Source organism: Nannobrachium achirus (assembly GCF_963921795.1).
Source record: "Nannobrachium achirus genome assembly, chromosome: 16".
NCBI lineage: Eukaryota > Metazoa > Chordata > Actinopteri > Myctophiformes > Myctophidae > Nannobrachium > Nannobrachium achirus.
Window position 1 is genome coordinate 4195541 of NC_137823.1, and position 72089 is coordinate 4267629.

General features: G+C 42.2%; 3 protein-coding genes across 3 annotated transcripts in view; 1 reads left to right on the top strand and 2 right to left on the bottom strand.

The window, feature by feature from the left end:
- wasf1 (WASP family member 1) overlaps window positions 1–2496 on the bottom strand; it is a gene marked incomplete at its 3' end in the record, with an annotated part of 194644 nt that extends 192148 nt beyond the window's left edge. The window contains exon 1 of the mRNA XM_080744470.1: window positions 2475–2496. The remainder of the gene's footprint in view (window positions 1–2474) is intronic.
- Window positions 2497–4227: 1731 nt separating this feature from the next.
- Window positions 4228–44224, top strand: cdc40 (cell division cycle 40 homolog; the record flags this gene model as incomplete). The annotated part of the gene is made up of 15 exons (XM_080744559.1): window positions 4228–4410; window positions 6326–6412; window positions 7330–7459; window positions 8056–8142; window positions 9001–9143; window positions 10040–10136; window positions 10822–10961; window positions 14683–14757; window positions 16082–16127; window positions 19534–19635; window positions 23398–23513; window positions 26116–26249; window positions 35059–35135; window positions 40099–40243; window positions 43070–44224. 15 exons carry the CDS (start codon window positions 4228–4230, stop codon window positions 43245–43247), a joined length of 1740 nt encoding a protein of 579 aa, XP_080600685.1. The 3' UTR covers window positions 43248–44224.
- A 4413-nt stretch (window positions 44225–48637) lies between these two features.
- The window catches only part of mettl24 (methyltransferase like 24), a gene marked incomplete at both ends in the record, with an annotated part of 144438 nt that continues 120986 nt past the window's right edge, over window positions 48638–72089 (bottom strand). The window contains 2 exons of the mRNA XM_080744168.1: window positions 48638–48955; window positions 70667–70898. Coding sequence (XP_080600294.1) covers window positions 48638–48955; window positions 70667–70898 — 550 coding nt within the window. The remainder of the gene's footprint in view (window positions 48956–70666; window positions 70899–72089) is intronic.

Consider the following 72089-nt stretch of genomic DNA (forward strand, 5'->3'; position numbering starts at 1 on the left):
AGTATAAGCAATTTAATCCTACTACAGTACCATTAGCATAATTTCAAGCCAAATGTACAGTAAAGGCTTTGACCAGATAGGATGCCGGAAGTGATGAGGAAAATGCATTGCTTATCACTGCAAAACATTCCCTAGACTTCAACCTTGAATGTCTACTCTTCTTTGTTCTACATCTGGAGTAGGATATGAATAATGGTTTCGAATTTCACTAAGTGTGATTTGTACTAGGCCGATGTTTACCATCCCCCATGACTGCAAACCAAGCTAGTTGAATACGACCCCAGCCCCTAGCCCCAGTGCATTCTTCGTGGGAAAATTAAATCACGGCATGGCATTGGCATTGAGACCCTGTGTCTGAGCAAACCACCAATGCCACACTCTCTGGTTCTCTAGATAATCAACACTAGTCCAGTGCCCGAGGGTGTGAGATGTGAGATTCAATGTAGGAGTCTCAGAAGTAATGTTGGAGAACCCAGACCGGTGCCCCTTAATTGGGCAGAATAGTCACCATGTCCACAGTTGTGCAATACCCGTTGTATCCGTCTGTCTGGCTGGCACTCTTTTATGCCCATATATGGTGTCCCATGTCCAGGCCAGTCTGTGATGTCATCTCCAAATATGGGCACTGTAGTGATGTCAGTCAGTCATGTCAGTCAGTCATGTCAGTTGAGCTTTGTTGATTGTCAGTTGGGCATTGTTACCATGATGGCAACACTGTTTAGTATCAGTGATGTCAGCATGACAGACGGTCAGTCGGCGGAAAGACGGACAGACAGATATTCGAGCATTTCATTGATCAATTAAAATTGTAACCGATCAAGTAAAATAAAATAGCTAAGGCTGCAATTCACAGATACGCATAGGCTGCTAGTAGTGCTGCATAATCTACCTGGACGTGAAATAACATCATGACTTATTTCCACTGTGGACCTGCAGACTTGGTAAATGGTGTACCATGTAAACTACTCAGTTAAAATCAACACATCCACAGATTACACATTACAAATAAACAGAGCTTATAACTTGCATAAATGGCATTCTCTGGTATTATTAAATTGGAGTCAATGTGTAAGTAGCCTATGTTTCTTAAAACAACTCACAGAATTAACATAATCCTTCTCCGTCTAAGCTTTAGTTTATATTGAGAGGGATGGAATAAAATCCCCAAATAAGTTAAGTACATTCACACTGTTGAGATATTCTAAAGAAATCCCTAAATGCTAACCTGCTTGTTAAATTGGACAGAGTGTACACACACACTACCACAGCCCTGTTGCTCCCGTGTCTCCAGTCCACATGATAGATAATCTTCTCTCATGCAGAAGGTACAGTGCTGCTCGTGCTGTGCAGCTGGGCATAATGCAGATGTGCACTTCCAATCACCTCATCAGTCAATCGGACTCCACGTTGCCATGGCAGCCATCATGCAATTAGTCCAAAGCAAACCCCAAGCCAAGCAGCGTCGCATAATAACACGGACCACCAGCACGTTCATTCCGCATGTCACCTGTGTGTGTGTGTGTGTGTGTGTGTGTGTGTGTGTGTGTGTGTGTGTGTGTGTGTGTGTGTGTGTGTGTGTGTGTGTGCGTGTGTGTGTGGGGTAGCCTAGTAGGCTTCTCATGGCCAGACAGTGTTGAATTACCAGTGTGGTGGGAAAAGTACTCACATTTTGTACTTAAGTAAAAGTATACTGCAATGTAGAAATAGGCCTACACTCCGGAATTCAAAATGTACTGGAGTAAAAGTACAAAAGTATAAATGTAAAACATTTCGATAAATAACTGACATGTAGACTAGACAGTACGGTAGGCTATGGATATTCATTGTGCGCAAACGTGGAGGAGTGATTTACAGTGTAGTTAATACAACAACAATCATGTCGATGTCCTACTGTATACAGTACTGTACAGGGGGGTCAACTGGGTATGGCAGGGGTATGCAGCTGCCATACCCTGGGTCCAGGGGGGAAATAAAAGTTGCTTTTTAAACATAAATCCATGAATGTCTCCTTGTCTATCTGTGCTGGTTATTATGTTGTTAAATTACAGTAAAATAACTACAAATGCAAAATTTAACATAATGGTCACTTCAACAAGGTATTATAATTATATTCTCCCCATCTTGACAAGATGGTATATTCCCAGGTTCCGCAGGTCAGCTGCACAGGTGCATTGCATTATTGTTAATTGTGGCACGTTTACTAACATGCCAAGTTTAGCTGCACTTGAACAACCGTTCCAGGCTGCCATATCCAGCCCAAGAAACTGTAGAAATTGTGAAAAAAAAAATGTACTTCTTAAAATAAATGTATCATGCCTGATTGCCTGTTGCTAAGGTATGGCAACATGACTGGTGTCTTGCACGCGCGCCTTCGTTGCCATACCTTAGCTTTTTTCTGAACTGACGCCACTGGTACTGTAGTAGGGCTACAAAGCCTACATTATGCGATAAATCCATGATGTATAAATAATTACCTGAGTGAGACGTTTGATCGGCTGCTCTTTATTCCCTGTCCATTCTTATTGCGGTGCAGAGCACAGATCCACAAACATAAATATCCAGCTTCGGTCCATAACACAACAGTACAGTCACTGGACGATCCTCGGTGAAATGAGAGAGTGAGTGGGGGTCTGGCTAAAAGGAGAGGCAGTAGTAGTGGGAGTAGAGAGAGGGATCAAGGCACTGTCTGTGCTTTCCAAAAGGGATCCACTAGACTCCACGCAGCGGATCCTTCGCGATCGGGGGCTGGAAAGAAAACTGTCCCCGGCAGGTCGGTCCAGTGGGCGACAGATCCACACACAAACAACCCGATTTTTTTACCCGAACGCAGCAGCAGGGAATCCGTGTTTTTTTCCACGGCAGCAGCCCAGCCAGCCAGCGCGCGTTCAAAACCGCACGCAAGAAAATGTAGCTGCTATTGTTGTGCGCTGTGTGATAATGGTACGGAGGTACGGACCACTCTATTGTTGGGGCGAGAGAGAGAGAGAGAGAGAGAGAGAGAGAGAGAGAGAGCGTCCCGTCACCGTGCAACCGATAGGACGAGACGATCGAGGAGGAACCTCTTGAAAACGTGCAACTCCAACCACCCCCGTTGGTTCTGTCCAGACTCAGAGTGTATTTTTTTCCTTCTTTTTTCCCCCCTTCTTTTAATATGACTGCTTTAGGATCTCCTTTTAGTTGACCTTGTACCAGTGATTTAATTGTACTGAAACTGTACCTTTTTATGCAACCTTCTAATACATTTTTCAATCAATCAATCAATCAATCAATCAATCAATCAATCAATCAATCAATCAACCAATCAACCAATCAATCAATCAATCAAGTCCAGAGTGTACATCTGATTATTCCAGAGCTACAGTTATATCGTTTTACAGACTATATTTGTTAATCCAAAAAGCGATTGTAGCCTATGGCATTTTTGAGTAGGAGAATAGCAACGAGCAAACCCAATGAAAAAAAAAAAAAAGATCCAGATAGGCCTATCCTACTTTTACTCCAATACATTTATTTGAAAACTTGAGTTACTAGTTAATTTGTAGATTGATTGTTATTACAAAACATACATTAACCACTTCACTTCAGCCACACACACACACACACACACACACACACACACACACACACACACACACACACACACACACACACACACACACACACAGCATTTCAAAACATACATTAACCACTTCAACCACACACACACTCACAATGCGTCGCGATGCTATTTTCAAAAGATTTTTATATTTTTTTATACGTTTATTTTATTTTTATTTACTGCATCACCATTCAATGTAATAAGATATACTTCAATGGTTTCCTGGGTAAATAAGCCAAGTGCTGTCCTAGGATCTCCTTTTAGGTGACCTTGTACCAGTGAACTGTACCGTAATGAAACTGTACCTTTTTCTACGCAAACTTCTAATAAAGTCTTCAATAAATCAATCAATCAATCAATCAATCAATCAATCAACTTTTTACTTTTGATGGCAATAATTTTCTTAACTTATGGAATTTACAGGGTATTTCTATATTGCAGAAGGCCTATTGTTGCATTTTAATTTAAGTAAGAAAAAATTGAATACCTTTTCCACCACTAGCTATAAATAAATAATCGATCAATAATATTTGTATGATTTGTGAAGCCCCCCCCCCCCCCCCCCATTACAACAACGGAAGTACCGCCCTTCTCTTTCCGGTCTGTCGGCAGACTTCACAACATCCAAGATGTCCGCCGCCATAGCATCGCTCGCTTCGTACGGCTCAGAAGATTCAGACTCCTCTGACCACGAGGGGTCCGCGGACCGTCACCGAGTGGACCCCGACGCCACGGCCCACCTGCAGCCCCTCCGGGCCGCTCCCACCATGACTCTGGCCGCGCTCAACGCTGCTCCGGAGGTGGCCGTCAAGGTAAACACAACACGCTGGAGAAGCTAAACCTGAGCTAACGCTAGTTAGCCTTTAGATACAAACTCACGCTTTGCTGAATATAGAACGCGCGTTTCTCGAACGTTCAAATGTCATTTCAATTCAAAAGGAGCTTTATTGGCATGAGAAAACATACGTTTACGTTGCCAAAGCAAGTGTCCAACTCCAAATATAATAAAAACAGTTGAAAATGGGGAACATAATACAGTTGGAGGGGGTACAGCATTGTGTAAACGGAGCTATGTCGCATTGTGTCATTTTATACATATTCAGGGTATAAACTAAAGCTCTTGTAACAAATAGCAGCATTGTTTTTTTTCTCAATACAATTTAAATAGTGTAAGAAAAACAATCTGATTTAAAATGCATTTAAAGTAAGGTCTCCCCTAGTCCCCTTAACTCTGACAGTGTACAAAATAAATGGAACCAAATGAACCCTAAAGAGTTAAAGACCTTTATGGGTCAATTTAGACCTCCCTAAAGGAACCCACAGAGTCCCTGGAATCCACTTTTTTGAGAACCACTGCAGTAGAGCAGTGTTTCTCAAACTTTTAAAATGTCATGGTCTCCCCCTTAACTCTGACAGTGTACAAATGGAACCAGGTTCATTTGGTTCCATTTGTACACTGTCAGAGTTACAGACCTGTATGGGTCAATTTAGACCTCGCTAAAGGAACCTACAGAGTCCCTGGAATCCACTTTTCTAAGTGATTGATTACTTGATTGAGGAAAAGCTACAGTTTCATGACGGTACAGTTCACTGGTACAAGGTCAACTAACAGGAGATCCTAGTAAGCTTTACAGCTTAATTATTTACACTGGAACCCTTTAGCCTTTATGTATCGCATACAACATTGAAAGACAGGCGGATAGAACACAGTACTGTACTAGACATAGGATATCATCAATAACAAAAGGAAAAAGCAGTCACAAAGAAGAAAAAATTAAAGGAAAATAACAGACGCTGTATACGTGCGTTACAGGTAGAACACAGCACTGCTGATTACCCTCCCCTGTGCCAATGTTGGCACCCATGCCTAAGGTTGCCTAGCCCTGCTCTGATGCTCCTTTTGATTATTATGACATCTCAAACGTTTTGTACATAATGATTTGTTTATCATTATCAATAGAGAATCAGTCAACCAAGACTAAAGCTTTTACTTCTTGTATTTTCTTGGCTGGCAAAGTAGCCCAGGCATTGACACTAAGGCAGGTAAATACAACTTTCGGGCAGGTGAAGTTAGCTTTCATTTTGCCCGACCGGGCAAGTGCTAATTTGAGAGTGGACGCAAACGTCTATAAACACAACACCAGATATGTCTAAACACCTGAACGTGGCCAGCGTGCTCTGTCTGGTCTGGTCTGGGGAATATAAAATATAAGAGCACTGTTTACCTATAATGTGCTGTTTTTACTGTTGCTACACTTAAAATGTTATAAAATAACAAGTGTGAAACCATAGACATATTCAATCATAGCTATGTATGTAGGTATTTGTATTTGGAGGTATTGAGGTATGTCATTTAATCGCACAGCCCCAGAAAGTAAAGAAATAAGTGTTAAATTGAGCTGTAATTAAAACCTATCATCTTATAATAATGGACGATTTACTTTTCTGGCAAGTGGTCATGACCTTTGGGCAAGTAGAACATGACCTGTACTTTCCCGACGGGCAAGTGCCCCTGAGACCTTAGTGTCAACCCCTGTAGTCCCTTTCAGAACCCTGTTTACCCTTTTTTTATTTGGAATGGCAGAACCAACATCCCAAATACAACAAAAAATATGCAGGGTTCCGAAAGAGCTGGCAAAGGTGGTATTGTATGAGCTGTTCAATTGTGACATTCTGGCCGACCCTTGAATTCTTTTTTTTTCCTTCTTTTTTTCCAAATCATATTAGGAAGCTGTTGAGACAGGCACACACCTGGACCCATCCTTGAAAGAAGTCACCTACAACCCCACCTATGAAACCATGTTTGCACCAGAGGTGAGTCTCAGTGTCTGAGAGATCGAAAATCTATTCGAAAATCGACTCATGCTCACTGCGACTCAAAAAGTCAAAAAATCATTTTTTATTTTATTTTTATTTTTATTTTTATAAAGTTTTTCCCCCAAAAATGTTTTAATCGCTTGTTCAAAAACGTTATAAGCGTTAATGTTTTCCAAATGTGAGAGGACCGGTGTGTGTGTGTGTGTGTGTGTGTGTGTGTGTGACGTGTCTTTGTCTGTGTCGGAGACGAGTGCATGCATGTCTGTGTTGTGTATGCATGCATCGCAGATTTGCATGCATGCGGCGCTAGTCAGGTCCGCGAACTACTGTTTGAGAAACACTGCTGTACTCTGGTCTGATGCGTCATAGCAGTGCGCGCTGACTGGATGTGTTTTGTTTACGTCCTGCCTGTGCGTGCATGCTTGACACGAAAGCTCGCTTGTTAATGGCAGCGTCGCCTCGTGTGCGGTGATTTTGTCAAGATTGACAATAAAACACAACTAATGCGACACACCCGTGGCCGCGGTCGGGGAGGGAGAGCGAGGCAGACCAAAGCTCCACATTTGATACACTAGCCTGGGGTGCCAGGCCAGCCAGAGCGCTCCCACTACGTTCCGTGGACTTTGTCACTCTGCTTCTAGTCTCTAGAGACACGCTGCTAACGCAAGGAAGAGCAATTATTTATTATAATTATTATTAGGGCTTTGATGCAAGTTCTGATGGGTGCAGTTGCATAAGTTGTGTAAATGCACCGTTGTGCTCTCCTCTCAGCTGCTGCTTAGCGGAATAAAAAAAAAAAAGTTGATCGACGCGTCGATTTTCTGCCTCGGCGCGTCGATTCGCAAATAATGCGTCGAATTAACATCCCTATTTTTTATGTATGTCATTGTTTTTTTTTGTTCTCTTGGTGCTAGTTTGGGCCAGTCAACCCGTACAAGTCCCAGCAGATGGCAGCGCCCAGGAACATGCTGTCTGGATATACAGAGGCTGCTCATGTCAATGACTTTATGTTCGAACAGCAACGCAGGACGTTCTCCACCTATGGTAAGGTGTAATCCTAGCTTCGTCAATGTCTCATAAAAGAGGAACATTTGGTAGATTCGCTCATTCTTGAGTTCTGCATTAGGGCCTTAACGAAAAAGTCCACAAGTCGACTCGGTCGACTTCATTACACAAGTCGACTCCCACTAGAGAAAGTCGAAGTTGAAAAAAATAAATAAGAATACTTTCTATTGTGAAAATAGCAGATCTACATGCTCACAACGCCTCGCATCGCGTAGATCTGCTATTGTCACAATTTCTGCCTCTATATATTTGCCAATTTGGACAATGTTTAATTTGTCATTTTAGAGGTATTTAAAAGTCCTTAAATTGTCACTTTAGAAATGTGAAGATACCCTCTATACACTTAAACTTTATGTTGGTTTGTTTACAGTTGAGTGAGAAAACAATGTTTCACATTAAGTTAATCATCTGGGGACCCCCCCAAAATAACTGGTGGGTCGTGTGTGATGTGATGACGTCATCAAACGATAAAGTCGACTTCAACTCAACTTTTTACTGAGTCGAGTCGACTTGCAAAAACCATAAGTCGTTAATGCCCTATTCTGCATTATTGTGTCTTCTCTATGTGTTTTCAGGATATGCTTTAGATCCATCTGTTGACACAAATCAAGTGACCTCTACCACCTATATTGGGGCCTTGGATGAAGCAGAGAAAAATAAAGGTATTGACAGTTATGTTTGTGCTGCATGATTAATCACCGCGATCATTCGCATTAAACAAGGTGCTAGGCTATTGATTGGCCGAATAAATCAGCTGATTTGTGAGTTGATGTGGAAGTCCATGGCGTTGTATAAAAAGATGTTTAATTATAAGACATTTTTTTATATTTATCCTTGTTTTATGTGTTGTGAGACTAAGTAAAGCACTAGAGATGTTACCGATCAATCTGCAATGAATCGGATCGGGCCGATCAAAGCGTGATCGGCGATAAGCGGTGGTTTAGATCAAAAGGTGAATTCACCGATCCGATCCGATCGGTGCATCCGATCAACCAGCCGTTCAGTATGCCCACTTGAGGCCATTTTGGGTTATTGATTTCCACAGTGCTGAAGGAATAATTAGTTACTGCTATGATAATAAATACATAGTAATGCTGGTAAATAACTATAAGGCAAATATATAAATGAATTCATGAGTGAATTAATTAAAGTTAAAACATTAACATTTAGAAAATATAAATAATATATAAATAATAACTTGATCGGATCGGTGATTGATCGGTATCGGGTGATCAAACTTTTGTGATCGGTGCTCGGTGATCGGTTCCAAAAAACCTGATCGTACCATCCCTATTTATGATTAAAAAAGAAAGTGTTAAGTATTTGCCAAGTCTGAAAATCTGAAAAATATCAGCCGATACGATAGTGTCATTTTTGGAATGTATTACCATCTGTATTGTTAGTGATAGAAAATGTCATATTGATGGGGCCCAGGGCTGTCATAATTCCCCCAAAATGATGTTGGAATATCCATCATAATCCTTCATCTCACTATGGATGATGTCTCTTCCTCCACACAGGACTAACTGTGTTTGAGGCTTGTCCCAAGACGGAGGCGGCAAAGCGGAAAAAGGTGAAAGGAGGAGATGCAGCAGATATTGACAATTACCTTGGACCCTGGGCCAAATATGCAGATGAGAAGGATGGGGCCAAACCTTCCGAGGTAAAGATAAAATGGACGATTTAACGTACAACTACGATGTTGCTATTCCTTTATAGATTTCCTTCATCCTGATGCTGTGTATTGTGTATCTCCGAGACAATTAGCCAGTAGCTATGCCCCTCCCCTAAAAGCTTTTGTCCAATGCTAGCTTAGCAACCGGCAGCTTGCCAAGCCTGTTGCCAAGGCAAACCTTGGCAAGCAGGAAGTTATTCTAAGCTAGCATTGGACAAAAGCTTTTTGGGAGGGGCATAGCTACTGGCTAATTGTAAAATGTATATACACTACCAGTCAAAGGTTTGGACACTGCTCTCATTCAATGTGTGTGAGAAGCTGTGTCCAAACCTTTGACTGGTAGGGTATATAAAATACACACACACACATACAAGATGCTCCCATTGCGATTTTTGGGGCCGATACCGATCACCGATCTACTGGAATCAGTATCTGCCGATAACAATATTCCCGATCACAGCGTCAAATCCATAAATTCTTCTAATTATTGTGTTACTATAGCAGCATTTATTTATTTAATGATTCGTCTTAAAAAACATTGACATTGTATATTAAGTATAAACATTAGAAGATTGTAGGCTGAGTTCTTTTAGTATCCAATTCAACTTGTAGGAGTTGAAGCTGAGGTTACATTCAGTCCCACAGATAAATATTGTAAACATAGCTGATCTAGCTTGTTGATCGGCAAAGCCGATACCGGTCAAAGCCGGTAGAGGCATTATCGGCAGATTGCGATCACTCACCCACCGATGAATTGGCACATCTCTATATACAGTATATGTGTGCATGTGCGAGTATTCAGTATATTATGTACTCTATAATGGTACCTGTTGTGTCTCATGAGAAGTATTATGACATTCTTGTTCTGTTTGTTTGCTTGTCAGGAGGAGCAGAAGGAGCTGGATGAGATCACGGCAAAAAGGCAGAAGAAGGGAAGGAATGAGGAGGAGGCTCCAGCAGAAGAGAAGACGGTTCTACATGGTAATCGTCTTTATGCATTGTCAACAAGTAGAAAAGCATGTAGCCCCCCCTGGCAACGGCAATGTAAATGCCATATGCAGGGCAGAATCACACAGTGAAAGAATCAAATGAAAGTATAATTTATTACCACCATTAGCATTGTAGTGACGAAATCCAATATTTGCTGCTACTGGTTGCCGATTAAAAAACTATAGTCTAGACGTGTGTGGTGCGGTAAAAACTGATGTCCAAAAGGTGTTCTTCAGAGTTGCAGAAAAGGCTTATTTATTTTCACTTTCAGAGTCAGACATTAGTCGCTCAGTCACTTTGTATAATAATAACGAAAATAACAAATAGTCAAAACAGCTAAACGCCAGGCTCACACTGCACAGTCAAAAGGCTGTTTGTCTCAAAACGAGAACACCTGTCGCTCATTACTGGTGCTTCCTAAGTAACCTTGCCACCTTGGCCTTGGCCTTGGACGTGAACCCAAGTGAAGTGACGTCATAACAAGACAAAATAAAGAAATCATAATATGGCTCTTACAAGCATGATGCTTCGAGCCTAGTGGCTCTTCCTCGTCTGAGGTCGAGCCACTAGACCTGTATCACAAAACACTTCAAGCTCTTTTTTTTTTCTTTTTTTTTTATGTAAATGTTGGACAAATTGTAGCACTAGTAACATTCTTGTGTTTGTGTGACTCCAGTCAAAGACGCGTACGACTACCAGGGCAGGTCCTACCTGCACATCCCGCAGGATGTGGGCATCAACCTGCGCACCATGGATGTCCCAGACAAGTGTTACCTGCCCAAGAAACAGATCCACGTCTGGTCTGGACACACAAAGGTCAGTGGGGATCCATATGTGTGTGCATGTGTTTATTTGTTGTGTTTGGTCATATCATTTAACACAGGGGTTCCCAAACCTTTCAGCTCAAGACCCAGAAAGAGAAATTTGACGTTTGCCCAGGACCCAAACTAGTGAAAACAGCCGATCTACAAGCTCACAACGCGCCGCTTCACGCCGCGTTGTGAGCATGTAGATCGGCTGTTTTCACTACTTCTTAAACATTGGTTTTCTGATTTAAGGAATTTCTTAGAATTTTTATTTGATTTCTTCATGAAATTAGTTTTTTTTTTTTTTTGGGGCTTTTTTTTTAAGGCCTTTATTTGATAGGATAGTAGATTGACAGGAAATGGGGAGAGAGATGGGGAATGGCAAAGGTCGTCCGGATCGGGAATCGAACCGGCGACACCAGCAGGCATCGTAGCCTAGTATGTGGTATGCGCCTTGACCACCAGGCCAGCGGGCGCCCATACTGAAAATAATTTAATTTGTTTTTAAATCACGCGAATTTTTTTTATTTGGTAATGTTTTTTGAAAATATTTTGAAATATTAATAATAATAAAAAATGTAGGGGAAAAAAAGGGACCCATAAAAATGTGTCTGCGACCCACAAATGGGTCCCGACCCAGCGTTTGGGAACCAGTTATCAGGTTTGTAATTCCACCGTCGGCTGCTCGGGCGCTCAAGGGACCCGACTAGGGCTGCACAATTAATCGTTTTTAAACCGAAATCGCGATTTGGAACCACGCAATTAGCAAAATCGCAAAAGTGCAAAAAATCGCAAAAGTGATTTCTGTGTGATGGTGGCTCCCCTCCTCCGTTCCCTGCATACATGTGAAACTTATGGTGTGTCTTAGGGTGCATTTTTTTGCCTTGATGAAAGCAAGGCAGCGACATATGGTACTTTCTTCCTTGACTGAATCAAAGCATTTGCATGATTGCCAATTTGCCTAGTTATTAATAATCAGTAATCAGTTTCTTTTCAAATGTATGTACAATAAATATTCAACGGAAGCTTCGGAAACTTGACTTAAGGTAGTGAAGTGATTCTATTTGGTTAAAATAATTTATTATATCAATCTTTAAAAAAAAACAAAAAAAAAACATATCACTTATCCTACCTTAAAATAAATATATAAATATCGCGAATAAAATCGCAATATTAGTCAGAAAAATCGCAATTAGATATTTTCCCAAAATCGTGCAGCCCTAGACCCGACCAACTGTTTGTGCATAGAAGAGCTGTTTTTCAGTTGTGTGTGTTTTTATTTGAGCATATTTCAAGGTTGGCGAGTTTCACTTTCTAAGTTAGTTGTGTGTGTGGGTGTTTGTTGGCGCACGGTTGAGAGCATTTGGTGATGATGTGTTGGCAGGAAGTTGACTGGCCGTGACTGAAAACCTCTTGGGAACTCTCTCTTTCATGACAGCCCTGCTGCATCCATGATTATTATTTACAGTGTGACTCGACCCAGGCTCTTCCCAATACAGATATAGCAAGACCATCAGTGAGAAGGAGAGAGACTGCAAAGATGATCTGATTCGGTTTTAGCTGTGCCAGTCTACTTCAGGAATGAGATGGGCTGCCATAGGCATATCCTATTTCAGGGGTCTTCAACAGAGGGTCCGGGACCCCTAGGGGGCCCTCAGAGTTACTACAGGGGGTCCTCAAAATCTGTGTGTGATAGGAACCTTTTTTCTCCTTTTTTATATGAACCACTTGAACCCTAACCTCGCCTACCAGTCTTTCTGGGGAGAAAGCCTGGTGTTCGTTCACAACAGACCGTTTGGTTTCCGCCTAAATCGCGGAAACCACTGGAAGAAGCGGCGTCGCTTTGATTTAGTTCCCCTCGTTTGTTTCCCCAATCCCTATTAAAATGCTCGAGAAGCCTAGTGTAGTCTTGCCAGTCGCTACGAGTTGGACTAAAAGATGCACATACCAAACGTATTTTTCGAAAGCAAAACTACGCCGCATCAAGGTGTTTATTAGGTAGGCCCTATAACTATGTCCTTGGGTGCAGGGGAATATTTTGGGTTAAAACTGAATCCGGTTGATAGTTCCGGCCAAAGTGTAGTCCGTCTAGGACTACAACATGATGTAAAGTGGTTTCCGCTCCCGACCGGAAACCCCGTAAAGTGAACTGATCCCAGACTACTTGAACCCTAGCATCCATATTCTGAGAACTTTAGCCAAAACTAGCAGATCTACAAGCTCACAACGCCTCGCACTGTGAGCTTGTAGATCGGCTATTTTCGGCAAAGAGATTTGGTGTAGAGGGGAAAAAGAATTGTCAAGTTTATTAAGTATTGATGGTTCAAGTGGTTAAATATCTGAAAACACAAATTGACATGAACCAAAATACACTGATGATTGTGCTGTCAAACAATCAAACTATATGGAATCTATGAACAGGTTGTGGGGGTCCCTGCTTCGTCGCTCTCTCAACTAAGGGGTCCTTGCCTGAAGACTCCTGTCCTATTTTATTTACCTGATTTTTGATGGCATTGTGCTCGTGGCCGCTCCCTTCTTGTCTTCCACGCGGAGAAGAAAAAATACAACCGCGATGATCTGTGTGTAAGACATGGTCCAGAACAAGCCATAGGCCTATGGGAAAAGAAACAGAGATACGTCCATGTTTGAGCTGCAATGAGGAAACAGAAGGCAGCAGAAGCGGCTTTCGCAAGGCATCATGGGAAATTGAGTTTTTTCAAACACAGCCACGGCACTGCGCGCATAGACATAGAAAGGTAGACGCCTCCTTCGGCTAGGGGGCGTATGCATTGAGCAACTAAGGGAATCTTCGTCGCTTCCGTGTTCATTGCTTCCGCTTGCGTCACACATACGGAAGTCGGTAAGCCAATCAGAGGCAGGTAGGGGCTGGTCTTTACGTATGCAGCCTATAAGAACAGCTGAGCAGCGCAACATCGGAACTGGCTCTGTGGAATTGAATTGTAGTCCTTGGATAAGTCACGGAAAAGACACGCTGTGATTGGCCAGTAGTCACTTTGACTGACAGCGTTCCCTTAGTTTTTGAGCGGTGGTCACAACGCTCCTATACGTGGCCGTGTGTGTGGGTCTGTCTGTCTGTTTGTCTGTCTGTCTGTCTGTCTGTCTCCGGGTATGTAGCCTGCAGTAACCTTTTCTGACCACACATGTTAAGGGAGGGGCGCTGTTGTTCAGGATAGGCCAGGCATAGGCCAGGCACACTCACACACAAACACACACAGGGGGCACACACACACACACACACACACACACACACACACACACACACACACACACACACACACACAGGGGGCGCACACACACACACACACACAGGGGGCACACACACACACACACACACACACACACACACACACACACACCACCGCTCAGTTCACACAAGTGTGATTTTTTCAGGAAGTTTGGACTAGAACTTTTGCACATCGCTCCAATTAACTGCAGAGGAGAACGAGGCATCTAGCTCTTTATATCTTTGACTGCGCGGCGGGCTATCGGTTACCATGGTAACCACGGACCACGGGGCCGTGGCAGCCATAGTGTTGGCTGGTCTTCTATCCACCACATCACTGCCTTCTGAGTCTTGATTTGAAAAATAAAAAAGGGTTTAATCTCATTGAATGGTCTGAAGCGAAGTCCTGAAATAATGTCTTGTCCAGTGTCCGCTTACATTAACAATATGATGTTAATCAGGCCACCTCCTCCTCTGTGTGTTGCAGGGTGTCAGTGCAATACGGCTGTTCCCTGCCTCTGGTCATCTGCTGCTGTCCTGCTCCATGGACTGTAAGATCAAGGTACCAAACACTTCTCTTTCTCCATAGCACTTGAAAATAGAGATGGGACGTTCGCGAACAAATTGAGTTTTTTGAACGGCTCTTTGAAATGAACGACGGGATCCGGTTCGCAGTAGCTGGGAGCCGTTCCTTTGTAATGAACATGTGGTGGGAAAAGTACTCAAATTCTTTACTTATTATTGTAAAAGTGTCAATACTGCAATGTTGAAATACTCAAGTAGACGTTCGGGATTCAAAATGTAAAGTAGGCTACACAAGTATTGGTATCAAAATGTACTTAAACTTATTTTCTCCCCCCGTTTCTACGGTTTCTTGTTCTGGAAATGGCAGCCTGTGCAGCTAAACTTGGCATGTTAGTAAACGTGTCACAATTAACAATAATGCATTGCACCTGTGCAGCTGACCTGCGGAACCTGGGAAATGTACCATTCTGTCAAGATGGGGAGAATACAAGAGTGGAGAATACAATTATAATACCTTGTTAAAGTGACCATTTGTAGTTATTTTACTGTAATTTAACAACATAATATCCAGCACGGATAGACAAAGAGACATTCATGGATTTATATTTAAAAGTAACTTTTATTTTCCCCCCCTGGACCCAGGGTATGGCAGCTGCATACCCCTGCCATACCCAATTGACGCCCCTGTACAAAACCCTTCTCAGTTTTTGTGTTTTGCTCAAGACACAGAAAGAGAACTATTATCCTCATCTCTGCCCTTTACCCTTAGAAAAATAGCAGATATACAAGCTCACAGCGCGGCACCGAGTGCCGCGCTGCGAGCTTGTAGATCTGCTATTTTTGAAAAATCGTGAAATGTGTGCAAGTCTATGAATATCTTTGACCCGACTTCTAAATCCTTCCTCTAAATCAGTGGTTCTCAAACCTTTTCATGTCAAGGACCCCCCAAAATTACAGGTATTTAGCCACGGACCCCCATCTCAAAATATGTTGTTCCAGGGAACCCCCCAGAAGCAAATATTTGATTTACAAATGTTCGCTTTTAAATAGATATATTCAAAGACTTGCAAAGAAAAATCATGATTTTTCAAAAATAGCAGATCTACAAGCTCGCAGCGCGGCACTCGGTGCCGCGCTGTGAGCTTGTATATCTGCTATTTTTCAATGGTTAAAGTAGCCAATAATCCTAGGCCTAAATGGTTTAATGAGCCCTGTAGTGAGTTTTGAATGCCGCTCTCTCGCCATGATTCGGGCTCCAAGCAGCTCCGCCACGAGGCGAAGAATCCGACAGGCTGTCAAGACTCAAGAGTCTCAGACTTTCCAGAATCGCTTCTTACTTTTTCTTTTTCGTCCCTTCGCAGCTGTGGGAGGTGTACAACGACAGGAGATGCGTACGGACCTTCATCGGTGAGTGAGCCCCCCCATGCCTCCTCAAACACCACGTCTGCACTGCAAACTAGGGCATTCACCAAATATTCCAATATCAAAGTCACTATTCGACGTTGTTCACCGAAGTCGAATATTCGCTTTTTTTTTTTTTTTGTCAATGCCCCTGGTGGATGAATTTGTTAAAAGGATCCCTGGCTAATACGACAAATATGCCTTAATACATTATAATTGTCCTCTATAACTACAATGTAAAATTAAAAACACCTTAAATATTTTATTTCTCCTAGAAATAGCTAATCTTTCAGTCAATAGGGGAAATGCCTGTCGCAAGTTGATGATGTCATAAATGTCATGGGTGGTCTATCCCTATGGAATTTATGGCATGCATGTGCAAAAAAATACATTTGAAATATTTATTTGATGCTCATATTAACCATAGGAAGTATTACGTTTGTTTTTATTTGCACATGCATGCCATACATTCCATAGGAATAGATCACACATTACATTTATGACATCATAAACTTGCGACGGGCATTTCCCCTATTGAGTGAAAGATTAGCTAGTTCTAGAAGAAATAAAATAATTGAGGTGTTTTTAATTTTACATTGTAGTTAGAGAGGACAATTATAACGTATTAAGGCATATTTGTCGTATTAGCCAGGGATCCCTTTAATGCTCTATACCAGGGGTTCTCGAAACCTTTTTTAGCCTGTGACGCCCCAAAATAAACATATTTGAACTGGGGACCCCCACGCTGACAAGCACTTGGAATTGTAGGTATTACATTTAATGTGACTCGGTTCCACAGATAAATATTGTGAAAATAGCAGATCTACATGCTCACAACGCCTCGCAACGCGAGGCGTTGTGAGCATGTAGTTCGGCTATTTTCACGATGTTCGCCTCTTGGTGCTTAATATTTGACAGTTTGGACAGTCCTGTCGAATATTCGACTATTCGAATACTTTGAGGTCGAATAATTAGAATACTAAAAAATCACTATTCGTGAATGCTCTACTGCAAACGTCGCCTCCACCCTTCTCTGTTCTGTTCTATCACACACCCAGGGATTCATGTAAATGTGCTGCCAGTGTAAACTAATGCCTGTGAAATGGTGCCGGCCGAGGTGCAGCCGTTTCACCTCAACTGATCATCAAAGGAGTCGAGGCGTAAAGCAAAAAAAAAAGTTGCCCGCTCTTTTCGAGAAATATTCACACAACACAGACGGATATTGCGAGCTCAGCATTACCCGGAATGCTAATGACACATCTGCTGACGGGGATGTGTGTGTTTGCGTGTCCCCCTCCCCAACTGTGTGTGTGCACGTGCGTGCGTGCGTGTGCCGCGCACAGGGTTGGGGTAATGCATGCAGGTCACCCTTCCCAGAGACAGCGTGCTGTCGAAACGGAGATTGTTTCCCCTCAGCTGTGGTTCTGCCTGTCAGCTCCTTCACAGAGCATGTATAATTCAACAGCCCAGGGGTAGTGGTGGAGAACAGGGGGGGGGGGGGGGGAGCCAGCCAATGCAAGCAGGGGAAGCAGAAGATGGAGATAGAGAGATAGGTCAGTCTAGAAGTCAGTGCATGGTTTAAGGGACTGGATGAAGGAGGGTTTTGTGAGTGGCGGCAGGTCACATACCGGATGTTCTTAAACGTTTTCTGTTTTGTTTGTTCCCCGTATCAGCCTAGTGCACAAATGCTTGCTGTCCGTGTTCTGTGTTTATTGAGCAAGCGTAAAGACCTGTGAGCAATGTGCATGGATGAATGTGCTTTTTTAAATGTTTGTACAAGTTCTGGAAGGAGTGTCTTTGTGCTTTGGTTGCCACTAGGGATGTCCCGATCGGAAATCGGGGAGACCGGGGCCAATTTCAAAAGACCCGAATCGGGAGAAAAAGATCAGGAAACGCCTTGTCTTTATATTTTTTTAAATAATTATATAAGCTGATGAGCTTTCTTTTTTATTTGTTTTGATACAATGCTGCACTAAGTGAAAAGAGAAGCTTGGATAGAATGGATACTGTTATTTAAATAAAATAAAAAAAAACTTAAGGGATAACATGAAAGCATTTTTTCTTTTTTTTCCTTAATGCATTGCCGAAAGATCGGATCGGGGAGGATCGGGATCGAATCGGGAGCAAAAATATGTGATCGGGATCGGGAGCAAAAAAACGTGATCGGGACATCCCTAGTTGACACCTGTCCTGTATGTACTTTTGTCAAGCAGGTGTAAACGCCTTATGCAGGCGCATGCAGGTTTTCTACAGCCGTGATTTTTACAATTTAGCCATTTTCATATGGCTAAATAAAGTGAGCAAGAATGCAGGCAGGCGAGCAGTTGGCCTCTGTAGGCCGTGTTATCACAGCCATGGAAGCCATGTAGTCCTGATAACAGGGCTGCCTTAACAAGGAAGGTGAACTGGCGAGTGCTGTGAGACCCGTGGGACCAAACTAGAAACAGAGAGGGCAGCTAGAGAGAGAGAGAGAGAAGCACAGTCATGCATGGAGGTTTTGGCACTTGGAGAGAAATGGAGAAAGGCGGTCAGGCAGGGTGGGGAAAACACTTAACGAACATGTACCCTCACTATGGGCTCCCAAGTGCATTTAAAGATCCCACCCCCATATCGTCGTTGTCGGGTGGAAACCATGTATGTCCAAAACCGTCTGTTTTGTATTTATGGTTTTAAAAATGAGTTAAACTAGTGAAAACAGCTGATCTACAGCTATTTTTCACTAGTTTTGTGCGACAGTCTTGTATGATGAAGCAGGGCTTTACTTTACCAATTTGAAACTTGGAGATACAAGGTTTCTGCCCGACAGTGAAAATATCCTCTCTTTCTCTCTCCACCTCCTGTATTGTTCATGTTCCTCAAATGAATTGGGTCAAATTAATGAACACAGCTGTGGTAATACGACCGGGAGAAAGATGCCAATGGGAATTGTTTTATTTAATTTCTTAACACAGGGGTCTTCGACGTTTTCAGGCCAAGGACCCCTTAGTTGAGAGAGAGAGAGAGATGAAGCAGGGACCCCCACAACCTGTTCATAGATTGTATTGCATTTTGAATTCATGTCAATTTGTGTTTTCACTTTTCAGATATTTAACCACTTGAACCGTCGATACATAATAAACTTGACCTTTCACTCAGTACTTAGTCTGCTCTTTTTCCCCTCTACACGAAATCTCTTTGCCGAAAATAGCCGATCTACGCTGCGAGGCGTTGTGAGCTTGTAGATCTGCTATTTTTGGCTAAAGTTCTAAATCAGCACTAGTTCTATATGAACACTAGAATATGGACACAATGGTTAATATAAAAAAGAAAAAAGTTTCTATCACAAAGATTTGGAGGCCCCCCTGTAGTAACTTTGAGGACCCCCTGTTGAAGGCCCTTGTCTTAACATTATTTTTTTCCCCCCCTGCTTTAGGCCACAGCAAAGCAGTGCGAGACGTGTGCTTCAACAACACGGGCACCCAGTTCCTCAGCGCTGCGTATGACCGCTACCTCAAACTGTGGGACTCTGAAACAGGTGCGTTCTATCGCTCTGCTCTGACTTAACCCATTTAGGCCTAGAATTATTGAATGCTTTAACCAGTGAAAAATAGCAGATATACAAGCTCACAGCGCGGCACCGAGCTGCGAACTTGTAGATCTGCTATTTTTGGAAAAAGTTGTGAAAATGTGTGCTAATCTTTGAATATATGTATTTTCAAAGCAAACGTTTGTAACTCAAATTTTGCTTCTGGGTGGTCCCCGGAACTAGATATTTTGAGATGGGGGTCCGTGGTCAAATACATATCATTTTGGGGATTCTTCACATGAAAAGGTTTGAGCAACACTGACATAGTAGTCTCTCAAGAACAGACTAACTGAGCTCCAGTTAAGTGAAAAGGACCTTTTCTTTGACGATGGCGGGCCAGATTGCTGACATAGAAACATAGGTTTTTCAAAAAATCTTAGAAGGATTCAAAAGACACTTATAGAATCGGGTCCAAATTCAAATTTTCACAATTTTTCAAAAATAGCAGATCTACAAGCTCGCAGCGCGGCACTCGGTGCCACGCTGTGAGCTTGTATATCTGCTGTTTTTCAATAGTTAAAGCATAAAATAATGATACACAATAATGTATACCTGTTCTAAATGGGATAAACTCCTCCAGCAACTGATTTTTTAATACATTTGTTGTACAAGAAGAAAAATGAGAATAGAATCACTATGGCAAGCTGGTTTGTTCTATGCATAGGCTAACCCAATTTCTAACGGCAATGTAATCTGTCTGTGGTCCCGGTCTTTAAATGAGTTACGTTCAATCTAAAACAATACTATAAAAAGGCTGGGTTTATGAAAGAGTCTGTGTTGCTGAATGATTGCACACTAAGCGCGCGCGCGTGCGTGCGTGCGTGCGTGCGTGCGTGCGTGCGTGTGTGTGTGTGTGTTCAGCAGTAGGGGTGTAACGATACATTTTAACAACGATTCGATACGCATCACGATACATGGTTGACGATACGATACATGGACGATATTGGTTCACTCATGGCGATACGATTCAATGATTTAAAATCGATATACTATTTAGCAAAGAAATTAAATCTGTGTGAAAAGTCTCAATAGTGCATGTTTTTAAGGGAAAAATCGATTATGGATGTAAATAAGTAAACACTGTGATTCTCTAACAAATACATGGACATTATATTTCAACACCTATGGACAAACCCACCTTGACATGAACACAGAGATTACACACATTTATCGATAGACCAAGAGTAGCTATATGGCATGGAAAAGTAATTAAACTGCTAAAAAAAATAAAATTGCTAAATACAAGGCACAAATACTTAGTTTCCATACAATCAATTATTTGCATTGCAAAACGTTTCGATACCGAATCGTTTTAAAACAATACGATACAAAGCCAAAACGGTACGATATTTTTGCTTTTGCAAACGATATAGATTATTGCAAATTAAAATCGATTTTTTTCGATTCAGTTACTATATCGTTACACTCCTATTCAGCAGCCTTTTGTTCTTGGTTCATGCAAGAACAGACTTTCTCTGGCACATGTGAAAAGCAGATGTGAATGTGTGTGTGTGTCTCTGCCATTCCAGCAGAGGGCAGAGACGAGCTTAATGCTCTACCTGTTGAGTAGCAGAACCCCTGTGAGGGAGCCACAATAACTAAGCTTGTTAATGTTGTATCATGGAAGTCATGATGACAAGTTCCTAAGATTCCTTCCTTATTATTCAATGATGATAAACTGAATGCAAGTTGAATTTCAGTGTAATTTGTCCCTGTGTTTATGTACAGATGGTGGTGGATAATCATGGTGATGAAATGTTCTAATAACAATTGATGAATGTGGAATGAATACACATTAACTAGACCAATAACTTATTGTACCTGTTATATACACTGTTCTAATGCAGGGGTTTTCAAAGTGGGTGACGGGTGCCGCGACAGCAGTCCAGGGGTGCCGCGAGATCATTTGATAATATTTGTAATTTATTTGGACACTTGAAAATATATTATTTTTAGTATCATTTTAAACTTGAAGTACAAAGTTATTTTCAGTCAGTTCTAACCAAAATGGCTGTTATCTCAACGTTTTCCTCACAACATAATCACTAAAATATCGTCACTGTCGGGCAGAAACCTCGTATCTCCAAGTTTCAAATGTGTACATCTTTTGGTAAAGCAAAGCCCTGCTTCATCATACAAGACTGGCGCACAAAACTAGTGAAAACAGCCGATCTAATGTGTGCTTGTAGATCTGCTGTTTTCACTAGTTTAGTACATTTTATAGATGATAAATACAAAACGAACAGTTTTGGACATACAATGTTTTCACCCGACAATGACGATATGCTATGGGGTGCCTCGGATTTAAAAAATATTTATGGGGTGCCCTGAGACAAAAAAGTTTGGGAACCCCTGTTCTAATGACATGTGCTGTGACGGGAGTTTGGCTACTTTATCATTTTAAATATTACTCTTAAGCATTCTTCTGCACTCCTCCACGGAAATGTGTTACTTTTAACTCTCAAATACCTGGAACGCGCCCGAGTCGCGTTAGATTTTAACCACTTTAACCATTATAGTATGCTTTAACTTTAGAAAAATAGCAGATATACAAGCTCACAGCGCGGCACCGAGTGCCGCGCTGCGAGCTTGTAGATCTGCTATTTTTGAAAAATCGTGAAAATGTGTGCAAGTCTTTGAATATCTTTGACCCGATCTTTGACCCGACTTCTAAATCCTTCTTCTAAATCATGTTTTTCTCAAACTTTTTCATGTCAAGAACCCCCAAAATTACAGGTATTTGGCTAAGGACCCCCATCTCAAAATATGTTGCTCCAGGGACCCCCCAGAAGCAAATATTTGAGTTACAAATGTTCGCTTTTAAATAGATATATTCAAAGACTTGCAAAGAAATATCATGATTTTTCAAAAATAGCAGATCTACAAGCTCACAGCGCGGCACTCGGTGCCGCGCTGTGAGCTTGTATATCTGCTATTTTTCAATGGTTAAGCATTCAATAATTGTAGGCCTAAATGGGTTAAAAGGTTATATTTGGGGCGCCCACAGCGGTCCAGGCTCATACAGTACCACATATAGTCTTTGTGCAGGCTGACAGAGTGTCGCGGGTTCAAATCCCGTTCCCGACGACCTTTGCTGCCTGTCACCCCCACCTCTCTCTCCCTGTTTCCTGTCTCCACTATGCCCTATCTATGAAGGCAGAAAAGGCCCCAAAAATATATAAAAAAAAATATGTATTTCTCTTCGAGCTGTGGTAACCTTGTTGCTTGCATCACTGCACTGAAATTGAATGAATCCAGAGAAAGAATGTACTGTTGTAGATCTGTGCTTTGGTTGGGTCTACAGGGCATTATACATATTGTTGCTGCCAGACAGAATCAATTCAATTTCAATTCAAAGGGCTTTATTGGCATAAGAAAACATACGTTTACATTGCCAAAGCAAAAGTGTACACAATACAATACAAGACAATCGGGAAAACAGGTGAAAAGAGTGTAACAGTTTTCATGCATAAAGGTTACGTCAGAATACTTTATCTCCATATTTTCATATTTCTTCGTTAATTTAATTAACATGTTTTAAACCCTGTTTTTATAAAATAACAGAACAGATTTCAGACATAGGTTTCTGCCCAACGGCGACAATGTAACAGCTTTTGCCCTGATCTTTGAAACAACTCGACCGTAACCTCTTTGTTGTGTGTTTGTGTGGATCGTTCTGGATCCCTGACTTTTCAATCTGCGTCTCCACAGGCCAGTGCATCTCCAGGTTCACCAACAGGAAGGTTCCGTACTGCGTCAAGTTCAACCCAGACGAGGACAAACAGAACCTCTTCGTGGCCGGCATGTCGGATAAAAAGATTGTTCAGGTAACGTCGGCTTTGTGCTGTGCACCCTTTCTTCGTTTCTATTTTAAAAGAAATGTCAAATATATATATATATATATATTTTTTTTTTAAGGCTGGGACTTTAACTGATTAATTGTGATTCATCAATTACAGAAAATTAACGCGATTAAAAAAATGTACGCATTTTAATCGCACTTAGTTTTTGCACCACAGAACCTTCAGTTTCGGGCATAGCGATGCACCAACCAAGAAGAGACAACAAACGCAAAGGGAGAAGTAGCCGATCAGAGCGCTTTGCTTGGCCCAGTGGATGCGAAATTTAGATTTTAAAAAACTCACTCGTACAACAAAATGTGTTTTACTTGAAAAAAAAAATGCTTCTCAGGTCAAATATCGATGTGCGATTAAAATGCGATTAATTGCGATTAATTAATCACAGAGCCTGTAATTAATTAGATTAAAATGTTTTATCGCATCCCAGCCCTTTTTTGTATAAAGCATTCAAAATATGTCCTATCATCACGCCTCATGTAATTCTCAGGCAGTGAGGTGTGAGCATGTGAGCATTTTCGTGTGTGTGCGTACACAAAAACACACATATGCGTGCACACACACACACACACACGCACACGCACACGCACACACACACAAATATTATGCCTACAGAGCGTGAAATGCACTCCTGTCTCGTCTTCAGAGTGGAAGTGTGTGTGTGTGTGTGTGTGTGTGTGTGTGTGCGCGCAGAGACGCAGTGGGTGACGGGACTAGAGCAAGACATTAATCATGAAGCATGTAGGGATGGAATCAGAGGGGATGAGGAGGAAGAGGGGAGAAAGAAAACAGTCTGTACTGAAATGGCAAATCCTTTAGAACTACAATTATGCTATACTGTAATATCACTGCTCATTTAACCCATTTAGGCCTAGAATTATTGACTGCTTTAACTATTGAAAAATAGCAGATATACAAGCTCACAGCGCGGCACCGAGTGCCTGACTGCTTTAACTATTGAAAAATAGCAGATATACAAGCTCACAGCGCGGCACCGAGTGCCGCGCTGCAAGCTTGTAGATCAAAGATATTCAAAGACTTGCACACATTTTCCAGTTTTTTCAAAAATAGCAGATCTACAAGCTCACAGCGCGGCACAAAACAGTCTGTACTGAAATGGCAAATCCTTTAGAACTACAATTATGCTATACTGTAATATCACTGCTCATTTAACCCATTTAGGCCTAGAATTATTGACTGCTTTAACTATTGAAAAATAGCAGATATACAAGCTCACAGCGCGGCACCGAGTGCCTGACTGCTTTAACTATTGAAAAATAGCAGATATACAAGCTCACAGCGCGGCACCGAGTGCCGCGCTGCAAGCTTGTAGATCAAAGATATTCAAAGACTTGCACACATTTTCCAGTTTTTTCAAAAATAGCAGATCTACAAGCTCACAGCGCGGCACAAAACAGTCTGTACTGAAATGGCAAATCCTTTAGAACTACAATTATGCTATACTGTAATATCACTGCTCATTTAACCCATTTAGGCCTAGAATTATTGACTGCTTTAACTATTGAAAAATAGCAGATATACAAGCTCACAGCGCGGCACCGAGTGCCTGACTGCTTTAACTATTGAAAAATAGCAGATATACAAGCTCACAGCGCGGCACCGAGTGCCGCGCTGCAAGCTTGTAGATCAAAGATATTCAAAGACTTGCACACATTTTCCAGTTTTTTCAAAAATAGCAGATCTACAAGCTCGCAGCGCGGCACTCGGTGCCGCGCTGTGAGCTTGTATATCTGCTATTTTTCAATAGTTATTGCATTAAATAATGGTAAAAGTGGTTCAAATCTAACGCGACTCGGGCGCGTTCCAGGTATTTGAGTGTTAACACATTCACTGCCAGGTATTACTTAATTAATTCAACTGCCTCAGCCAGGGTTTTTTACCTTATTTGGGCGAAATATAGTTTCCGGTTGTTGGAATTAATCAGTGATTAAAGGGTATTTGAAGTGGTCAAACTAGCAATAGAATTCATGAAGGCAAAGATTGAGGTTTTAACCTTTGCTTTTCTTAACTGGTTGGCTGTATGGCTACCAAAACCATATAATTGTACACATTGTGCTAATTGAGTCCTTTCATGCTGTTCAATTCAATTCAATTCAAAGGGCTTTATTGGCATGAGAAAACATACGTTTACATTGCCAAAGCAGAAGTGTACACAATACAATACAATACAATTCACAAATCGCAGATTAGGACTCGACCTAACATTCTTTGCATTGCCATATAATAAACAACCAGTGCCGTCCAAAAAACTGACCATTCTGTTTCGGTGTCATTTTTCTTTGAACGAAATGCAAAAAGACAGTCATTTCTTTCTAAAGCGTGGCACCTCTGTTGATGGAGCTGATTAATGTTACCATCAGTGCAATTAACACCATTTCACCACATCACTGCCAATTAGAAAGTGCTGTCAGAGGAGCTGAGTCCCTGCATGTATCTCTCTCCACATCCTAATAGCAGTGAGATCTATTCCACTAATTAGAACCGTGTGCATGTTTTGTGTGTTTTTACTTAATCGACCGTCCCTCTCCCTTCCCCCCTCTCTCCCCCTCAGTGGGACGCCAGGACGGGTGAGGTGGTGCAGGAGTACGACCGCCACCTGGGCGCCGTCAACACCATCACCTTTGTGGATGAGAATCGCCGCTTCGTCAGCACGTCGGATGACAAGAGTCTTCGGGTGTGGGAGTGGTAAGAACAAACTAGGGCAGGGGTCTTCCAACGTTTTCAGTCCAAGGATCCCTTAGTTGAGAGAGAGATGGAGCAGGGACCCCCAGTGTCCATATAGTTTAATCGTTTGACAGCACAATCATCGGTGTATTTTGGATTCATGTCAATTTGTGTTTTCAGATATTTAACCACTTGAACCGTCAATACTTAAAAAACATGACCTTTCACTCTGTACTTGGTCTGCTCTTTTTCCCCTCTACACCAATGTTCTTTGCCGAAAATAGCCGATCTACAAGCTCACAACGCCTCGCAGCGCGAGGTGTTGTGAGCTTGTAGATCTGCTATTTTTGGCTAAAGTTCTCGAATATGGATGCTAGGGTTCAAGTGGTTAACACATTCCCCGCCATTTAACAATACCTTCGTACTCTCCCCTGCCCCTGTCTCCATAGACTTCCATGTAATTCATAGTGCACGGATCATGCACACCCATGCCTAGATAATGCACCATGTGTGTCCACATTGCTCACAGCTTTCAAACAAAAAAATCCGAATAGAAATCCGTTTAGGCATTCATGAGATAGCAGCCATTATGTTTTCCTAAAATGTAAACAAAGATGGCTGCCATGTTTGAAAGATGGGGTTGCTATGGGGGTTAAACATGCAATTTCGCGATTGCTATCATGCCTACAACATTTTTTGGGGTCCAACATTTTTTTTGAAAACATTTTTTTTTTTTCAATTTTTTTTTTTTATTTTTTTCTCAGGATTATCGGGCCTGGCGGGGAAAGACATTGAAATAATCTCGGGACTATCGGGCCTGACATGCAATGAGTTAATAAGAAAAAGAGGAGAAAACACAAAGATTGAGGACCCCCTGTTCTAACTCTGAGGACCCCCTAGGGGTCCTGGACCCCCTGTTGAAGACCCCTAAACTAGGGCTTAAACTAGGGCTTAGGTTAATATTGGATTGTGAGCGATTAAAATCTCCAAGATTTGCCGTTTACAGAGAGATAATGTGTGTTGTGTTGTGTTGTGCTGCAGTGCACTTTCTAACTGTCGCATTTTGGTTTGTTTTTTTCCAAGACAACAGTTAAGCCTGATACTCCAGTCTGGCTTTATTCAGCCTGCAACTCCGTCATCAGACAGAGTATTAAATTAAGCATTGTTTGCACAGACAAGGTTCACACGTCAGATGGCAACACAAAGAAAACAATGTAACCACCTCAAAATAAAAAGCACAGTCAAAGGTGTTCCCAGCACCTTGCTGTTCCACAGTGCAGCAGCTACACCTGAGCAACCAGCTGCTACACGGTCTAATTAACAACCTTTTTAATTTCAAGGACCCAAAGTTTGATAAGCATAAAATATTTTCTTTTTTTCTCTCTGACGCAATCTGTTCAGTAAAATTCTCATTGTAGTGTAACTCTTGTGTGTCTACAAATAAGGGTCCATTTGGTTTGCTAAACTCTAAATTGTTTAGTCCGCTTGTAACCCTGTTATAACCCCCTTTTTTAGTTTGTTTCTTTCAAACGGGGAAAATTGTTTGGCTGTACTGTTCAGCATCTTTCATGCAACCAACATGAAAAAGAATCGTGTTAACTCATCCACTGCATATGACGAGTTTGACGAGCTATAGTTATGGGTCCACTCTGCTTATGACGAGTATGACGAGTTATCAATTAGCTTTAATTACTATAAAACAAAAAAGTATGATCGCCGATTCGCCGTCCATAGCGCTCTATGGAACGGCCCTATTCACAAAAAACGGATCCAGATCTTCCAGAACGGAAATGGGGGGGCGGGACAACGACGCCTGTATCCTGTCTGCCGAAATCCCATCCTGTTTAATGTTATGCAACGGCCACGCTGGACTCGATAGGTTTCGCTTTGGGAAATGGCAGGCTGTTGGGTTTTGTAGCTCACACTGACTGGATCGTATTGTGAATGGAATCGGTGAACCATCGCGCAATGGATTCGCGCGCGCGCCCACGTTAAAGGTAGGCAAAATCCTGGCGGTGTGGACCCTCAGAAGGGGTCTTAAAATGGGGGTAAATGAGTTAATATTGTGGCTCATGATCCAGCCTGAAGAAATCCGTGAAATGATATTTTGCCATATCGCCCACCCTGGCCTCAAACAGTACTACTAGTGCATTGGCACTTTGACCCCCCGTCTTCAGAGTGACAGAGATTGGAGAGTCATTCACTAAAGATTGCCGCTTCGAATCCCTCGGTCCCCGAGTGAAATAAGTCATGCTGTCCGCTCCCACAAACCAGCGTCGCCTTGAGGGCCAATCTTTATTCCCACAAGCTCCGCTGAAGCTGCTCGGTAGCCAGCGATGTAAGGCGGTAATTGCACGGGGCAGCTCCCGCCTGTGAACGCACGTGACTGCATGAGCGCGAAGCAGGTCGTTAATGGAAAATGTATACTAGGGGAGAGATAAAGGCAAGAAGATGGATGATAAGGACTATGAAACGACTTGAGGAGGCAGCGGCAGCAGAATGGCGTTTGGTGGGATTATTTTGGAATTCGGAGGCCGAGGCTGTAAAGTTTTGCAGAGACCGTTTCAGTGCTCTGTTTTTTACTGCTTTGTTGCAGAGCGCCACAGCAACCCCTGAACAGCCCGTTTCATCTGTTCTATTTAACAAAAGAAATGGGATAAACATTTGAACTACACACGAAAGTAACTCTGAACGAAGAAAGATAGTTTGCCCGCCGGCCATCACTCCTTTCATCAGAGACATTTATGACAAGGGTAGATAACATAAACACCTGCAAGCTTTATAAAGGTGTATGGCCAGTTGTACGGGCGGACATGAGGCCTTGTTGACATCGCGACTATAGGGATATTATCGTTTATTGTGATAAAAAAAAGTTGTTTTGTTGTGATATCGTCCTGTCATGCACTGGGATCAATTCATCTTTTATTTGCCGAGCTACATATCTGGTACCATTTAAACCCTCTATATGTAATGTAATAATATTCGTACTTGATAAAGTCTTTTTTTTTCACTATCAAATGTCTTTGCCAGAAAAAAAGCGTTTTTTTGGGGCAAATGCAACGCGTTGTGAGCTTGTAGATCTATTTTTTGATCTGTTAAAAAAAAAATCCGCCCCAGGATAATGGATTTTGATTATCGCTATATCGTAAATCGCGATTTCTTTTCTCACAATAATCATGATATGACATTATCATATCGTCCCATCCCTAATCGCGACAATGTTTGCTGAATATTCGCCCCAGAATGCGGACAATGGGGTTTAAAATGAGAGTATATTTTTCCCCTGCTACCCCAGTAAGACCTACACATTCTTCCCAAGAAATGGAATAAATGATAAGGATTCCATCACGGTTCCAAATAATAATTAGATCATTTCAACAGGAATGCGTCAAGCTCAGACCATGTTGTTCAAAACATTCAAATCATTCCATTTCCACATCATTTCCTGTCTCTTACTCAACCTTCAGTCACAGAGCAGAGCTGACGAGTCTTGTCATCTCACTCTGGTTTGCAGAAAAACTACAATCTGTTGTTGCACGTCAGAGACTATCACTAATCAACTGGCCCACAGAGAAAGCCTTGCAAACGAGCTGCAGAGGGGGGTTCTCATGCCGATAAACAAACTGTGGTGTTTGCTGCTCAAAGATGATAAATATTTAATCTATTCAGAACGGGTACACATTATTGTGTATTATTATTTCATGCTTTAACTATTGAAAAATAGCAGATATACAAGCTCACAGTGCGGATCTGCTATTTTTAAAAAATCGAAGAAAAAAATCGAATTTGAATTTTGACCCGATTCTATAAGTGTCTTTTGAATCCTTCTAAGGTTTAAAAAAAAAAAGAAAACCTATGTTTCTATGTCAGCAATCTGGCCAGCCATCGTCAAAAAAAGGCCGTTTTCACTTCAACTGGAGCTCAGTTAGTCTGTTCTTGAGAGACTACTATGTCAGTGGTTCTCAAACCTTTTCATGTGAAGGACCCCCAAAATGATATTTATTTGGCCACGGACCCGCATCTCAAAATATTTTGTTCCAGGGCCCCCCCCCCCCTCCAGAAGCAAAATTTGAGTTACAAATGTTCGCTCTAAAAATGCATACATTCAAAGATTTGCACACATTTTCACGACTTTTTCAAAAATAGCAGATCTACAAACGCGCGGCACTCGGTGCCGCGCTGCGAGCTTGTATATCTGCTATTTTTCACTGGTTAAAGCATTCAATAATTCTAGGCCTAAATGGGTTAAGGGCTTGCTGATAAAGCTAGCTTCCTGGGGCTTCGTGGAAGGGGGGGGGGGCCCTTATTCAAGGAACACCATTATTGTGGAATGGATTTTCTTTTGGCTCTGCCTAGTACCCCTCCCTCCAATAATTAACGGGTGCAAGCAAGCGTTCGTTGTGGATGTATTTCAGGTTTTTGCCTTTTCCACACTAGTCCCAAGAGAGGGCTGAAATGTTAATGTTAAAAAAACTCACTGCACTCTGGCTTTGCCAGTGCAGAGTGAGAGGAAGGGGGTTGCGTGTCAGGCCAAAGAGAGGCTTTACTGTCCGTCCTTCTCTCCCACGGACACCACCTGGCTTACCCCTCGCCCCTCCCCTCAGCAGAGCCCAGACTGAACCCTGCCTCGCGGGTTTAGGCTGAATTAGCACAGCAGTGTCACGTATCACCACAACAGAGTCAGGAGTCAGAGAGCCAACACTGAGCTCTGGGAAGGAGGGGAGAAAAAAAACCAAACAAGCGAGGCTGCTGTCTATAGCGGTGGTTCACTGCGGGCCCCGCATGAATGTTCTTCATATTTAATACTTTAGCTATTGGACAAATAGCAGATATACAAGCTCACAGCGCAGCACTGCGAGCTTGTAGATCTGCTATTTTTGAAAAGTCGTGAAAAGGTGTGCAAATCTTTGAATATATGTATTTTTTAAGCAAAATTTTGCTTCTGGGGTTCCCTGGAACGAAATATTTTGAGATGGGGGTCCGTGGCCAAATACATATCATTTTGGTATTGGTACAACTGATATTTCAACAAAAAAAAATCACGTTTGAATTGTTTTCAAAAATAGCAGATCTACAAGCTCACAGCGCGGCAGAGTGCTGCGCTGTGAGCTTGTATATCTGCTATTTTTCAATAGTTGCGTTCTCAGTCTAAATGGGTGAAACCCCCCTCCCCCTATGAAGAACATTCATGGGGGGCCCGCAGTGAATCCTTGTAACCTGGGCCCAGAATGTGGTGCGACTCCCCTGGCTGTAGCGGTGGTGTGGACACAAGTCCAGGTGTGCCATGGGATTCTGTGACAACCACACATTAATATAGCAACATGTAACTAACTAGAGGTTTGCGGGCCTTTGGCCCGCTCACATCTAGTTTAAAAAAAAAAAAAAAAAAAAAAAAAAAAAATGAGAAAAAATTTTTTTTAGAAAAAAAAATGTTTGAGAAAAAAAAATTTGAGAAAAAAAATTTGTGAGAAAAAAAAATTTGAGAAAAAAAAAAATTTGAGAAAAAAAAATTTGAGAAAAAAAAGTTTTGAAAAAAATAAGAAATAAAACGTATTGGTGATGTGTGCGTCTCTCTCTGTGCATTTCCCCCCCCCCCCCAAAGTGTGCGTCTCTCTCTGTGAAGTCCGTTGACTGTGGACTGCCCTGTGCCCTGTGCCTATGCTCGAGTGTGGGCGTGTCTCAAAGTCCGTTGACTGTCCTGTGTCCTGTAACTAATACAAATAGTTATTCATTATCTTTTTCATTTACTATATGAATATATATCTATATTTTAATTACTTTCAACCTGACATCCATATGTTGGGCATGTCCTATGCAAAAGTTTTATATTTTATTATCAAATTAAAATTAATGTATCAACACATTATAAAATAGGGGGTGCCCGCTGGCCTAGTGGTCCAGGCGCATACCACATATACATACCTATCTGTGCAGCCTCCAGCGAGTCGTGAGTTCGAGTCCCACTCCCGACGGCCTTTGTTGCGTATCTCTCCCCATCTCTTTCTCTCCCTGTTTCCTGTCTATATCGTCACTATCCCATGTAAAAATAAAAGGGCCTAAAAATATCTTAAACAAAAAGAAAAGAAATGATGAATTTACTAACTCATTTTAAGCTTGCAGTAGATCTTGATCTTGCTGTAGATCTTGCCCTTTGGTGTGCCTTGCGCAGTCAGTCTGATCATGGCGCTTACACCTACTTATAATCGAAATTCTATCCGCATTTTGACTTGCATGCACCGACACACACACACACACACACACGCACACGTACACACACACGTACACTCGTGTGTACCGTCTAGGCTGTGGAAGGAAGACTCGTATCTGTTGCATAGGTCTATCTCCAGGAGGATGGAGAGTTACTTTATGGTTCGCAGTAGGATTAGGCTCAAGTTATATAATGTGCTGCACTGTGCCAGGGACGGCATTAACACTTTTATTATGAACAGGTTGTTAAGGCAGAGAGTGGGAGAGGCTGGGTGGTTTGGAGGAGTGGAGTGTAGCAGTGAGAGACGAGGTCAAAGAGATGGACAGACGCCAAACACCACACTAATCTTCAACGCTTGCATTCTAGGCCTAGAATAATTGAATGCTTTAGCTATTGAAAAATAGCAGATATACAAGCTCACAGCACGGCACCGAGTGCCGCGTTGCGAGCTTGTAGATCTGCTATATTTTTTTAAAGTCGTGAAAATGTGTGCAAATCTTTGAATATATGTATTTTTAAAGCGAACTTTTGTAACTCAAATTTTGCCTCTGGGTGGTCCCTGGAACTAGATATTTTGAGATGGGGGTCCGTGGCCAAATAAATATCATTTTGGGGGTCCTTCACATGAAAAAGTTTGAGAACCACTGCACTGACATAGTAGTCTCTCAAGAACAGGCTAACTGAGCTCCAGTTCAAGTGAAAAGGATCTTTTCTTTGACGTTGGCTGGCCAGATTGCTGACATAGAAACATAGGTTTTTCAAAAAATCTTTGAAGGATTCAAAAGACACTTATAGAATTCTAATTTTCACGATTTTTCAAAAATAGCAGATCTACAAGCTCGCATCGCGGCACTCTGTGCCGCACTGTGAGCTTGTATAGCTGCTGTTTTTCAATAGTTAAAGCATATAATAATAATACACAATGTGTACCTGTTCTGAATGGGTTAATTTCCCCTCAGCAACACATGCTGGATTGTCTTCACTACTTAACTGTATATCGGAAGGTATTTATTGGACCGTAACAGTAGAGACTTGGCCAAGCCCAAGTTTATTTGTATAAAACTACAAAGAATGAGTTTGACAGGCTCAGTCGTTGGGTTACATTAGGAAAAGAAATGTGTTTGTTTACTTCTCTTTGCTTTCTTCCTGCTCGCATCAACAAACCTTCCAGATTCTGTCTCAACAAAAATAACTTAGAAAACCCTTATTTTTGGAACTCCAAGGGGAGATCCGATGTTCCATTTTGTTTTCAGAGTTTGGCTTGTCTGACAATGGCTCTGACAAACGCGTATGCGTGCTTGTGTGTGTGTGTTTTTTTTTTCCTTCCATCACCCTGTCATGGCAAAGCACACGCATACACTGATACACACAGCACTGTAGCACGTGATCTAGTTCAGAGCAGTGGGAGAAGATGGGGGAACAAGCAAAGAAGGGCTGAATAGATAATTAGATCTGCTAGTCTTTAAAACCAACATGGTTCAGGGGAAAAAAACAAAGTACATTAAAAAAAATGTTCAGACCTTTTACCATTTATCAAATGGCTATGTGATTATTGTGCCATAATCTGTTCCAACATGGCTTTATTTGTGGATGTATATTAGCTCTGGTTACTATTTGTCGTCGCCATCACGTTGCCAACTCACTACTGCCGCGCAGGTCAGAGGACCGCATTAACAGAGCATTAGTCTCTTTGGGTGTTATTCAGCTCTGCGACGTTGGAAGCGCTGTTTCTTAAAAAACAGGAAGAGTGTGTCCATCAGAAGGGTTATTTTTCATTTTGCCCTAGAAATGTATTTTAACTCATTTGCTGCCAAGCCCGAAAATCCCGAAAAAATCCCATTGTACCTCCCTGCCAAGCCCGTAAATCCCGAAAAAAAAAAAAAAAAAACATTTTTTTTTTTTTTTCTTTTAAATTTTGACCCAGAAAAATGTTGTAGGCATGATAGCAATCGCGAAATCGCATGTTTAACCCCCATAGCAACCCCATCTTTCAAGCATGGCAGCCATCTTTGTTTACATTTTAGGAAAACATAATGGCTGTTATCTCATGAATGCCTGAACGGATTTCCATTCGGATTTTTTTGTTTGAAAGCTGTGAGCAATGTGGACACACGTGGTGCATGATCTAGGCATGGGTGTGCATGATCCGTGCACTATGAATTACATGGAAGTCTATGGAGACTTATGGCAGGTGGGAGTACGAAGGTATTGTTAAATGGCAGCATATGAGTTAAGCGTGTGGTAGGGGGCCCAAACTGCGTCCACTAAGTAGAGTAAGCTTTCAACTGTCCACTGATACCTTTGGTTTGGTGAGGGGCGAAACAGTTTTTGTTATTTTCGGACCAGACAAGCGTTTTTTTTTCCGGTTTTGCCAAGGAGGTGCGGAGGTAGACGAACATAGCGTTTGGGAGAATCCACTAACGCTATGGACCAGAGCTAGATGTACTGTATATTTTGGTATTGCGTTATGAACGGTTTTAAGTATTGCTGTCAGCGGATTGCACTGTAAAATCCTCTTGTCAATGTTAATTTAACTAACCTGTATGCGTCCAATTGGCTTCATTTGTACACTGTTGTGGTGCTTGTGTGTGTGCTCATCGAGCTGCTTGTGTTTTCTTCCAGGGACATCCCTGTGGACTTCAAGTACATCGCAGAGCCCAGTATGCACTCTATGCCAGCTGTTACCCTCTCTCCCAATGGTAAGTCAAATTAGACATGACACGAGGAATGGGACGATATGAAAATGTCATATCACGATTATTGTGACAAACGAAATCGCAATTCACGATATCGCAATTATCCTGGGGTGGAACATTTGACAAAAAATAGCAGATCTACAAGACCACAACGCGTTTTGAGCTTGTAGATCGGCTATTTTTTGGCAGACATTTGATAGAGTGAAAAAAAGACTGTATCAAGTACGTATATTATAGGTACCTTTTACCAATTATAGAGGGTTTAAATGGTATCGGATATGCAACTCTGCAAATACAAGGTGAATTGATCCCAGTTCATGACGGAGGACGATATCACGATAAATTAAATCCCCACGATACGATTATCGCGAGTGTTTTTTTATCACGATAAACGATAATATCGCATATCGTCCCATCCCTACATTGACTCTCAGTCAAACAAGTTGAAAATAATCTGGTTGAATCTTGAAAGCTGTTCTTCATTACGTGGATATACAGATCCTTCTCGAAAAATTAGAATATTGTGTAAAAGTAAATTTTCTTGAAACTTTCATACATTTCTTGAAACTTCCATATATTCTAGATACATTGGCTATTCAGTGAATTATTCCAAACCTTTTTTTGTTAAACTTTGAATTTTTATGGCATACAGCTCATGAATATCAAAAGTCCATATTTCAAAATATTACAATATTACAGGAGACCACTCAAAACAAGTTTTTATAAGGAAATGTCAACCTTCTGAAGTCAGAGTTACTTGAAGTCCAGTCAGTTATGATTTGGGCTGCTTGGGCATCTGTAATGCTTTTTCACACAATATTCAAATTTTTCGAGAAGGATCTATATATATATACAAGTAGGGCTGTCACAATTATTACATAATCGTCTAATCGTGATTTTTTTGACATAATCGTGATTATTTTTCATAATCGTCATAATCGTTTCCATGTTGAAAAATGTTCATATATTAAAAAAAAAAGTCAAAAATTGTGGAAATAGCAGATCTACAAGCTCTACGAGCTTGTAGATCGGCTATTTCCACTATCAAAGTTATTTTTTAAGTAGTAAGTTGTCAAATATGTCAGTAATTTCTTTGTATATTTAGGTTATGTGTCATATCTACCATGTACAACTTCAAAGCCTAAAAGCCAAACAGAAATGTAATTATCAACGACAAAAACACAATTAAATCGTTAATCGCCAATTATTTGAGTGACAATTAATCGTCATGTAAAATGTCATATCGTGACAGCCCTATATATAAGTGTCTGTGCAGACTTAATAAATAGTAGTCCCTTTTGTTCAAATCACCTTGAAATGAAAAGAACAATCTGCCCTGCACTTGCTATATGTTCTGAGTATGAGTAGAGGTAGCCTATCACTGCTGCAAACAATGGCCCTTGTGTAACTTCACCCAGAGCATGGCTGAGCAAATGTCTGTGTGCAGCGTAGCACAAAAACAAACATATGGTCCCGACTAAGCAAATGTAGCCCATAATCGTTCTCTTAACCACTGAATCAGTTCATCTTGAAGCGACTCTCCATCATCACTCTCTGCTGTTTTTTCATCCTCCTCGGTCCTTTCCTTCCCACATGGCTTTGCTCCTTCCCCTCCTTCTGTTCCTTCCTCGAGGGCAGTGTTCATATTTGTGGTGACATGGATGGCTTGTCTTTAATAATGAAACAGAGCTCGGTTGGGGGACGATTCTCTCTTTCTCCCCTCACTCCTAAATGACACGCAAGCCCTCAACCCCCTGCTTTTAACAAAGAGACAGCTTGATCGGGCTGCAGAAATAGACAGAGGTTTTTCATTCTCCTGCACTTATCTCATTTACTACCGGAATATTTAACCAAACTACTCAAACTATCCCGGTTATTCTTTTGTCTTCCGTACCTTTTTAAAGTGGTCACCGTGTGTCCATTGTGCACGGATCATGCACGTTCTGTGTGCACGTTGCGGTATAGATGTGGCAGGATCAGGAAACAGAAAAATTGGTGTTTTCCTGCAAAGTTTAATTGTTATACAGTTTTTAACCGGTTTCCGGTCAAAACGGGAATCGCTACATTTTGAGCAGATAATCACCAGCGTAATGTTGGATTAAATGTCATATCTCATCATTGGGACAGAAGACTTTTTAAAATAGCTCGTCATTCGTATCAAATGAGTTAACAGCAGTTGATAATTGGAAATATGGATGGGACGATAAGCGATTTTATCGTGATAAAAAAACACTCACGATAATCGTATCGTGGAGATTACATTTATCGTGATATCGTCCTCCGTCATGCACTGGGATCAATTCACCTTTTATTTGCCGAGCTCGCGAGCTGCATATCCGGTACCACTTAAACACTATTGGTAAAACGTACTTATAATATATTATACATACTTTATACAGTATTTTTTCCACTCTCTACCAAATCTCTTTGCCAAAAAATTGCCAATCTACAAGCTTGTAGATCGGCTATTCTTTTTGCAAATGTTACACCCCAGGATTATGGCTGATATTTTGATTGGTGCGATAATATCGTAAATGTTTTGGTCACAATAATCGGGATGTGACATTTTCATATCGTCCCATCCCTAATTGGAGATAGAAGTGTCTTTTATTTGTAGATCAGAATGGTGCATGTACACACACAACCACATGCAACATCAGAATGCTGCATGTACACACACAACCACATGCACATCAGACTGCTGCATGTACACACACAACCACATGCACAAATGTCTTTTTTCAGCCACATTAATAATTCCCATCGTGTTTGTTTTCAAGAAGTGCAGCGATTTGTGAGAGCAGTTTGGAACAGCTGCGCGGTGGTTTCCATCACTATAAAGCAACATTTGGACTTCAGCGATGTCTGGAACTAAAATGTTCTGCCAAGTAGATATCAAGTGAACACTCGCTGTTCAAACAGACCCTTTTTTTCTTATTTTTTAATAGCATTCCTCTTTACTGATTAATGCTGGTGAGAACAAGCATCAGCGGCCCTTTCTGGAATATTCCCGTCAAAGTCCAGTTGTCCATCTTTCATCAGTGTTTTCATTGGAGGGTTTCTTTGTTGCTGTAAATAACTTTTTCTTGGCATGGTTCCCAGACATCTGGGGTCCACTGGTTTACCTTTTAGTTCAGCTTTCATTCAAAGCCCCCACAAGGCTTGGAAGAAGTGCCTTGTAGTTCTTGCCCATAAACATGTGAGAATGGGGTTCCTATGGGACTTTATACCATAAGCCACTTCACAAGTCACTAGGGCAGGGGCTCCCAAACCTTTTTGTCTCAGGGCACCCGATAAATATGTTTTTTAATCCGAGGCACCCATACATTATAATTTTCACTCCCCAGCACCTTTATATTTCTAGCATATCGTCGTTTTCGGGTGGAAACCTTGTATGTCCAAAACCGTTATGTTTGTATTTATCATCTATGTACTAAACTAGTGAAAACAGCCGATCTACTTGTGTGCTTGTAGATCGGCTGTTTTCACTAGTTTTGTGCGACAGTCTTGTATGATGAAGCAGGGCTTTGCTTTACCAAAAGACGTACACATTTGAAACTTGGAGATACAAGGTTTCTGCACGACAGTGACGATATTTTAGTGATTATGTTGCGAGGAAAACGTTGAGATAATAGCCATTTTGGTTAGAACTGACTGAAAATAACTTTGTACTTCAAGTTTAAAATTATACTAAATATTTTTTGTGTCCAAATAATAAATTCCAAATATTATCAAATTATCTTGTGGCACCCCTGGACTGCCGTCAGGGCACCCCAGGGTGCCCCGTCACCCACTTTGAAAACCCCTTCACTAGGGTAGTGTTGGCACAATACCACAGGTTTAGCCAATAGAGCAGGGGAAGGCAACCTTAGGCACGGGTGCCATCATTGGCACAGGGGAGGGTGACACACTGGCACACTTGCAGCAGTGTGTGAGAAAGGATTTTTATTTTAAAACCAAATATTCTTTTAATAACTTGTTGATTTACACTCTGAATGTGAATTCAACATTCAACTATTCATTACGTTATTGAGATAAACATTATGACTGAATATCTGGAGCAATCTCTAGTGGCAGGACATTGGCTCATACCAGCAAACTGTTGCTTTGTTATTAATTATTAACTATATTCCATATCATTACGTATTGTGGATGTTGAGTTGTCTGTTCTCATCTTTTTACCACAAGCACACACTATTCTACTGAGCGGATCACACATTTTGTAGCAACAATACATGACAAAGCTACCTCTCACTCAATATTGGGTATAATAAAGCTTGAATGCACTGAAGTACCATGCAACCGTTCTCTGGGTTTGTATTAACAGAATAGCCTCGGAAACCCAGGCTTATTTTGGTGATCGGAAGACAAATAAGCCTGGGTGATGGCGTTAAAATCACTGTTGGAGGGAGTGTAGAATTTCCCTAACCAATCAGAGTGCATGGGGCGGCATAGCTCAGGGGTAGAGAAACCGTTATTAGAGCACGAAGGGTTCCTGAAGGGATCCCAGTTCGAATCCGGGCTCCCCCTGAGTTAATGTCGAAGAGTCCTTGGGCAAGACTCTGAACCCCACATTGCTCCCGGGGAGTAGGTTGGTACCTTGCATGGTTTCCTCCGCCACCGGTGTATGAATGTGTGCGTGAATGGGTGAATGTAATGCACAATCTATGTAAAGCGCCTTGGATAAAAGCGCTATATAAATGCACCATTTAGTGCAGAGGGGCGTCGCACCAAATGTGTTGACGTCATGACGCAGCAGCGTTCTCTGCTATGGGGAGGGGAGGAGGAGAGGAGCAGAGCGGGGTGGGGAAAGGAAAACACATGCTATTGGCCGGAGACTCCCGGAGAGATTCTCCGGGTCCGCCCATCTGCCAACAGAAACTGTCTGCGTTAGCCCAGAGTGTTAACAGAACTATGTGGTCGTCTTCATCCCTCATGTGAAATGCTGTATTGTTCAACCCCTCAGGTAAATGGCTGGCCTGCCAGTCCATGGACAACCAGATCCTGATTTTCGGAGCCCAGAACCGCTTCAGACTGAACAAGAAGAAGATCTTCAAGGGTCACATGGTAGCCGGGTATGCCTGCCAGGTGGACTTCTCCCCTGACATGAGGTAGGAACCTACCTTTAACTCATTGCATGCCAGGCCCGATAGTCCCGAGATTATTTCAATGTCTTTCCCCGCCAGGCCCGATAATCCCGAGAAAAAAAAAAGAAAAAAAAAATGTTTTCAAAAAAAATTTTGGACCCCAAAAACTTTAGTAGGCATGATATGATAGCAATCGCGAAATTGCATGTTTAACCCCCATAGCAACCCCATCTTTCAAACATGGCAGCCATCTTTGTTTACATTTTAGGAAAACATAATGGCTGCTATCTCATGAATGCCTGAACGGATTTCCATTCGGATTTTTTTGTTTGAAAGCTGTGAGCAATGTGCAGACACGTGGTGCATTATCTAGGCATGGGTGTGCATGATCCGTGCACTATGAATTACATGGAAGTCTATGGAGACAGAGGCAGGGGAGAGTACGAAGGTATTGTTAAATGGCGGGGAATGTGTTAACACATTACTAACACCCCTCAAGAGGCCCATCAGAGGAGAGACATACCTTGGGTTGTTACTAGATGGCCACCCTAGTACAGGGTTTTTCAAAGTGGGTGACGGGGCACCCTGGGGTGCCGTGACGGCAGTCCAGGGGTGCCGTGAGATAATTTGATAATCTGGAATTTATTTGGACACTTAAATATTTAGTATCATTTTAAACTTGAAGTACAAAGTTATTTTCAGTCAGTTCTAACCAAAATGGCTATTATCTCAACGTTTTCCTCGCAACATAATCACTAAAATATCGTCACTGTCGGGCAGAAACCTCGTATCTCCAAGTTTCAAATGTGTACGTCTTTTGCCCTGCTTCATCATACAAGACTTGTCTTACAAAACTAGTGAAAACAGCTGATCTACAATCACACAACGCATGTGCTTGAAGATCTGCTGTTTTCACTAGTTTAGTACATTTTATAGATGATAAATACAAAACTGACGATATGCTATAAATATAAGGCGCTGGGAGTGAAAATTATAATGTAGGGGTGCCTCGGATTAAAAAAATATTTATGGGGTGCCCTGAGACAAAAAAGTTTGGGAACCCTTGCCCTAGTAGAAATGACTAGGGTTGCAAGAAATTACAAACATTTTTCAACATGGAAAAAATTATGACAAAATAATTGCTATTAGATGATTATGTAACAATTTTGACAGACCTATGTGACATGATCAAGGATGACTGTCCACGAGCCAATTCACACCACTGTAGGCTATGATGTACCAAAATACCTGGAATTGTTGTATATCTTGGGGGCGTGTTCGTTCAGTTGTCTGTGAGACCGTTATATAACATACGCGTGTGTAGAAATACAGGGGCCCTTTCATGGGTTTCCTGTGTTTAAAGTACAGGGAATCAATCACTATATACTAGTCAATGTGTAGACAGCTTTGTGTAAAATGGCAGGATAATGGAGTTATGTATTTATATGCTCACACTGGTATGAATGCAGCTGGTGGAGGTGTTGAGAACAGCCTGCTCTCATATACAGTGTACGTACACAGTATACTGTATAATCTAACCAATAGTAGCTAACTGGGGCAAACTCACTATTATTTAATCCATTTAGGCCTAGAATTATTGAATGCTTTAACTATTGAAAAATAGCAGATCTACAAGCTCACAGTGCGGCACCAAGTGCCGCGCTGCGAGCTTGTAGATCTGCTATTTTTGGAAAAGTCGAGAAAATGTGTGCAAATCTTTGAATATATGTATTTTTAGAGTGAACGTTTGTAACTCAAATTTTGCTTCTGGGGGGTCCCTGGAACTAAATATTTCTAGATTGAGTTCCATGGCCAAATGCATATCATTTTCGGGGTCCTTGTCATCAAAATGACACTGACATAGTTAAACATAGGCTTTTCAAAAAACCTTAGAAGAATTTAGGAGACACTTATAGAATCGGGTCAAAACATTTAAAGAATTGCACACATTTTCACTGTGCCACGCTGTGAGCTTGTATATCTGCTATTTTTCAATAGTAAAAGCATAATATAATGCGTAATAATGCGTACCCGGTCTAAATGGGTTTTAAGCATGAACCCCAATTAAGACCTGCTACTTGGCACAGTCACCTCCCCAACACCCCCGTCGCCGTCACACACAACGGCTTATCAGCAGGTTGGACTGACTTCATTTCGGTAACCATGGTAACGCAGGAACCACTGTGCCTGGGACTGAAGACCCAAATCCAGCCTCCTCCTCCTCCACCTTCAGCAGGTGAAGTGGGACAGGAGTCATTTTTAGCAAACGTCTAACCCATACATGGGCAACTGGCGGCCCGGGGGCCACATGCGGCCCCCACCTTCACTTAATGCGGCCCGCAGGTTAATATCGGAATACTGATATATCATTGATTTCAGTTGTTACAATTCTAAACATGACCTGCTTTAATTCCGTCAGTCTATATTAGTAGCTTAATGACTAGTATAGTAGCATTCAAATGCATTTTTTTTTATGTCCAATGTAGGTATTTTTATTTAGGTTCATAGAGAATTAAAAAAGAACAAAAAATAATTCAGGATTCCAATTAAAAAAAAAGCAAAAATAGCTGATCTACAAGCTCAAAACGCATCGCAGCGCGATGCGTTTTGAGCTTGTAGATCTGCTATTTTTGCTTCGTTTGTATGAGATACTAGAATGACAAAGTAGGAGGTAGCAATATGCAATGTGGCCCTCTGGAGTGAAGGTGGAAATATAGTGGCCCTCGCCATCATCAAAGTTGCCCACCCCTGGTCTAACCTCCCTCTCTCTCTCTCTCTCTCCCTCTCTCTCCCTCCCTCCCTCTCCCTCTCCTTCCCCCCCTCCCTCTCCTCTCTCTCTGTCCCGTCCAGCTACGTGGTGTCTGGTGACGCAGACGGGAAGCTGAACATCTGGGACTGGAAGACCACCAAGCTGTACCACCGGATCAAAGCCCACGACAAGGTGTGCATCAGCGCCCTGTGGCACCCCCACGAGACCTCCAAGGTCATCACCTGTGGCTGGGACGGGCAGATCAAACTCTGGGACTGAGCCCGCTTTGGGGTTTTGTGTAGACTCTGTCTGAGGATATATATATGCCCCTCCCCCATTCCCCAGTGTTTATATTGACATGGACATTGTGTCCATTTAAGGATGTATAGCAGTGTTCCCCAATTAGTTTTCCCCAAGGGCCGAATTATGTCTAGGGTACAAAGCCGAGGGCCACAACATTGCAGGGGGCGACGGCGGCGTTCCTGCTACTCCAGTGTCAGTTCAGATATCGTCGTTTGTCGGGTGAAAATCTTCTATGTCCAAAACAGTTCGTTTTGCATTTATAATTTTTAAAATGATTTAAACTAGTGAAAACAGCCCACAGATCTGCTGTTTTCACTACGTTTGTGCGACGGCCTTGTATGATTTGCGAAAGAACGTACAAATTTGTAGATACGAGATTTCCACCCGACAACGACAATATACTAGTGTTGTTGCTGCTCTTATACCACCATTATTACTGGGGTTGGTGTGGGCCAGACAGTAGCCCCCTGCGGACCGCAAATGGCCTGCGGGCCGCCTATTGGGAACCCTGATGTATAGAAAGAGGCTTAAAGAGAGAAGAAAACACAGCTTTTCTCTTTCATGGATTTTCTGAAATGTGTGAAAGCCATAGGACTGGTATCCAGTCTCATTGCTGAAGTGTATTTTTATACCCCGTTGAAAGAAGCCATATGCATTCATGTAAAGATAAAACGTATAGAGCTTTGAAAGGGGGACTGCCCATCACTGCAGGAGGCGTTCAACTCACCAACTCATTCCCCATTTACCACGTTCATCGTTTTAATCCGTGATGTCAGAAATGTGTTGTATAACTTTTTATTTTTCGATCCCGGGCAAAAACGAATACATTCTTCATTTGTAACAATTTTTGACTGTTCTTTATGGAAATAAACGTTTTGTACATTTTGCCTGTCAAAATGTCTTCTCCTTTTGACGTTTTCTTCTGTTGCATCCATGTTAGCTTTAGAAAGTCAGTGAGGAAAGTATATTTTGCCGTGCTTTCTTCTGGAAAGTCAGTAAATTCTCTTCCTCTTCCTGCAGCAAAACCTTCTGGGAATTTTAATAATTCAAAGAGTGAAGGTCTAATGAATTCCAGTGATAACGTTTGTCTGGAGCGATACAGATAACGAAGGAGCGATTGATTATCAGAAGAGAAACAAAGAAAGCAGTGAGAGAAAATGGTGAAATTATTATGAGTCCATGTAGGACTGTTGGTACAGGATTGACATTTTCCATTATTCTGCCAGAAGCTGTAACATTCACAACTAATTGCTTTTCATCTTTCTTCCCGTCTCAGACATTCTCACTCTCGACCGACACACACACACACACACACACACACACACACACACACACACACACACACACACACACACACACACACACACACACACACACACACACACACACACACACACACACACACAGCATATTCAAATACCCTGTTCCCTTGCAATTGGAATACCTTTACGCATCTGCTACAAATGCTTCATGTACATCAATCATGATACAGTTAGGGATGTGACGATATGAAAATTTCATATCACGATTATGGTGACAAAAGAAATCGGGATTTACGATCCATTATCCTGGGACGCAACGTTTGCCAAAAAAATAGCCGATCTACAAGCTCACAACGTGTCACAACGTGACACGTTGTGAGCTTGTAGATCGGCTATTTTTGGGCAAAGACATTTGATGAAGAAAAAAAAAAAGTAGCAAATATGTATGTATATTATAAGTACGTTTTAGCAATTATAGAGGGTTTAAGTGGTACCGGATATGCAGCTCGGCAAATAAAAGGTGAATTGATCCCAGTGCATGACGGAGGACGATATCACCATAAATTAAATCTCCACGATACGATTATCGTGAGTGTTTTTTTATCACGATAAACGATAATATCGCGTATCGTCCCATCCCTAGATACAGTACTGTGTCATGCTTCACATTAACAGATAGCTCTGTATTCTAGATGATTTAATTTAGCTGGTAAGAGGGTTCCATTCTGGGTGTTATCTGTCCACATGGAGGCTGGAGGACAGCGGGCCGTGGGCCAACCCTAGATAAGACCATGATGACAGAGACTGCTGAGCCCTAGGCAGCAACATGGCCACTATGAGCAGCACATTAACACTTTGGATGGAGGAACTCTGGCCTTCTCCATGGTCATTACAGACTGAAAGAGGGGGAGAGGGGGAACTGAGCTTTGCTGAAATATCACACTTAATAGGAGAGGTTTCTCCAAATCACCTGAACATATGTAATACACCAACGGTATTTGCTTTTAGTCTTAAAGGGATATTTCACTTTCAAAAAACTTTTGGTCATTTTATCGTCTAATCAGGCTTTTATGAACACCACGAACAGTTTTTAATTTGCTTGATTCAATATTTAGATATTTGTTATCAGGCCCTCGCCCTCCCCATACACCCATTGTAACTTCAAACTCTGTTTTAACCATGATGATAAATTCATTAAAAACACGTTTTTTTTCTGGTGACTCATACTACCCTCCTAATACGTGAGGAGGCTGTGTTTTATTCATTTATTTTTAATAATTGAAAAAATGTAATACTAAAATTAATTATTACAAATAAATGAGAGTGAAAAGTTATTGGAAAAACACGGCCTGCCCTCGTATTAGGAGGGTAGTTTGAGTTTTGAAAAAATTATGTTTTTAATGAGTCTATCTATAAATGCGACAAATCTCTGTCTGTTTGTTTGTAATCCGCGTATCTCGAGAACCGTTCATCCCACCGGCTTCAGATTCGGCACGCGCGTTCCCCGCCGCCGCGCGGAGTGCAGTGCCGGGCCTCGACCCGACCCGACGCGCGGTTTTCCGAAACCGGCGCAAAACGTTCGGAATCTCCTTATGCGGAGCTGATTGTTGACATCAGGCTGTTCCGGAGGAAATCGGCGCAAGCGCTGACTCATTGTGACATCACTTCATAAAAGGCTCTGACATCACGTACGCCACATGAGTCAACACACGCGCGTTCTCCAGATATGGGCATAAAATGAATGCCTGTATGCAGAGCTGATGTCTGACATCAGAGTTTTCAGCAACCGGAACTGTGTGTGCAGAGATCTCCATATATGGGCATAAGGGGACAAAGGCAACCAGATGGTCAAAACGGGGCCTATGACAACAGGTATATTGGGGTTTGCATTAAAGGGTGGGGCATTCATGGGGTCTGCTCCAAAAAAGAAAAAGAAAATAAAAGAGACAAAGACAAACATAAGACAAGCAACAAAGTGTGGGACTGGGAGGATGACTTGAATGATGCAGATTTAAGCAGGCTGCGTATTCTGCTTAAAGAAGAAACAAACAAAAAGAGATATCATATATGGGCATAAAATGGACGCAGATAAACAGATATCTCCATATATGGCACATGGGCATAAAATGGACGCAGAATCACAAAGATCTCCATACGGGCATAAAGGGACACAGACAGACAGATACAGAGATCTCCATATATGGGCATAAAATGGACGCAAATAGACAGATATCTCCATATAAATGGACCCAGAACTATATCTGCAGTGATCTCCATATATGGACATAAAATGGACACCGACAGATAGAAACAGATATCTCCATATATGGGCATAAATGGACACAGGCAAACAGATGGTCAAAACGGGTCTTATGACAACAGGTATAATGGGGTTTGCATTAAAGGGCGGGGCATTCATTCCCTATTTACATCGTTCCCGAGTTGGCCAGGTGGGCGGCCCAGCTTCTAGTGGTTAAAATGGAGTTTGAAGTTACAATGGGTGTATATGGGGGGAGGCCCTGGGCCTGGAGGGCCTGATAACATTTACATCAAATATCTGAATTTGAATCAAGCAACTTAAAAACTGTTCAGGGTGTTCATAAAAGCCTTATTAGATGTTAAAATGACCAAAAGTGTTTTTGAAAGTGAAAAATCCCTTTACATGCTCATAATGCATTGCCAGCCAGCAAACTAAACTAGTTTGAGGCGTTAGCAGCAGAGTTCATCAATATGTCTGTACAAGGACACACGTGTCTGTGGCAAATGTTATATTCTTCTACACACCATTATAATGTTCTTATTTTTACGTCAAGTCTCCAGGTCTTCTTCAGAATAGGTATGACATTGATTTACTGACACTATGGCACAATAGGAGTCCCACTAGTAGTGGTTCTCAAATGTTTTATTTGCGAGGACCACCATAACTGAGTTTCAGAACATTTTTATGGACATTCAGGGCTATCTCTTTGTGTTTCAGATAATATTGTCTTCTCGTTGTGTCCGTGGCAAAAACACATGTTGACAAAAATGTCCACAAGCCGGCATGGCGATGCCCCCCCCCCCCCCCCCCCCCCCTGGTTAGCAGTGCATCCATCAGGGCCAGGGGTGTCTCAAGGGGGGGGAGTGGGACTGAGTTACTGGGGCCCAAGGTGGAGTGGCCTTAATTATTTGCTGCGAGCTTGTAGATCTGCTATTTTTGAAAAGTCGTGAAAAAATGTGTGCAAATCTTTGCACATATGTATTTTTTAAGCGAACATTTGTAACTCAAATTTTGCTTCTAGGTGGGTCCCTGGAACGAAATATTTTGAGATGGGGGTCCGTGGCCAAATACATACCATTCTGGGGGCCCTTCACATGAAACAGTTTGAGCACCACTGACATAGAAACATAGGTTTTTCAAAAAACCTTTGAAAAAAGGATTTGAAATATTCAAAGACTTTTTTCACGATTTTTCAAAAATAGATCTACAAGCTCACAGCGCGGCACCGAGTCAATAGTTAACCCATTTAGAACGGGTTCACATTATAGTGTATTATTATTTTATGCTTTAACTATGTGCCGCGCTGCGAGCTTGTAGATCTGCTATTTTTGAAAAATCATGAAAATTAGAATTTTGACCCGATTCTATAAGTGTCTTTTGAATCCTTCTTAAGCTTTTTTGAAAAACCTATGTTTCTATGTCAGCAATCTAGCCAGCCATCGTCAAAGAAAAGGTCCTTTTCACTTAACTGGAGCTCAGTTAGTCTGTTCTTGAGAGACTACTATGTCAGTGGTTCTCAAACCTTTTCATAAGAAGGACCCCCAAAATGACATGTATTTGGCCACGGACCCCCAACTCAAAATATTTAGTTCCAGGGACCACCCAGAAGCAAAATTCGAGATACAAACGTTCGCTTTAAAAATACGGTATGTTCAAAGACTTGCACACATTTTCACAACTTTTTCAAAAATAGCAGATCTACAAGCTCGCAGCGCGGCACTCGGTGCCGCGCTGTGAGCTTGTATATCTGCTATTTTTCAATAGTTAAAGCAGTCAATAATCCTAGGCCTAAAATGTATGTACCCAGGGCCCAGCATTTGGTGCGACAACCCTGAGTGCATCCGTCAGGGCTTCCACTGTGTGTTGACCCAGCCCAAGGTGTACACACTGCTGGCGTTCAGGACGTTCTTATGCAGGAAGAGGCGGGGCTTGGCCGCGTCGTGGTGGGAGCGGAACAGGCGGAAGTTGGCGCGCTCGAGCTCCTTGAGGATGCTGAACCAGTAGCGCACCACGGACGGCTCGTCGCCCGCCACCTCGAAGCCGGCCCAGTGGAGGTGGACCTCCAGGAGCAGCTGACCCACCGAGTCCAACACGCCCTCCAAGACCAAGTTCTCCAGAATCTTCCACTCTGCACTCTCCATGTCCGCCTTCAGTACGTCCACCTGAAGTGGAGAGAGAGAGAGAGAGAGAGAGAGAAAATTTGTTTTGTTAGTTTACCACAAGGTTCCCACGGTCATGAAATTCCTGGAAATATTTTGAAATTAGAAAAATATTTTTTCCAGTACTGGAAACGTTTTGGAATTGATCAAGGGTTTTGATTTTGATTTTGTTAATACCTCTGAAATGACAAATTAAACATTGGCCAAATTGTCAAATATTAGAGGCAGAAATTGTGAAAATAGCAGATATGCTCACAACGCCTCGCAACGCGAGGCGTTGTGAGCATGTAGATCGGCTATTTTCACAATAAAACCGTGTTATACAAAACTCAACATGCTGAGCATGTAGATCGGCTATTTTCACAATAAAACAGTGTTATACAAAATTCCTCAACTGTTAGTGCTCGTCAGGGTGCCGGGGTCCCCAGTTAAAACATGATTATTTCGGGGGTCACAGCCTGAAAAGGTTGAGAACCACTGGCATACGTTGCCTGTCTTTGGGCATTGTGCATAGGAGTAAGTGACTCGTTATTGAGCTGAATTTGTGTTGTATAGTCCTGGAAATGGGGTTCAATATTCTGGAAAAGTTTCGGAAAAGGTTGGAAATGAATTGGTAAAAATGTGTGGGAACCCTGTTACCAGCTGTACTGTACACCGCATTGTAACGTGCTTTGTAGAAAGCATGCACACCTAGACACTTGATATCGGTAGTTAAAGGTAGGCTAAGTGATTGTCTTTGGTTAAAATAAGCGCTAAATAGCTTTATTCCGATACTCTCCATGTCTCCAGCTCTTTATTAAACAGAAAATCAGGTCAGGATACCAATTTGATCCAATCAGGATAGAGAACTAAGACAGGATAAGGATTAAAACAAGTGAACTCAGCACAAAAAGAAAGGAAACTTGACTTTAATGTTTTTTCTCCCTATTGTGTTTTATATCATTTTTATCGTTGATTCGTCACCTTTACAACGAGGTACAGCTTGTAAGGATCTGGCATTCGTGGAATGAGCAACACAGCCAAAGGTGTGGGTAAGCGCCCCTCCAAAAAAGATTTTTTTTTACCCATTGTTAATTTTAAGCTCGGTGTCAGGGAAGCCCAAAACGAGAGTAAATGCCAGCAGAACAGAATTGCAAGGCATTTTGGCTAAATTCTGGTCGGCGCTACCCATAGACATAGAAAGGTAGACGCCTCCTCCGGCTCTGGGACGTTGGTAAAAGAGGACTGGCAAGCTTCCGGAATTCTGAAGGACGCTTCCTTGTGGGTCACAGAACTGCAGCGGCGGATGAGGGATCTAGCTTTTTGAAGCGGTGAAAGCCGCTTCCAATGAGTGGCTTTGAGTGTCCCACGCCCATATATGGTCATTTCAGTCCAGAATGAACAGGTTTTTTCAAAAAACAAAATGTGTGTTTCATGTCCATATATGGTCATTTCAGTCCAGAGTGAACAGGCATTCTCATAAACAAAATGTCTGTCACCTCATGTCCATATATGGCCATTTCAGTCCAGAATGAACAGGTTGTATCTGTCCCGTACGTCCAGAATATCAGTCCAGAATGAATAGGCTTTTTCAAAAAGCAAAATGTGTGTCCCATGTCCATATATATGGCCATTTCAGTTCAGAATGAACAGGTTTTATCTGTCCTGTACGTCCAGAATATGTGTGTAGTGTCCCTCCCGGTCTGATGATTGGATACTTTGAGGATTGGTCAAGCTTCACATGATAATTCGGCCCTCAGGTTTTATCTGTCCTGTACATGCAATAGTTCTCACCTACTGCATCCACAACTAATGCTACTATGAAAACCTTATTCAAATAACAATTCAGAATAGAGGTTTTATCTGTCTATCTATACATAGAAAGTATAGATCTAGAACACAGAATGTATAGATCTAGAACACAGATTTCATAGCTCTAGAACACATAGAATAGAAATTCACCGCTTCACTTCGAACCGAGGTTTGCTTTTTATATCTGTGGCGCTACCCACACGTTTGGCTGTGTAGCTCATGCCTCGAATGCCCGATGCTTACAAGCTGTACCTCGTCAACGATAAAAATGATATAACACACAATACAAATTGGTATTATTAAAGGGGAGATATAATGGACCGAATTCAAGTTTCCTTCCTTTCTGTGCTCTTTTATATACAAATATATAGAGAGAGAGATTATGTCTTGTCATAGTGAGACTGATAATGGCCTGAGAAGCAGAGAGAGAGTAAGGCATTCTAGGGGAGGAGCAGAACAAACATTTTACCAGATAAACATCAGTAGCATCCTGGAGTCTTGTTCTAGTTGAGCGATATATTACTCATGCTATGCATGGTCTGAGTCGAATGCACTCCCCGAGGCTTCCATTCACTGGGATCCTGAAGACAGGGGCGTCACAAGGGGTAGGAAAGTTGGACTGAGTTACCAGGGCCCAAGGTGGAGGGGCCCTAGTAACTTTAGCTATTGAAAAATAGCAGATATACAAGCTCACAGCGCGGCACCGAGTGCCGCGCTGCGAGCTTGTAGATCTGCTATTTTTGAAAAGTTGTGAAAATGGGCTGGCAAATCTTTGAATATATGTCTTTTTTTAGTGAACATTTGTAACAAAAATGTTGCTTCTGGGGGGTCCCTGGAACAAAATATTTTGAGATGGGGGGGGGGGGGGGGTCCTTCACATGAAAAAGTTTGAGCATCACTGACATGGAAACATAGGTTTCTTGGCACACATTTTCACGATTTCTCAAAAATAGCAGATCTACAAGCGCGCTGTGAGCTTGTATATCTGCTGTTTTACAATAGTTAACATTCATGGGGGGCCCGCAGTGAATCCTTGTACCCAGGGCCCAGCATTTGGTGTGACGCCCCTGCCTGAAGACAATGACTCTCTCTCTGCTTCTCGGTGTGTTTAGTATGCACATTATTGTGCATGTTTTTATTCCTCAGAGTTCAACATGTAATTATGCCAATGAATTATTTAGCGTTTTCGTAAGGCTGGCAAATCTTCCAACAGACATTTTAGTGGTGATAGGCTGGTAGGTGGATATATTTAGCGGGGTATAAGATTTAGCCAAACATAATCTCTTGATACTGTTTACTCATTGATGTTAAACATTTAAGATGTTTGCATTGCAAAGTTCTTCAGGGGCCTGGGAATTAATATTAATTGGAAGCAGTGCTGTCTTTCAGCTAAATGTAGAACACTAGAATATCGCCCGCCTTCGGCGGGCGAATCCTAGTGTTCGCACATAAATCCGTCTAGTTGTGGGAAGAAAAGGATATCATCATCATCATGGCCCCAAATAACTTTTAAATATCTTGCAATTGGCGACGAGTCTCGACTCTTAATAAATCGGCAAGAGTGCCTCTCATTTTCAATACAAAGGCTAAGCTATATAAGCTCTCCATCATCAGCAATAGTAGTCAGTGGTGCGTGTTCCCCACACTCCCAAGCCCCCACCGTTGCGCTTAGGTTCACCGGGAAAAACTCGGTCGCGAGAGGCGACATGGGTTCTGAAGGCAAAGGTGGAGTCAGTGACGTAACGGCGGCTCCGGCAGAGAAGTATAGGTTCCACTTGCGCAAAGGCACGTCGCATCCGCATACGTCAGGGACGTTTACTTGAGAGACACGGAAGAAGGAGAGACTGTAAAGGATAAGTGATTGTCGTCTCAGGAAGAAGGACAGACCTTTCAGGAAGAATGATATGTGACGTAGCACCGTTCGCGGCTGAGGCAGAAAAGCGGGGCAAAGAAGGTAAAAGAATGCATAAAGAGACAATAAATAGCGACGGTCCAAAAGCGAGAGGTATGATTGTGCTGTTGGTTAAATGGTTTTGGGAATTGGGCCGTGGGTCTGTGCTAACATAGCTGCAGTGTAGCAGCGGGATACAGTACACGGGGCGTGATTAACTTCTCAGGGAGTGGCTAACTTCTAAATTGTATATAAGGATTATCTGCCACTGTTTCAACACAGAGACTCCGTAGCCTCTCCAACCTGGCAACGAAGAAGGCACTAAAAGCTTCCGCTGCATCTCATGTCTTCAGTGATGATACAGAAATCCCACCTCTCATTAGTGGAGCTGAACAAGTCTCATAAACTCTGATAAAAAAAAACTCTCCCGAAAGAACTGAACCAAACGATGTCCTTCCTGTCTTGGTTCTTCCCTTTGGGCTGTCGTATTCCCTCGCACAAAGATACTTTCCTCTAATTGGACCTGGATTGGAACTTGCAATGCCATATGAGCCGCAGTCATCAACAAGGAGGATGGTGTTGTTTTTGTGTTATTGCAGGAAATTAAGTCTATTTTTTGGAAGAATCGTTCAGTTTGTGATACAAGCACCAAATTGTGCACAAAGTTTCCTCTGGACATACATTTCCCAAAAAGCATGTTAGCCACTAATTCCTTTTTTAAGGGTTGGGGTCCCATTGACTTTCTATTCAGTAAAATAATACAAAAACATAAATCTGCTTTAAGTAGCATGTGAGGGGTCAAACTAAGGGTTTTTCATGATCCTGAATCCAATGCAAGCATTTGTTTTGCACAAAAAACATTCCTTGGGCTAAAGACAACCCCCACAATACTGTGAAAAGTGATGACTCATCACTAAACCATAGTTTCGTGGGGCCTTTTTTAACCCAAGGAATGTTTGTTGTGCAAAACAAATGCTTGCATTGAATTCAGAATCATTAAAAAACCCTACCCCTCACATGCTACTTAAAACAGATTAATTTGTTTGTAATATTTTACTGTATAGAAAGTCAATGGGACCCCAACCCTTTTTTAAATAAATTGAGTGGCTAACGTGCTTTTTGGGAAAAGTATGTCCAGAGGAAACTTTGTGCAAAATGTGGTGCTTGTATCACAAACTGAACGATTGTTTTACTAATTTCCCGGACTAATTTTGTGTGGAGGAGGTTGTATTGGGTATTGAACACTACTTTTGAGTGCTGCTCCTGGAACAGGAGCTAAGCTTTAACATCTTCCCAAACTGGTGGGGAAAACTTGTAAAAAAATATCCACGCCCTAAAGCCGCGCTACTCAACCTGCGGGTCGCATGCGGCCCTTTCCGCATGTCTGTGCAGCCCGTCATGATCATACAAATAAAAAATATGATTTTTCTAAGACTGTCAAAGTTAACACGCGATTAACGCTGTGATGTTTGAGCCTCGGTGCACTCCGTAGGTTAGGGATACGATCGAGTCAGGAAGCGAATGCAGTCAATGCACAGAGCACAGCACTGACAGCAGTGCGAGATGCGGCTACACTAGAGCTGGTACAACGAGACAGACAGACAAATCTGCTGAGATTTTGCAGCAGACAACCACAGTCGGCCTCACTGGAGACTGGACATATGAATGGTCGCGACCGTCATGTTTCAGGCTAATGAAGACGTAGGCACGTAGCCAGGGCTGTATTAACCATTGGGCCGGTGGGGCCGTTGCCAGGGGCCCTTGGCTCTCAGGGGCCCGCCTTGGGGGAACTGGGCCGCGTGGTCATTGACCCCTCCTCTGTTGTCTACAGGTGCTTTCTTGGCCCACAGATGATAATCATGGCTTAAAATACGAGCTGGGTAGTGTGCATCGGGAGGGAGGTGGGGAGGGGTTATGATGGAGGGTGGGGGGCCCTAAAAAATGATTGGCCAGGGGCCCTCGCAGGGGTTAATCCGGCACGTAGCCCTTGCTTGTCTCTGCCTCCGCGGCTCCGCCGTCATTGAAAAATAAAGTCAGCACCGACAGTGCATGCATAACAAACAGATCGCAGCAGCCAGGGAGCTATGCTTATTGTACCACAAATCTCCTCCAATGAGCAGTTGTGTTTTACAAAGCTCAAAGCATCAAACTGTTTTACAAGCGTACAGTGCAACTGAGGCTGACTTGAGTTAACAACTCTCTTCACCAAAAATATTGGCATGAGAAAACATACCTTTACTTTGCCAAAGTTCACTAGCCTTGCATACCCAGACACTGTTGTGGATATTATTCTGGTCCTTCTCAGTGTTATTTATTTCCAAGGGGCGGTTATAAAAAGATTGAACCAGATTTGTTCATTTTCACTTCACATTTTGTGAATAAAGCCTAATTTGATCACATTTGATCATTTCATCATTCCATCCATGACAATCTTTTGGTTCAATGAGGTTTGGCCTGGCTTATATAGATGGAAATGTGGCTGTTTTCTGTGCGTTTCCTTAATTATTAGACTTCATGAAGTGTGTTATAAAATCATTTTAAACGTCCAATATGGGACTGTCATTTTTAGCTTGCGGCCCTTTGACTTGCCCCAAAGTAAACTGAAGCGTGGCCTACATCTGGCTTAGTTATGGCCTACATCTTGGCACAAACTGCTCAAAATGTGTTGTACATTGGCCAAGCTTCTGTGATTGGCCAGCGCGAGGCCTGATTAAATGAACTCATAAATAGCACCGCTCACTTTCACACTAGGTGTGATTTTTAAGTAATTATTTTGGACCATGAAGCCAGAAAACACCTTCTTTCGGTCAAACAGATGTCTACTGTTTTTGCCAAAGGACTCATGTATTTTCTGCCCTCAATAAGCCTGATTTCTATCCACAATATTAAAGGACAACTTTATTTTTTTGCAACAAGGGTTCATATTTTAGATTGTAATTAAAGAATATAAAAGATGAGTGTTAAAATTATTTCATTTACTTCTTTCTAGAGATTCTTATTTCAGTGGTTGGGGGCATGCGTACAAGTGGCTAAATATGTAATTTTACACAGAACCCATTCCCAAGATACAACGTAACCTTTCATGGTTGGATGTGACTAGAAGTGTTACTGTAAATAGCAATAAAGAAACTGCTGGCTTATTGTGTCTTAAAAGACATTTAGCCACTTGTACACATGCCCCCATGCATACGCATGCCCCACATTTTAGCACGGTAAACGCAATAAAACAATAGAACAAAGCAAATGAAAACATTTTAACACTCACTTTTTCTTTTCCCTAATTACAATCTAAAATATGAACCCTTGTTGTAAAAAAACAAAGTTGTCCCTTAATTCTCCCTTTGTAGCAAATACCAGCTATTGTTAACTGTGTCACTTTGTTAGAGTATTTATAAGTAAGTAAGTTAAGTAATCGTATTGCCTGGCTCCAGCCCATAGACCCGCCCGCGCCCACTCTCTGAGCGGACTGGCGCTGAGTCTGAAATCAGGCTAGTAATTGTAGGTTGCGTCTGTCATTTCTAATATTTCTTTTAAAATAAATTGTAATCATTACCAGAAAAGATGAAACCTTTCACACCGTTTGTATTGCACTGCCAGTGTCCCCCTCGTTGCACCCTGTAGTCATTAGATAGTTTTTTTGGATGGAATTTGGGACTTACATTCAGATTCTATCATGAATTAATTCAGTAACACAGCATACCAGACTGTTATCCTTGGAACCTGCTGAGAAGGACCCTTTTTTTATTCAGTGATGTGCTCTGAAGTCTCAACAGAAATTCCTATTAGTCGGGGAGCCACAGGCCCAAAAGCTCAAAGAATAGGGTTTTACCTGTGACGCCATGACATATTTTTTATTTTAGTTTTTTCTATTTATTTGGTCATCAAGGTACACAGAATGAGAGGCCTGCTCTGCCGGAAACATTGCGAAAAAAAGGTTATGGCCATTTGTATACTGTCCCATCGACTTCACTATGCAGGAAAATAATTCAAAATATAAATCTGCTTTAAGTAGCATTTGAGGGGTCAAGCTAGGGGTTCTTCGTGATTGTGAATCCATTGCAAGCATTTGTTTTGCATGAAAAACATTCATTGGGCTAGATTTCGGCCTCTCAAAAATTAGATTTTTGATGACTCGTCACTTTTCACTGTTTTGTGGGGCTGAAATCTAGCCTAAGGAATGTTTTTCATGCAAAACAAATGCTTGCAATGGATTCAGAATCATGAAGAACTCCTAGTTTGACCCCTCACATGCTACTTAAAGCAGATTTATTTTGTATTCTTTTCCTATATAGTGACGTCGATGGGACTTTTTTTTCTCCGCTATGTTTCCGGCAGAGCAGGCCTCTCATTCTGTGTACCTTATTGACCAAATTAATAGAAAAAAACAAAAATAAAAAGTATGTTAAGACATCACAGGTCCACTCCAATTTTGGGCCTGTGGCTCCCCGGCTATATGCTGACACTGTCTATGTTTCTGCTGCAGCATTCTGTTCTGTCCTTCATGATAGAACATCCACGGTAATTATTTCTATAAAGCAGTCTCCAGATTAGGGAAAACTACCTCTCCAAATTGTAATGAATTCATTCGGAGGCACTCTTGCAGAAAGGTTGTCCAGGCTACTATAAACAACAAACAACTTTCTTGTTGACTTTCCAACAGCTCTCAATGAGTGTTTTGACACAGCCTTTTTTAATTGGCCTGAAATGAGTTTATTTTGTGGTGGGCTAATCCTAGCAATTAGCATTGGCTTCTAATGAATTGGATTCCGTTGTTCCACACCAGGGACCTTGTCAAGAAAGAGTTTGTTTTTGTTTTTCTTTAGAGCGAAAAACAATCACAATTTATTTAATCTAGATAATAATTCGAAATAATTGCATATTTTAAAATTATACTATATAGAAACAGTTGCATTTTCTGTCTGAGAGATTAAGGGGCTTTAATTTGAGATGACATATCAGAATGATGAGCGTTCATTTACCTCAAAGGACCCTCTTTTTGTCCATTATTAGCTAAACCTTTTGCCATTCTTTACTATTTTTAAATAGTTCAAATAGCCAATCTACAAGCTCACAACATGTCGATGTTGATCGGCTATTTGAATCATTTAAAAAATGTATTCAATATAGTAAAAGAAAGGTGAAGAAGTTTAGGAATAAGAGGTAAGGCGCTGATGAAAATAGAAGTTTAGGAATAAGGTGTGATGAAAATAGAAGTTTAGGAATAAGGTGTGATGAAAATAGGACCCAAAGTGTGGAAGTGGATCTGTGAGGGTCAGGGTGACCCCTGGAGAAATGATCATCATAAAATATATTGAATTACTGGAAGTTGGAACTCTCAAATGTATCTGTATAGCCCTATAGAGCATCGCAGCGGAAGTGGATGCCTGGGGTCACTTTCACTTTCACCATTCATTTTCGCCATAGACTTTTACAAAAACATTTATAACAATTATGTTAAGCCTCGAACCAAGCCATCCAGGATGGAGGTGAATCATGATCATATAACCTTTTTTTCTATGAAAAGAACATTTTGAAAATCGCTAAACAAAGGGTATTTATTAAATGTAGTATATCAAATAATGTAATATTAAAATATGTTTTCACATAGGATCAAAGGTTATATGGTCATGATTCACCTCCATCCTGGATGGCTTGGTTCGAGGCTTAACATAATTGTTATAAATATTTTTGTAAAAGTCTATGGCGAAAATGAATGGTGAAAGTGAAAGTGACCCCAGGCATCGACTTCCGCTGCGATGCTCTATATGGCCATAGACAATGTGGCATTTTCCAACAATAGTGTAAAAAATGGATTAAAAAATAAATCTGCCTATGATGATGTCACTGAACAGCGTTGCCTCCAGGTCTAAAGTTAAGATATAAAGGTCGTTGCACACTGCTGCGTTTTTTTGGGCTGAATATCGGAGTGCATTTCGTAGCGCGTGAATAAAAACATCAACCTCACGCTATGTCAATCACGTTTGCACACTGCTGCCCGTTTCGTATTTATTTTCTGACGAGGGTTGATTTTTTATCACATTTTTAACTGTCTCCACTGGGTCCCTTGCTCTTTCTCTCTTCTCTCTCTCTCCTTGGCCTGAAAAATGCTTTCGAGGATTTCGGATTTCCAAAACGCAACGAAAAGACCTTGTAATTAAGACGCACAAAATAATCTGTGTTCCTGTGATTTAACACTGAGAGTCTGCACACATTTAAGTACGGGTCCCTTTGGTCACAAATGGAAGATGAACACAGAGGATATTACTGGATATGGACAGTATTGCAGGATGGTTTGTCCGTGCTGTTGTCATGATAGAGGAGATTCACAATTTCACAGTGTCTGTAACTGAGATGTGATTGCTTGCCAGAAAGGTCGACAGTGACAGCTATAGCTTGACATTGTGGAGACGGCGCAATACAATCCTGGTTGTCAATTTAAAGAGGGCCTATCAGGAGAGAGAACTCATAAATGATGCAGGATAAACACATGAATTGGATGTGAGGAAACCTGAACAGGAACATCCAGGGACGTGCTGGCCATTGGGAAAAGCGGGACAACTCCCGAACGGCCGGTTCATTCCCGATTTTTTTTTCTTTTTAATAAAATGTCGGCCTTTGTTCCATTTTGGGGGCTGGGCGGCCAACAAAGTAAATCGTCACTATCGGGCAGAAACCTCTGCAGTAGATTAGAGTTTATCATGATTGATTATTTGTGACGTTGAGTAGATCATGTATTCATTGATTATATTAATATCTAGGTGACGTCTGTATGATAATACTAATACTTGATAGTTAGGAGTCGAGAAAGTCTTCAGTAGGCCTCAGTAACTATTGTTTTGGTAAAGCCTATCTTGTTATGGTACAGCTCGTTCCAGAGGCCTTGAAGCCACAGTATAACTCTAGTGTTTGACCATTCTTCTTGGCAGAACTCTTTTACCACTGTCCAGAGTGTTAATTGTATTTCTGTCCATGATATCATGTTATATATAAACTTGACCACACACCACCTAATATAATTGTCTTGTCTCCTCATTCTCTCTTGATTATTGATTGATCTGAATTCCACCACACCTCCTATCTCCAAGTTTCGAATTTTTTCGCAAAGCAAAGCCCTGCTTCATCATACAATGCCGTCGCACAAAAGTAGTGAAAACAGACGATCTACAAGCACACAACGCCTCGCACCGCGAGGCGTTGTGTGCTTGTAGATCGGCTGTTTTCACTAGTTTAAATAATTTTTAAAATGATAAATACAAAACAAACGGTTTTGGACATACAAGGTTTCCACCCGACAACGACGATAACTCATGTAATTGGCCCACTGGCTTGTCACTTTGTCACAAATCTTTGAGTATAACCCATGACTACAAACAGCTTATTTGTTATGTTAAATAGCAACTGATATGTAATGTACGTCTGTGAATGTCTGAATGAACAGGGGTAGCGACGCGAAGTGTTGTATTTCAACTCTGCTTTCGACTGCAGGCTGTGGGTAGGGGCGTCACAAGGGGGGGAAAAGTGGGACTGACTTACCAGGGCCCACGGTGGAAGGGCCTTAATTATTTTAGACTTTATCGATTGAAAAATAGCAGATATACAAGCTCATAGGGCGGCACTGAGTGCCACGCTGCGAGCTTGTAGATTTGCTATTTTTGAAATCCCACGATGAAGAACATTCATGTGGGCCCACAGCGAATCCTAGTACCCAGGGCCCAGAATTTGATGCGACACCCTCTCCCTCTGCGGCTCGGCAGCTAAACTTGTCAGGAATCGCGAACATTTCACGCCAGAGATATCAAATGTTATAGATAAGATTTATAAGCAATCGGCATGATAAGAAACATGTAGCCTACATTTGAAGCAGTTTATTCTGGTTGGTTGTTTGTGTAATGGAGAGTAATAGCATCTAAAATAATCAGTGAAAAGTGAAAACGGCTCTGTATAGGTCCAGCAGACAGGCGATTTCCTCATTCTGCTGTTGCGTCCTTATATATTCCTTTGTCGTATTGTTTTAAAAGTTTAAAGGTCTACATATTTTTCCAATGCATATCCAGGCCTTTGTTGACGGATTGGACGAGATTTCGAAGCTCTGGGTCCAACACGGAATTCATATTTAACGTGTAAAATCCGCTGTATATCCATTCAAGTGAATGGTGCGGCTGTGATTCTCGTCGGAGGTCTCGGCGGAGAGGTGGGGGCGGAGCTCCCGGTAGTCATGAATTGGGTATGGCAGGGGTATGCAGCCGCCATACCCTGGGTCCAGGGGGGGAAATAAAAGTTACTTTTAAATATAAATCCATGAATGTCTCTTTGTCTATCTGCGCTGGTTATTATGTTGTTCAATTACAGTAAAATAACAACAAAAAATTACAAAATGGTCACTTTAACAAGGTATTATAATTATATTCTTCACAATTGTATTCTCCCCATCTTGACAACATGGTATATTCCCAGGTTCCGCAGGTCAGCTGCACAGGTGCAATGCATTATTGTTAATTGTGGCACATTTACTAACATGCTAAGTTTAGCTGCACTTGAACAACTGTTCCAGGCTGCCATATCCAGCCCAAGAAACCGTAGAAACCTGGGGTAAAAAAACTGAAAATACTATTTTTTTTTCAGACATTGTGAAAATAGCCGATCTACATGCTCACAACGCCTCGCAGCGCGACGCGCTGTGAGCATGTAGATCTGCTATTTTCGCAATAAAACCGTGTTATACAAAATGTAATGCCTCTTTTCCATGAGGACTCCCATCTTTTGCCATTTCTTTTGCCTCCCAACTTTTGATGAACTGACGCCACTGGGAGATGCCTGAACAAACACTATGTTAATGATGATTACTATCACAATATAGACTGGGAGCTATAGATTTTTGTCCATGCCTTACCCCTTCCTAAACTTCTTTGCCTTTTTTTTTTTTTTACTATTTTTAAAAACATTTTAAACTACTTCAAATAGCCGATCTACAAAGTTTTTCAAAATAGTAAAAGATGGCAAAAGAGTTTAGGGATAAGGGACAGGTAGTTCTTTTTTTAAAGAAGGGTACCGGCGGAGAAAACATAGGGGAGGGTCATGCCTTTCTAATTTTAGTCCAAGGGAGGGTCAGCACATTTTTGAAAATTATGCCTTTGCAGAGTTAATTTTTTCCTACAATTTTGGTATGTTATTTAGCATACCCAATAGCACCAGAATCCATTGAAAAATGTCTTCCATAATTTTTTGGGGGTTTCATACTTACTCATCTAATATTTTATTCATTGCAAACAGGAGATTTTCACGAATTCCCACCCATCTAAGTGGAGAAGCATAATTGCTTTGCTGCATACAACATTAACGAGCGTCAATGAGCATCAGTTGGACACACACAAATTATTAAAGAATATACTTATTGTCACATTTTAATATAAAAATATCATGGCATTTTATATCAGGGCACATACATTTTTCTCCAGGGGTACCCTTCTTTAAAAAATGACCCCTCCCTAAGGGGTAAGGCAGGGACGAAAATAGGGACTTGCATGTAACTTTTTAGATACTTTTTCCTTAAAGGACCTACACCATGAATTTTCACTTTTTCTATTTTAAAACCTTTTTTTGGGGTCCCACTGGCACCTTCTATCCTCACAAAGTCCTATTTCTGACCGTTGTGTCTTTCTCTGGTTTTGGGCAGACAGAGATGAAAAGCTTTCCACGGGTTCTCAGAACAGTGCTGTTCTGAGAGTTGATCCGTGTGACGTCACACGGATTCCCCCCCCGCCCTTCAGGTAAAAACCAGAGCTACTGTTGTAAACCCAGCCCCTCATTTGTTTCTAATTTTCTTAGCCTCCAGTCCCTCCATCTGCAGCTGGCTTACTGTTCTGGGGCTGCTCACTCAGTGCTCTCACTCACTTTTATTTTATTAACATTTTTGCTATCAACATGTCCAAGGAGAAGTCTTAACGTTCCTGGATTGCACTATAAATGTGACGTTATAGACTGCGAGGACCCAAGCTTCGTCCCTTCTAACAAGGAAACAAAATACCTATTTTTAATGATCCGAGGCCTTCTGAAGCCTGGGCCTAAATTTTCCGCGGTGGCCGGGTGGGAGCCCGCGGTGGCCGGGTGGGAGCGAGCCGCGGAGCTCGCCGCGGTGGCCGGGTGGGAGCTCGCGGTGGCCGGGTGGGAGCTCGCGGTGGCCGGGTGGGAGCGAGCCGCGGTGGCCGAATCCACCGCGATTTCTTAACCAAGTATCTTACCAAGAAAAAGATAGATGATAGTGTTGAGCCGATCGAGCGGTCGCGACAAGCAGCTCCGACCCGGTAGACAGAGCGGCGGTCCTGGCCGCGACAAGCAGCTCAAGCAGACAAGCATCCTCCTCCTCCGTGTCCGTGATAGACCGCCTCTCCTATCGCTGTCCAACCCCCGGTTTTCCCCTCCCTGTCCCCGGCTTGAGAGAGCTTCACAGCCCGCCTCTCCTGTCACTGTCCGCGGCTAGAGTGAGCTAAAACACCCCGGTCCTCCCTTCACTCTCCCCGGCTATAGAGCAACACGCCGCCTCTTCTATCACTGTCCCCGGCTAGAAAGAGCCCCACACCCCGCCTCTCCTCTCACTAGTATCCACGATTCCACGGCTACATGCCGCATATTCTATCGCTGTCCCCGGCTATAGAGAGCTGGCCACCACGCCTCTCCCTTCACGATCTCCGGCTAGAAAGAGCTCCACACCCTGCCTCTCCTCTCACTCACGGCTCTCCTCTCACGCTGCTGCCCGCTGCGCTGCAGATGAAAACGCTCCAACCAGGAGGAAGAGGAGCGGGTCGAGCGACCAGACCGAGCGTAGGTGCCCGACGTATGTGTACCGTCTCGGGCTGCGAGCGGCCCGCTCGCGGGGCGCCCCGCGATCCCCGGAGCTCGCGTGGCGAACGAGCCGTGGATAGTGAGAGGAGAGCCCGCGAGCCGTCAAAAAGTTTGCGAACCACTGTTCTATACTAGGCTATGATGTCATTATCGCCAAAATAAACATGGTTTTACCGTGATTGATACGTAGTATGCAGTGAAGAAAAGAATATAGCCTGGTTAGGCTGTTATATTTCATACATTTTTATACATTATACATAAATAATAAATGTCTGGTCTAGCAACGGTCGCCCTGTGTCATTTGACAGTAGGCTTATATCATACAACATAGGCCTACAGTAGGCTATAATCAGAGCTGCAAGATTATCCTATTTTTGTATTGGCCCAATATTACATTATTTGTTGTCGACAACGTTGGAGGGGGGAGGGGGAGGGTGGAAAAACGAAACTCCACTAGATGCACCACTGAGCAAACAAAGGCCGTTTTGGTATTGCAGCTTCAGAGCCTAAAAATAGCACAGCTATAAGAAACAAGAGGAATGGTCAGGGTGTGTGTTGGGGGTTAAGACCTGTCTAAGACTCAATTTTGAGCATATATTTATACAAAAAATATAGTTTTAAAAGCATGGTGTAGGCCCTTTAACAAAAACTCACCGCAGCACCTCTGAGTGCAAAAACGGATCCAAAATGGACACCTTTTTACACCCAAGTTAAGTCAACACTGAACAAGTTGCAGAGTGGAGAGACCTGTGTGTGAGTCATCTCTAAATTGTTTAACTTGTCAGTAATCATTCCTCAACCTTTTGTGTCGACTAATCAGTTTATGGATGGACTGCTGCTCTGCTTTCCCCACATCAGAAAGGCTGCTGCTGCTTGCTCTCCTAGCACACTGTGTACTCGCATTAAAAGCTCATTATGGAGACGTGTGCATCGCTCTGCATTTAAAACAGGTGACAAAGTGTGTGTGCACGTGTGTGTGCGTGTGTGCGTGCGTTCGTGCGTGCGTGTGTGTGTGTGTGTAGGGGCCTATAAGACTCAGACATATGGATATGTGTGCAAGCATGAGTGCACACAGACATGGAAACACATTTCATTGCCGTCAGGCTGAAATCTCCAAATGTTCCATAAGTCTGTTTTTAATCGTGGGTTTTTAATCAGTGGGTTTCAACCTTTTTCATATAAAGGTCAGTTATTTATTGGGCATTTGAGCCACGGACCATCATTTGATGAGCTTTAGCCTCTCAGACCCAGAATATTTTGTTATTGTTGGATTTGTCCACAATTCCATGCTGTATTGATGTTGGTACCATAGGAGAGATAACAGGCATGTTGATCAAAATAGCAATTCCTCTACATTCTATAATTGTGCAGACTTCTTGTAAATTAAGTAATGCAGATATTTAACAATAATTTAACGCTTGAGAGTGTAAAATGAAACCAAATGTGTCCATTTGGTTTCATTTTACACTCTCAAGAGTTAAAGATCTATAAGGGTCCATTTGGTTAACTTGCTATCATTTAGCTGGGGACCACCTGGAACCTCCTCAAGGACCTCTGGTGCCCTATTCTACAGTGTTGCGCATCACTATGTAGCAAGAATAGCCGATCTTGAAAATATTAAAGTGAAAGTAGGTTTTATAAATATTGAACCAGTGAAAAATATAAATAAGAGCTTGTGACTCTAATGGTTCCATTTGGAACACATGCAGGTTCCTTTTTTTCATTTCCTGAAAAGTAACCATTTTGGACATACAGTATAGAAGGTTTCCACCCGACAGTGACGGTTCACTCTTGTCATATCTCTCTGTTGAACTGCAGGGTGAAATCTCCATATTTCGACGTCCCATTAGTCCGACTAAGGGCTAGCGTTAGGGTTAGATTTTAGGGTTAGGTTTAGGCATAGTTTTACTGAGGTTAGGGTCAGGTTTTAGGGTTAGGTTTATGCATAGTAGCATTCACCAGGTTACCATTCACCAGCATGGCAGCAGGTTAGCATTTTACCAGGTTAGCATTCAACAGCGTCAAACTAATGGGACATCGAACAAACGTGACGTCGTAATATCGCTACGCTCCCGACATGCAGACCATCTGCACGACTCCACCCAGTAAACACCAGACGTCATTTAGACCTATGGTTATGGTTAGCCCTCATTTGAACCGTCTATCGTCAGTCTGTCTATAGACCGATTGTAGCTGATTACATTTAATCCATTATTCCATACTTGTTGATTAAAAAAACAGCTTTAATATCCACACCTGGTTTTCAAATATTGGACTAAAGTAATTTTAAGAGTTAATTTCACTATATAGTCTAGTATAGTTGTAGCCGTCATCTGAACGCTTCCATTTAAACGATATATCACCGTTTAGGACAAACGTGTTAGACCATCTTTTTTTTAATACATTTTTTATCAAGTTGTTCATTATCGGATGCTAACAGTATCTCCCGGTTCTACCTTAATAGTTGTAGTTTAATTGCATCCACTGAGGAGTTTTCTGGCCATATTTGCACATCTTTTAGCCGACTAAAAGACGTGCTGGGCAATACCTTTGAAAAATTCTAAAAGTGTAATAAATAATGGTGCTGCTCATGACAGCATACTATTACTTCTCTGAGTTACATAATTCATTCTGACACCAACAGACACAAACACACAAGACTGCATGTCTCCCCGGCCACATCCCCACCCCCACCAAACGATAATGATTAAATAAAATCGTTTTATAGCTATGCATCAATATAAAGTTAGTTTGTGTTGTCAAACAAAATGCACCGACCTAAAACGAACAGCGGGAGGCGATATGTCAACTACTAATAGCTGCTAGAACACATATAAGTTATAAGCTGTTGCCCTGGTCCAGCGGTAGCGCAAAGGTCTCATTAACAGAAGTTCCCGAGTTCGAACCCTGTTGACTCCCTGTGTCAAATAATAACAGTGCAAGAATACAATACAAATACGATCAGCTGCGGTGGTTCAGGAAGCATACGGCTCTCAGAACCAAGGAATAGTGATTTTAAACCCTGCTGGCTGCCATCAATTTCACTACTTTCGGCGGCCGCTAACGGTGAAATGTAGCCGTTTATATGACGGTGATACAATGTCTAGTCTATGTATAGCCGTTGAAAAAACTTTAAAATTTAAACTCGTCACAGACCAGATCTAGACGTCCGGTTACGTCGAAGACGTGATTTGAACGCGTTTTAACCCCCAAATTGCTTAGTGGGCAGAAGAGGAGAATGTGAACGATGGAAGCCTCTGAGCTTCGTGGTCCTGCTAATAATGTGAAGGCATCGCCATGACGTCCCTTATGGGCATCCTGCTCAAGAGGCTGATTGAAAACTGCACTGATTAACCCATTTAGAACGGGTACACATTTTGTGTATCATTATTTTATGCTTTAACTATTGAAAAATAGCAATTATACAAGCTCGCAGCGCGGCACCGAGTGCCGTCGGTGCAGCGCTGCGAGCTTGTAGATCTGCTATTTTTGAAAAATCGTGAAAATTTGAATTTTGACCCGATTCTATAAGTGTCTTTTGAATCCTTCTAAGGTTTTTTGAAAAACCTATGTTTCTATGTCAGCAATCTGGCCAGCCATCGTCAAAGAAAAGGTCCTTTTCACTTAACTGGAGCTCAGTTGGTCTGTTCTTGAGAGACTACTGTGTCAGTGGTTCTCAAACCTTTTCATGTGAAGGACCCCCAAAATGATATTTATTTGGCCACGGACCCCCATCTCAAAATATCTAGTTTTAGGGACCACCCAGAAGCACAATTTGAGTTACAAACGTTCGCTTTGAAAATACATATATTCAAAGATTTGCACACATTTTCACGACTTTTTCAAAAATAGCAGATCTACAAGCTCGCAGCGCGGCACTCGGTTTAATGGTTAAAGCATCCAATAATTTTAGACCTAAATGGGTTTTAAAACTCTTGCCTGCGCAGAGGAGAAACTGATTACTAAATTGTTGCTTAGTCATGGAAATGGGCTGCGAGTCAAAAAAGGGGGGGAAAGCGAGAATAAATGTGCCTAGATGAATCCTTCTGGGGCAGATTGATGTTCTGTGTTCAACTGTGTGCTAAAACACTGAGATTAATCTCAGTCTGGGGCCGAATCCAAACAGAAGCCATCAGAACGGATGAGTGAGTGTTGTTGGGGAATGAGAGATGAAAGAGGCGCGGCGCAGTTAGTGAGATACGAGTTGACCGAGATAACGCTCCCTGCCAAACTTTATACGCAACATTACAGACCTGCAGAACGACGGATAGGAGAGAGAAAGTTAACTCTGAGTTTGAGATGTAACACAAACTGTTGTTGTTGTTTTCTCTCTCTCCAGACAGACTATATAGTGGGTTGGCTAAACAAAATTATCGAAACGAAGCGGATAAAAGCACCAAACTTTTTTTGAGGCTTCTTTAGGACCTAACGATGGATTTTAGCCTTGGGTACCAAACTTTATTTTGATGTTTACCCATAGAATTATCCATATCAAGTTGGGCTCCCATCGACTTTCTATACAGGAGGAAAGTACCCAGAAAAAGGGTTAGGGTTAGGGTTTGCTTTAAGTAGGATGTGAGGGGTCTAACTAGGGGTTTGTCATGATTCTGAATCCATTGTAAGCATTTGTTTTGCACAAAAAAACTTTCATTGGGCTAGAAATGGCCCCACAAAACGATGGTTTAGTGATGAGTCATCATTTTTCACAGTTTTTTGGGTGTTTTTAGGTGACATTTCTAGCCCAATGAAAGTTTTTTGTACAAAACAAATGCTTGCAATGGATTCAGAATCATGACAAACCCCTAGTTAGACCCCTCACATCCTTCTTAAAGCAGATTTTCTTTCTGGGTATTTTCCTCCTGTATAGAAAGTCGATGGGCGCCCAACTTGATATGGATAATTCTATGGGTAAACATCAAAATAAAGTTTGGTACCCAAGGCTAAAATCCATCGTTAGGTCCTAAAGAAGCCTCAAAAAAAGTTTGGCGCTTTTATCCGCTTCGTTTCGATAATGTCAAAAACCAGCGTTAAGCAACCACGCTAAATAGCAGGGCTGGGCAATTATTTTTTCCATGGGGCCACATGAATAACAGAAAATATTGTGGAGGGCCGGGCCAAAAGGCAGTGCTCACCGCAAGAGGTGCTCCCCGCAAACAAAACACACGGCTTTACCTCCGACTTCAGTAAATAAATACTTAGTAGTCCAATTTTTGTTGAAAACCCGGCATTCGGCATGCACGACTTATCTTTTTTTAGCCACTTTAGCCATTTTTGATGGGTAAGGAAGGCAGGTCTTCTGACCACCTGCTTGTTATTGAGACAACGATCCAATGATCAAACACATGCTAATGTACGCAATGCGTCCAAAGCCGTCCATTTGTACGTGAATACAAAACTTAAAAATAAAATAAATGTAGCTTTACTCCATGCATGCGGTAAAATTAGAAAATGTGTTTATTTTGTAATTTGCCATTAACCCTACAAGGGCCCGTCGAAGTGAACCGAAGGGCCGCATACGGCCCCCGGGCCGCACAATGTCCAGGTCTGGACTATAGGCACCCTTCTCCACAGAGATTCGATGCCATCTCACAGGGGATTTCATTTGACCTTGAATTGCATTCACCCCCCCCCCCCCCCCCCCCCCCCTCCAATTCAGAGACAGACGTGTTCACTTGATCCATAACTGCTGATTAGCATGCATGCTACCAGGGAGTTCGCAGTGTGTGTGTGTGTGTGTGTGTGTGTGTGTGTGTGTGTGTGTGTGTGTGTGCGCGTGTGTGTGTGCGCGCGCGTGTGATTGATCTTGTATGCAGATCAGCAGGTGATGAGTTGGAACCCGTTCCCAGGGGGCGTTTGTGGAAGCAATCTTCATCATGTGTAAAGGAAGAAAAGACACTCTTAAATGAGTGCTTTTTTTCCTCACCTGGAGCCAGAAATGAGACGGGTGAATGAATGATTAAGTGCTTGGGAGGAAGGGGGAGGGGGTTGTTTTGAGGTGCATTCTAGACATGGAAAGAAAATAACTTGTGTCTCATGGGGCTTTCTTTTTCATAATGGCAGAGATGGCTGAGTTTGTATAATGTGTTATCCTTTGTGCAGAGATGAGCTGCTGAAGAAGGCAGGTTGAGTGAACAACTTGCAGTTGAGATACTCCACTGTCAGGGGTGTCGCACCAAATTCTGGGCCCTGGGTACAAGGATTCACTGCGGGCCCCCCATGAACGCATTATTACGCGTTATTTTGTGCTTAAAACTATTGAAAAATAGCAGATATACAAGCTCACAGTGCCATACCGCTGCTGTCTCTGTAGCTATTTCTGTGGACTTCCTTTCTGGGTAGAAAATAAATATTTGGCACCACTCATTACATATTTGCTCACTGCTCAGTCTGTGTGGCTACTTGATATGCACGCATTACTCCGCCCCCTCGCCTCACAACAACAGATAACCACGCCTACATTTTAGGTTTCTTTTCATAATCTGAATTCTGATAGTTGGAGACAGTACGGACAGTAGGGGTGGAAAAAATAATCGATTCACCAATTAATCGCGATTCGAATCGATTCGAATCGATTCACAAATGTCCACTCACTGAATCAAAACAAACACGAAACGACAGAAAAGATGACGGAAAGACGAATTCGTCCGGCTCCATCGGCATATAAAGTCTCCTCTCCTCTCCTCTCCTCTCCTCTCCTCTCCCCGCTCTCTCTCTCTCACTCACTCAACTCAGCTGTAGTAGTGCTGCTCTGACGAGCGTGTGTCGTTGAACGGGTGAAATAAATCATCTCGATGAATCGTGATAATCGATAATCGCAATTTAATCGAATCGTAGCCCTCTGAATCGTAATCGAATCGAATCGTACCTGGTACCTGAATCGTTACACCCCTAATGGACAGACCCCCCCCCCCGTGACTTGCCTGGTTAATAAACCAGACCGAACACAACAACACCCCCTGGTGGTGTTGTAGTACGGTCTGGCACTGATCCATTGAGATTCTATTTCCTCAACCAGCTTCAAGGGTTGGCCAATCAGGGTTGTATGCTTGGGGCACGTGGTTTCTGTAGGCTTCGGCACGTGGTTTGGGGCAAACCCCAGAAATGAAAACTCTTCCTGAAATCCCAGACTTTCTTCCCAAAACGAAGTGTGTGATAGAGGCTGGCAACGCCAGGCAACCCCGTGAGCTCTCTACCTGTCTGTGGCCGAAGTCGTTGAGGATGGTGGCCAGCTTCTTGGTGGTGGCGTGCTGCTGCTGCCGCTGGGCGGCCATGGCGGGGTTGGGGTCCCTCCAGTCCACGGACAGCCGGTGGAGCCACATGTTGGCCTGCTGCAGGTGGGCCTGCTTCAGGCTGGGGTCGAAGCAGTGGACCTCGCAGCCCGCCGCCGCCAGGGAGCGCTCCAGGGACCGCTCGTCCACGCCCAACCTGCAACAACGCACAGGTGAGAGATTTACTGAATGTCTGTCTGATGTCTGTCTGTACGGTCTCTGATGTCATAGTACTGACATCACAGACTGGCCTGGACACGGAACACCATACCGGTATGTGGGCATAAAAGAGAGCCAGACCGACAGAGATAAGAGATAGGGGTGCGATGTTGGTGTAGTGGTTAGTTCATACGCCCTTCATGCGGAAGGCTCAAACCCGGTTCAAACCCTGCCTAAGTCAACCTCAGCAAGGGGGAGAAGAAAACAGCCATGGCCTCCCCTGAGTAACAAGAAATCTTGTGAAATAAAATGTCGTCAACCAATCATCAAGGACGATGATACAGGAACAAAGAAGAGATATGAGATCTCCATAAAATGTATGGGCATGAAAGGGACAGAGACAGACGGATACGACAGGTATGGCACAACTGGAAGTTGCTGAAGAATAGTGGTGACTATTCTGCCCAACGAGCACCGGTCTAGTTAATTTAATCAAACAACTAAGGAATATAATTATAACTGCATTGGTAAATAAGTGCATTTAAATCAGCGGGTTTCAAACTTTTTCATGTCAATGACCACCCAAATCAAGATGTATTTGTGTTGTTAAACTGTTCAAAAAATATATATCAAAATTGTTTGAAAATGGCAGCGTGTCATGTGTTGTGAGCCTGTAGATCGTCTATTTTCCCAACACCCGAAGCGATTAAACTTGATTTTGCCGCTATATTAAAGTGATAGTTCACCTATTTTTGACATGAAGCTGTGTGAAATACTTGCCATTAAAATAGTGGTAACAAATGTATTAATCCATTACCAGAGTCCCGTGGTCAGAGTTCTGGTCAGTTTTAGATGAATATAAAGTAGTTCCGGTGATTTGGCATTTTTTGTGTCCAGTATCACTACGCCGCTGCAATGTATTTCCCCAAAACAAGGTGCTTTGCAGTCAGCTGATCAGAACGAAACCTCGCTCTATATGGTAGAAATAGGCCAACAATACAAATGACGCTAGTTTTGTGGATTAATCTATTTTCAATGATTGGGCCACGCCAAATGGCCCCCACCCCATTGGAACTACTTAATATTCATTAGAAACTGACCAGAACTCTGACCACGGGACTCTGGTAATCAATTAATACATTTTTAACCACTGTTTTAATGGCAAGTATTTCACACAGCTTTATGTCAA